The 60,948-nt window shown below is 48.4% G+C and overlaps 1 protein-coding gene across 1 annotated transcript; it reads right to left on the bottom strand.

Moving 5' to 3' along the window:
* Positions 1–6,459: 6,459 nt before the first annotated feature.
* LOC144106265 (microtubule-associated serine/threonine-protein kinase 3-like) lies at positions 6,460–47,974 on the bottom strand. The gene is made up of 14 exons (XM_077639028.1): positions 47,880–47,974; positions 44,518–44,779; positions 41,344–41,601; positions 40,517–40,784; positions 38,931–39,096; positions 30,468–30,640; positions 26,214–26,284; positions 24,971–25,456; positions 20,147–20,277; positions 17,629–17,761; positions 16,280–16,428; positions 15,108–15,308; positions 14,007–14,156; positions 6,460–6,965 (listed from the first exon to the last, which is right to left on the bottom strand). Exons 2-14 carry the CDS (start codon positions 44,549–44,551, stop codon positions 6,693–6,695), a joined length of 2,493 nt encoding a protein of 830 aa, XP_077495154.1. The 5' UTR covers positions 44,552–44,779; positions 47,880–47,974; the 3' UTR covers positions 6,460–6,692.
* Positions 47,975–60,948: the final 12,974 nt, after the last annotated feature.

Genomic DNA, 60,948 nt, shown 5'->3' with positions numbered 1-60,948 from the left:
TCGGTTAGAAATTCATAATTTTATTACAGCCGCTTTTTTGTGTGGGTGCTCATTATGCTGAAGACGAAGTCCATGGCTAGGAGAGACGCTGTCACACGACACGGCACAACACGTGACAGGCAGGAACAAGGGTGGAGATAACAGAAGCGCTGACTTTCAGCTGAATGTCTTCATTTTCGGGGAGAGCCGTTTTTTGAAGACCACCCTGAGTCGTGTTAATGAAACCTGTTCTATTTGTTGCTTGGAATGGCTGTGCCTTCGCTTGGCTCCCGAGTGGATCGGCCAAACCAAGAGCCAAGCCAAGAGAGAAAGAAGAACAAAGTTGAAGAGGGAAAGAAGAAAAACATCATCCGGTGTCATGTTTCCCAGCAGAGGGCATACATTTAATGTGAGAGCCGGTTTACTGCGCGTTAAGTGTTGTGCTGCTTTGATTTTTTCTTACCTTTCATAGAGCAGCTGCGGAGATCACAGGTGCGGTTTGCTGTGCTAGCCACGCAAAGTCAGGCGGTATTTTTGCAACTTCTATATTTCTTTAGTGTATGGCAGGGGATTATCCGCGGCGGCGACGACTTTCGGGCTGGGAGCTACTGCGTCGGCCGTAGCACTAGCAGACCTACACCTGACGCGCGCGCGTGGTGAACTGATTGTTCCACTTTGCCATCACAACTCAGAGGCTGCGCGAAGGATCATAAGTTGCGAAAACGCTGGTTCCCACAGTCTGCTTCGCCATTTTCTTAGCTAAACCGCGCGATGGCTCTGGCGTCAGGCCATGCGAAAATTTTGGCCCGGCGCCAAGTCTGGCTCCTACCATCTCATAATGGAGACAAGTTTCGCAGCATGAATAAAACGCACACGCGAAACTTGTCTCCATTATGAACTGCAACCAACTAGCCCAAACCACCGTGTTACTCCTACCATCTGCTTCTCCTTAGTTTATTTTTACATTGCGCAGTCTCGAATGTCGAGACTGTGGCGCAATACCTTTGGCATCGCTCCAGCCGTATCGCCGTGATACTCTGAAGTTCAGCTCCGTGAATAATGCCATCGTGCGGAAACGCATGAAGAGACCCCTGTACTGGTCCATGAACCACCAACTAGCCCCTGCAATTGCTCTCACCCTGTAGTGGGCCTGCTGTTGGTAGTCATGGGTTACTGTTGGTAGTGATGAGTCGCTTGTAGACATGTTTAGGAAGGTGTGGACCAGGAGAGGATACTGTGAAGGAATCAGGCATCCGCAGGTCGACCGAAGCTGAAGCGTGGCTGCAGAGGAGGAAGTGGTGGATAGGAAGACGGACACGCTAGGTGTCTGGTCTCATAGCGTGTATGGTAAAGAGGAAGCACTGGGCTGAAGAGCTAGCTACCACTGAGAGAAATGGCAATTTCAGAGGTGCTGTGTACAGTTAATGCCTTAGTGCTGCAAGAACGCATAGAAAGAGCGCTGTAGTTGGCCAGTTTTTGGTACTAATGGGTCGCTGGTAGACACTGGTCAGGAAGATGTGGGCCAGGCGATGACACAGTTGTGGATGCTTGCGGCCATTTGACAGGCCGGGCTGGTAAGAGTTGCGGCACCTGCGGGCTATATGGACGTGGTTCAGGCACAGCGCTTGCGACTGAAGGCTGTCCTTCTTGGCATTAAGGGATAGTGGTTACTGACAGAGGGGAGCCGGTGGTGCAAGGTTCACGAGAAGACAGGACTGTAGCAGCTACTGGGTCCAGATGCGAGGTCGGCTGATGTGCAAATGCTCAGCGGGTCTTCGAAGACTGAAGAAATATAGGTACTTCTGCACAGGAGCGTGAAGCAGGGGTAATTATGTAAACAGAAATAATCAGCAGTGGCTGCCTGGTTAGGAGAACTGACTCAATGGGTGCTCATGTTCTGTTGAAGGCTGGAGTATTAACTTGATTACAGCGGAATAGGAAACACAGGGAAGTCGAAGTAGGGGCTGACGTCTGCCTTGCAAATGCTTCGCTCATATTTTAAATGTCAGGCCAGGGCCTTGGAGAGCGGCACATCCCAAGAAGGTTGGTACAGAATTTGTATGTTTGGGAACAGTCGCGAGCTTGGAAACAGAGTTTCGCGCGGGGGAAGCAGATGATAAGAGTCTAGGGTGAGCGGTCTTCTCAGAGGAGTCCTTCATTGTGCAAACACTGAGATCAGGAGCCACCGCGACGTGTTCGGAGGGCTCTTTTGACGGAATGCAGCTTGTCGATCAGTGACTGCTGAGCGCTGCTTTGTCGGAGAGTAGCCGCTGTAAACCGTATCGGTGTCTGAAGAACGACGAACCGCAGGCATGACAAAGAACAGGACATCCATTATACGGTCCGCCATTTATATCAGGGGCGAGGTCGGTTGCCGGCAGCCTGGGGGTCGTGACCACCCACATATTTGGGCCTGCCGTATTGCACCCTGACAGGCAAATCCCCCTCTCCAGATTTAGGAGAGGGGAGCAATTGGAGACCAAGCTGCACAGCTCGGAGGAGGGCCTTCAGATTCGGCTGGCCCAACGGGCTGACTGGCTCGCCGAGGTGCATAAGCTGTTGACCATCCGGCGCGGTTGACCTGCTGCGTTATGAGGGGCTACGTCTTTCCCACTCAGCCAATAAGGTTTATTGCCTGTCATCCGCTCAGGGAGGCGTTCGAGGAAGAGGTCAGGTGCGCTGCCAGGTCAATCATGTGACGCAATAGCTCCGTGGACTTGCAATCTCTGACTTCTTCCAACTGGAGTTCTTCCGACGGAAGCAGCTTTTGCTCTCGACGCAGCTCCGGTTTAGAAGAGAGCGGTTTAGAAGGGAATGGTGAGAGGGCACAACCAATTTTAATGGGCGCCATACTAGACTCCAGAAACCGAAACTATGCCGCCATTTCGTCCCCTGACGTCATACTCGCATAGTTCCACCTCTATCCACCATATTGAACCGTGACGTCATCATGGGCACACGGCGTTTCTTTCTACAATGCTAATGTAGATGGCGCTACAAGCCTCAATGCGAGATGCGCTGTGTTCTACTTGGAGCCAAAGATGGCGCTTTGATCTGACGAATCTTGACTGGATCTGACGAACTGACGAATCTTAACTCGAAAAAGGCGGAAGCAAATAATCCAAGATGTACGTCTGCAGGGATAGACGAAATTACAATCAAGCTAATTAATGAACTTGGCCCAAGAGGCAAGGAAACGCTGATAAATGTATTGGAGAAAGTCATAACAAATCAGCAAATTCCGCACAGCTGGAAACAAAGTAGAATGAATTCGATTTATGAAGAGAAAGGCAATAACACGAACATAAAATCCTTCAGACCGATTACGATAACATCAGTTACATACAGGCTGGCGATGAAGGCGGTGAAAATAAAGATGCAGTCATGGGTAGAAAGTAATAGAATACTCGGAGAACTTCAGAACGGGTTCAGAAGCGGTAGGCGCTTAGATGATTGCCTGTTGTGCTTACCCAGTGCATAGAAATAGCTAAGGCGGAAAACATACCTCTGTATTTAGCCTTCCCGGACATAAGCGTGCATACGATAACGTGAACAGGGGATTCCTGCGGAACATATCAAAAGGTGAAGGTGTCGGTCAAGAGGTAATTAATTTTCCACAGGAAATATATTGAGAACATGAAGTTGAAATAGCATGGGAAGGAATTAAGAGTACAACAAATGCCCAAGTACATAAAGGATTAAGGCAAGGTTGTCCTCTATCACCGCTGCTGTTCATGCTTTATATAATAAGTATGGAAAGAAGGCTACAAGGAAGCAATCTAGGTTATGATCTGTCGTACGCATTAGGCAGAAAGGTTTTTGGGCAGCGACTACCGGGTTTAATGTATGCGGACGATATTGTACTGTTAGCAGGTAGCCAGGAAGATTTGAAAACTTTGGTGAATTGCTGTGGAGACGAAGGAGACCGTCTAGGTTTCAGTTTTAGCGCAACTAAGTCAGGTGTGATGATTTTCAACGGTAAAACTGATCAGGAGCTTACAATACCAGGCCATGAAATACCTCGAGTGGCCGAACACAAATATCTCGGGGTATGGGTAAGCAAAGGGCATATGTACACGGAAAAGCACGAACAGTCTCTCATAGCCAAAGGGCGAAGAGTTGCCGGGATAATGAAACACAGGGCATTGGGGGGGTACAACAGGTATGAAGTCCTCAGAGGTATTTGGAAATGAATAATGCTGCTGGGGCTTACTTTCGGGAATGCGATTCTATGCTTGAAGGCAGAAGCTCAGCCGAAAGTAGATGTAAATCAGAGAGCTGTTGGAAGATTAGCACTAGGTGCCTACGGGAAAACCACAAACGAGGCAGTACAGGGGCATATGGGCAGGGCAACGTTTGAAGCACGGGAAGCTCAGAGTAAAGTACTATACGAAGAACGCCTGAGGAAATTGGACGATAACAGGTGGGCAGCTAAGGTATTTAAATACCTGTACAGAAAGAGCGTTAACACGCACTGGCGGAAACGAACTAGAAAGATGGGCAGTAAGTTGGCCAGGAAGGAGAAAGAAAGAGCATTAAACGACAGGTTAAAAACGCCGAAGGTAAAAATTGGATAGATTCAATAAAAAAGAAGCAAAGTGTAGAACTATGTCGATGCTGGAAAAGGAAGACCAGGAAGGAAACGTTTTATGATAACTCAAGAGGCAGTGCTCTCCTCTTTGAAGCTAGGCCAGAGTGTCTTAGAACACGCAGCTACAAAAAGAAATTTAACGAAGATGACGACACATGTGCTGTGTGTGGTAAGTCGGTAGAAACAATAGAACACCTCATTCTAAAATGTGATGGTATCTATCCCGAGGTCGATGCAGGCACAGTCACTCTTCCTGAGGCCTTAGGGTTTAGAGATAACAATACTCATGTAAATAAATCCGCGCTGGTAACTAGCAAAAAAGATTGGAAGATTGGTGGATCAAAAGCAGAGAGGTGACATAAGTTTTAAAGTGTAGGAAGACGTATTTTAAAGAAAATGGCGATTTTTATTAACAACTTACACAAGAGTTAAACAAAAATAAAGGAACAAAACTTAGCATGGTGGCAACTACCACTGCCCTGTTTCAAATGAGACGCTCCTACCTTCCATCCATCCATCCATCCATCCATCCGGTAGGAGACCTCACGAAATCTCGGAACGAGATGAGTATTTCCTGCCTCAGATGGCGCTGTGATCATGGGGGTAGCAGACCCCACGAAATCTCGAAGCGTGATATGTATGAGCTAACGCTCTTGGAACTTCTATTTTGACAGAAGTGTTTCGGGCACACAGGCCCCTGGGCCCCCGCTCAAAAGCTCAACGTAAGCTCAAACGTTCATGTTCCTTTGGTCCATGACGTCAGCAGCCCGGTCCGTGGCGGTCTTCTGCCGGGCCGGGTCCTCAGAGCGTAGCACTCGACGCACTCGCTAAGTTTTGTACACTATGCCCACATGCGCTGCCAGACACATGAGGCGTTGCAGCCCGCTCTTGACTGCAACAGAAGGTGGTCTACGTGAATTATGCCCGCAGTTTTCCCAGCCCACCTCCTCATCGGCACCTTCGATTTCGTTCCGCTCTGCAGTTTTCTCTGTTGTTTCGACGGTGGGGACACTCTAAGACCCATGAGAGATTTGTGCAAATACGACTTACCAGTAACGAAAGTATTTGAAAATGGCGCTTTCCGTCCGTTTTCATTTTATTTGCATTTTAGGGCGACTGCAATAAGGCTTCTGTTCTGCAAAAAATCCGGCGTAATCGGCGGTGTCGTCGTCGTGGGCGTTGTGAGAAATAGCATGTGGCCAAATGACCTCGTGAAGTGATAAACATACCCACCGCGACAGGTTCCCACCTGCCACCGGATTGGGAGCAAGCTTCCCACCGTTGCAGGAGGCAGTTATTCACTCGTCGCGAGAGGCTGCTCGGGAAGAGCAACCGGTCTCACAAGTAAAATCGACATTTGGGCTAGTTGGTATAGCATCATGTAAAGGAATATAAAGCGCACTTAGGACAATGGACAAGGAAGGTCTTCCTGGTCCGTTGTCCTAAGTGTGTTTTATATTTTTTCTATGTTTTCTGACAAGCCCCACAGGTAGCTGTCCTTGAAACAGCTACCTGCAGGGCAGCGAGCGAATCAGCGCTTAGCCACCGCACCAGGAGTGACATGAGGACTCCCAGCGAGCTAGGAATGTAGAGAAAGACGTATTCCACATTTGAGCACTAACCCACTATCTCGTCACGTCCTTAACTTAGTGCCTCCTCCTGTCTTTGTAATATGCGAGCTGTTCATGGGAGAAAATCCTCGTGCGCAGCTTGTAGTCCCAGTAGCGAAAACATTTTATTCGAAGAGAGAATCAGAACGGCGCACATGAAAGCGCTGCATCTTCGCTTCACCATTTGTTTTACAAGCGCAAATGAGACTCGTACTCGAAAGCGAATCGTCCTCTAGTTACGTGCAGGGCCACTAGTTGATCTGCATGCCCTTTCTGGCGGTGTATGGACGTAGGGCGGGCATCTTTAATGACGAACAGTATTTATCGGACACGCACACGCGGCCGCGTTGCAGACGCAGCAGCGTGCGCAGCTAAGCCGCTGTGCGCGTCATGCAAAGACCTTTGTCTCGGAACTTTAATAGGTACTGGATTTCTCTTTGTTCGCTGCCGAAAAGTAGTTGGCCCCGCTCCCTCCAGGATGGGCCCGAGCAACGGCACGCGCGCGCAGCGAATCAAGCGCGTTGCGGCTCGATGACCGCCTTGGCCGAGGGCTCGGGCAGGTTGGCGTCCGTCATTACGGTCTCGTGCAGCCTGGTGAACGAGGGCCGCTTGAGACGCAGCGGAGACATGGGCGCGATGGTGATGTTGATTTCGTTGGCGCCCCTGGCCAATGCGGCACGGACGCCGTACTGGTCCATGCTCTCCGCCGGCACCCCGTCCACCATGAGAAGCACGTCGCCCGGGAACAGGTGCTTGTTGGGCGTGACGATCTGCGCGTTCGTCACCTGCGTGCGAACAGAAGGGGACGACATTGTGTATTTTGCTCACGACTTGTCCATGCCGTCACTCGCTCTGCTTGTGACAAATGGCGCACCAAGCCGCTGTTCTGGAGCTCGATGTTTTTCATGAACCAAGGCAAATCGCTATTACCGCTTCAGGTATGAGCAAGCACAGGAACACTGTGAACATCCAGGTAAGAATCTACTCGAATCACGACAAGGAATAAGCTGAGCGTTCTTGAGGGGACTGGTGATATGCCGGTTGAGATATGTGACACACATTGTTCCGTGGATTCAGTGAGAGCGTGTCACAAAAGATATATCATCACGATATACGGCAGACTTGTCTGTTGACAGACTCCGGGATCGTATATTGGCTCTCACCACCGCCATCACCACCCTCCACAAGGCCTCCAAGCACAGAAGCCCACGCAGCATCAAAATGAAAAAGTAGAATTCAAAGGCGTAGCGGTTCTCTCAGCTGCCCTTCAGAAGCACCACCCATCAGCCATATCCCCACTCAACACCCCTAGCTAGGCGGCTGCCTAGCCACCCATAGCCACCCTTTATCTACCTCTCCTATCATCTCTATTCTCCTGGAAGAGCCACTCAAGCATCACAAGCGTAGCTCTGCCAGCAGCAGTAAGCAGGTCGAGTACGACCGTGCTGGGAAAACCCATCGTGAGCAACTCCGCTGTATGCCTCGGCAGCGCAATAAATTGGAGCATGCTTATGGACTGTTAATGCTTCGGTTCGATTGGCAGGTTACCTTGCGTTCGGTTATTTATTGTCCCCAATACAACAGAGGTTTTTTATATGGTCTACTGCAAAAGCCTACATCTTTATTCCTGTTTGCACACTTTCAGCATGTCTGAAATCCATCAGGCCTGCCTCTGCAGGGATTGTTGTCCAGAGGCAACTAAAAATTAGCCGCCGCGGTGGCTGAGTGGTTATGGCGCTCGGCTGCCGGCCCGAAAGACGCGGGTTCGATCCCGACCGTGGCAGTCGAATTTCGATAGAGGCGAAATTCTAGAGGCCCGTGTACTGTGCGATGTCAGTGCACGTTAAAGAACCCCAGGTGGTCGAAATTCTCGGAGCCCTTCACTACGGCGTCTCTCATAGCCTGAGACGCTTTGGGACGTTAAACCGCCATAAACCATAAACCAGCAACTAAAAATTTAGCAGTGGCTTAGCTCGGCTATGCCAGGATATACGTAGCGTCAACAGCAATTTCTCTCTCCTTCTCAATGGCTATTCCATGCTGGCAAACGCCCCGCTATATGTATACTCCCACTGATACCTCTGCTGCGCACAAAATGAGAGGCGCTATCAGGCGGCTCAGGCGCAGCGTCAGACTTGGCTACTGCGCAACGGAGGCGCACCGCTGGGCACGCACCGGCGCCAGTACGTCTGCCGTTGGCTATGACGTCACTCCTCTGGCGCGCGCGGAGGCTGCTCCGGCGCGCCAGCTGTGCGCCGTGCAACGTCACTGCTCCTCGCGCATGCGCAGCACGGCTCTCCAGGAGCCACGCGAAACTGCTCAACCTAGGCCAGTGTAGCTCACGCTACAAAAACCGCCCCATTGTCAACTAGTGGCTTCAATTGATATGGCTGGTAAGTACGCGCCCGGTGCGCTAATCAGATGGTTCTCACTGCACGAGAAGCAAGCAGCCGCAGCTGAGTCAGCCAGAAGAAGAGGAAGACGACGCTGCTCGATCCGTTGTCACCTCAGCTCAATAATTTTGCCTTGTTTTCTAGTTATTAATTAGGTTATTTCCATCCTTGGAAGACGGCCGCGTCTTTAAGGCGGTACTGTCCCTACGGGAAGGGTACGGCAGCTCCGGCGCCGGTATCCTTAAAGGGACCGCGCCATCCGAAGGAGCCCAGTGGGGCGGAGGCGGCCATGGCATCACATGGCGGGGATCTGCCAGTCATCAGGGACGTCCAGCAGTGCAGTGCGTCATCATCGCTCAGTGGGGACGACTCAACTATCGTCGCCTCTGACGAGGAAGTGGCTGACATGGCGGAAATGGACAACGATGGCTTCAAAGTGGTGAGTCATCGGAAGCACCGGACAGTCGGCATCCCAGCGATAGTTCAGCCAAAAGAGAAAGGTGTTGACTTCAGAGAGTGGAACCCTATCAGGCTGTTCGATGATATTAAAGTACTACTGGGATCTGCTCCGATTCGCAGTCGCTTCACAACGCAAGGGGCTCTTCATCTAGATATCTCAACGGGAGAGCAAGTAGACATTCTTCTGCGGTGCTCTCAGATCGGTGGCATACGAGTTCAAGCCCGGTTGCCACACTCCTACATGACTAACACATGTGTTATAAGGGGAGTACCAGCGTGGTATTCGGAAAGTGCCCTTCTTGACTACTTGAAACCGCAAGGAGTTCTGCACGTGCGACGGTTAATGCGCCGGGTGGAGCCTGGAGAACAACAATGGGCAGCGAAGCCTACAAACGCTATTGTGCTAACGTTTGCTCCCAACACCAAGCGCCCTGGAATAATTGATCTTGGTTTGACCAAACATGCAGTCCACGAGTTCGTTGAAACTCCTCCCCGGTGCTTCAGGTGCCAAAGCTTTGGACATGTAGCGAGAGTTTGCAACAAAGATCAACGTTGCAAGCGGTGTGGTGGTGGCCATGATTACAAAGAGTGCAAGGCAGATTTTGCTTGCGCTAATTGTGGAGGTGACCATCCAGCGAGTTTCAGTGGCTGCACATTCCGTGTAAGCGCCTTACACTGTCGCAAGTCCTTCATTAGTGGCCCCAAACCACAACCTACTGAGGAGCCGATACATGGAAGTGAAGAGTTCCCTGCGCTCGAGTCGGAAGCTCGAGACGTGGTAGCAAGCGACGTCGCTGCACGACCTGATCCGAGCAAGTCGGGAACGGCCTCCGAGGGTGACCTGGCTGTTCGATCTGCTTCTGCAAAAAGTGTCCATGTTCCTCAGCGACCAGATCACAGCAAGACTCGACAACATGGATGACATCCCCTTGCCTTAAAAGAGATGCAGACACCAGCTACCGTGGCCAAGAGTGGGTCCCAGTCCCCGTCTTTTGTCGAAGTGGTCCGCCAGTGCGTGCAGCAAAATAAGGAGCTCAAAAGCCGGAATCTCTCCGACCTTCTACGCGCTTTGTTTGATGTCCTGCGTTCATATAGCCAAGCGATGCAGCCTGGCACTTTGAAGAACTTTATACAGTTGTGGTGATTTCCTTTGAGACCTTGATCACCGCCTTCGCAGAGAACTAGATGGCTAGTTTTCTTCAACCTGTTGCAACTAAAAACCCTAGAAAAGTGCCGTTTATCATGCAATGGAACTGCGCTGGGATTATAAGTCGATTAGCAGAACTAAAATTGTTCTTGAAAGAGAACTGTGTTCCAGTACTGGCCCTCTCGGAGGCTGGCTTGCCAAGCGGGAGGTCTTTGCCGGGATACGTCGCCCACAAGAATTGCAGCATAAAGTCTTTTCCCGCAGGAAGTGCCGCCCTTTACATACGAAGGGAGATTCCTCATGTGGCTTTGAACGTCACCGATCTTTGCACCGACAGTATTGAGGCAGTGGCTGTTAGGATTCGGCTCGCCTTCCGATCTCTGTCCATTGCATCAGTTTACGTGTCCTCGCGGAAGAAGGTCGATATGGCTTTGTTCCTCCAGCAACTTTGTGACCGCTGCCCAGCACCCAGAATCATCTGCGGTGACTTCAACGCCCACCACTCTGCCTGGGGTGACAGGAACACAGATCCTCGCGGACGCCAACTTGTAGAAGTCATCGACAGTTTGGACCTGTGCGTGGCCAATGACGGAAGTCCCACTTTCTTTCGACCTCCAACCTCACCCACATCTATAGACCTAACCTTACATTCACCTGACGTCCGTGTGCAGTGGTCAACTAGAGCTGACCGAATGGGAAGTGATCACTACCCGATATTTGTGTTTACTGCCGGCTTCCATCTGCGTGGTCCTAAAATTTGCCATGTTGTTAATTGGGACAAATACAGGGAGCACTTAGCCTGTGTTTCCGGTGATGTGACAAACAAAATGATTTATTCTAAGACGGCTGCTACCACGGCGCTCAAGCTACCTGATCATTTTCCGACTCCGGATTTAAAACTCCGGATCCTCTGCGCAGTGCGCAGAAGGGCGGAGCGACAACTGTTGCGGAAGAAGGACGACAGAGCCTTGAAGACAACTTTCAACAGGCTCAACTCTGCCATTAGACGTCATGCGAACAAGCTCTGTAGGTCCCAGTAGGCATCCTTTTGCGCTAGTTTGACTATTTTCTCACCAATAACGAGAATTTGGCGTGTCGTTGGCAGTCTTGCTGGTGGCTCTCGTCCGAGTAAACGTTTCGAGGCGCTTGCATTGCGCACGCAGAAACATCTCGTTTGCTTGGCAGAGGAATTTGCGGATGCATTTGTAAATTACAGACCAGGCATTCATCCCTGCGCTCTGCCTGCTACGTCTCCGTCTGTTATGGACGCCCCGTGCACACTTCGAGAACTACAGACAGCGCTCCGCAGCCTGCGGCGTCGCTGTGCACCAGGTCCTGACGGCATTACCAATCAATTGTTACAGAACCTGCCTCTGGAACACCGGAAGATGCTCCTAACCTATCTCAATCGAGTGTGGGAGTCTGGTGACGTTCCTCCTTCATGGAAGGTGGCTTGTGTAGTCCCACTGCTGAAGGCCAGCAAAGAGAGGACAGACGCGGCCTCGTATCGTCCTGTATCGCTGACGTCGTGTGTGGCTAAGCTCATGGAGAAGATGGCAAGTAAGCGTTTGTCTTGGTGGCTTGAGGATAGAAGGGCACTACCAACATGCATGACTGAATTCCGCACAGGTTTAAGCGCGCAAGATAGCGTCCTGGACTTGATAAGCCACATTGAACATCAGAGTGCTTTTGGACTTTCAACACTAGCTATTTTCCTAGACGTATCAAAGGCTTATGATAGCGTCCTCTAGAGCTCAATACTGAATAGTCTGCAGGTCATAGGCGTACAGGGCTATCTTCTGCGATTCATTCACTCATTTCTCAGTGATCGTAAATTTCGAGTGCGGTTAGGCAGTACAATGAGCTCCAAAAAGGGCGGTATCGCGAGGGGTACCTCAGGGTAGTGTCCTGTCCCCAACGCTCTTTAATGTTGTCATGGCTGGTCTTCCCGCAAAAGTGCAAAAACATTGCAGGCATGTCCATATGTCGATATATGCAGACGACATTTGTCTTTGGTTAACCGGATATCAACACAAATGCTTAGCTCTATTAGCGCGACAGGCCGTGCTTTCAGTTAAAAGTTACCTTCAAGGTGTTGGGTTTTCTCTCTCGGTGGAAAAATCTGGCTTCGTCCTGTTTCCAGGTAGGGGACGACGGCATGCGCGGCTGAGCATATACCTTGATCAGTCTTGCCTTCGTCAGGTTAACCACATACGTTTTTTGGGCGTCACTATTGACTCACGTCTACAGTGGCGACGAGCTGTGGACTCGATTGTGGCTTCACTATCTTCGCGTCTCAATGTGCTTCGTAGTGTTGCTAGTGAGCAATGGGGAAACCATCCTGCTTCAATGATCAGGCTTCACGATGCCCTGGTGACAAGTCGCATAATGTACCAGCTCCCTTTAATTTCCCCCTCGGTATCGCAGCTGGAACGCCTTGAGGTTTTGCACAGAATGGGACTAAGGAGGGCTCTCGGCGTTCCGCAGGCTGCTCCAAACAATGCAGTACTGTATGAGTCTCAATCGAAACCTCTTCGGCTAGCCGCTTCACAAAGACTTTTGCTGCAAATTGGCCGCCTCAGAGAGACTGTTGCCGGGAGAGCGCTTCTACAGCGCCTTCGAAAGAGATCTGAGTCCCAGGCGTACTTGGCTTTAAATACTCTTCGTTCTCTGGGTCTCGACCTTCGAGATCGACCTAAGACGTTGAAGCCACCTTGGTCCTTTCCGAGCCTCGATTGTTCCTTGACAATTCCCCACGTTCGCGCTAAGCGGAATTCTCCTTTAGCGGAAATACGTTCGCTCGTACTGGAACATCTTGAGACCGAATATGCCATTCATCTTCAAATTTTTACAGACGGCTCTGTGGACAAGGTCAGAGGATCTAGTGCAGCTGCTTTTCATATTCCGTCTTTGAAGCATGATTGGTCTGTTAGTTTTACTAAAGTCGTGTCCTCCACAATGGCCGAAAGCGTTGCCATTGAGGCAGCTCTAAAGAAGCTACGGTGTTGTACGCCTCAACCCACTGTCATAATTACGGATTCAAAATCTGCCCTTCAAAGGTTAGAGTACGGGTTCCCCACTGATGCCTTGAGCCTTAGATCCCATGTTTGGTGTAGAATCTACATAGCAAAGGCTTCTCTATACGTTTTCAATGGGTGCCCTCGCACATAGGTGTCTTAGGCAACGAGATAGCAGACAACCTCGCCCGTACAGCTCTCTCCGGGATTCCAGTACATGGAGTCCCTCATGAAGTCAAGCAAATGTTCAGAGATGAGGTGTCGTGCCACTTCAGTTCTTTGAGGAGCTCTCCTCATCAGCCATGTGTGACCAAGGGTCACAAAAGGTACCAAGCCCCTTTGCTGCACCGCGTTCGAACGGATTCTGCTCGTACGCCGGCGTGGATGTATAAGACTGGCCTAGCGTTGTCACCATTGTGTTCAACGTGTGGTGTGTGTGGTGACATAGAACATTACCTCTTGTGCTGTACTTTGTACAACGCGGAACGGGCTGTGTTATTCGGATCCCTCAGGAAGGCAGGAGTTCCTCAAAGTTCTCTTCAGGACATTGTTTTCCCGCGCGGGAGCCAGTCGAGTAGAAGGGATGCTTCTCGCCGTCTTCTACTTTACCTGCAGGACGCGGATTTGGCATCCATATGGTGACCTCAGGAGCGTCTATTTGGGTTTTTGCGGACAGTGTTTCTGTGATTTCTATTTAGGTGTCGCTACGGTGGAGCAATTGCCGGCAGCAACTGCAAGGCTAATCCCACCGGTAGTTTACAACCACTCAACTCAACTCAACTCAGCCAGCCCAAGTGGCACCGTGCGCACCTTCTGAATAACGTGGCAGTGCACCAGCGCCTTCTTCTTCTCGTTCCACGCCTTGGCCTCGAAGGCGGTGAAGCCGTAGTTGCCGCTGCCCCCACAGGTGGTGTGAATGACCCTGAGCTGGAGGGTGTCTTGGCCTGCTGCCTTGAGGATCTGCTCAGTGGTGAAGGCAAAAAGAATAAAAGAAAGGACAACACTGTACTAAGCGCGCTGGCTTATGTACGCAAGTTGGTGAAGTGGACAATCTATGCATGCGCATGCGCCATTGCCATTTAATGCACCCAATGTGAATTTCGATGTTAGGCTTTTTCCCTGTCAAACACATGATTTCTAAGCAAAGCAATCTTCAATACGGACAGATGGACTTTGTGCCCACTGGAAACATTGCCTAGCTTGTAAAGAAATCTTGTTCAGAAAGCATGAATACTGTCTGCGTTCAGCATTTTCGTTGCACCTAAAATGGACACTCCAGAAAAAGAAAAAAATCTCCTCAGCGAGAGGAAGCCACGGATTGGAATGCTTTGTTCGTAGAGCATAATTGGACGCGCAGCGGATTATTTGCGCTAATATTTTGAACGCGTCATATTAGGAGCACAAATGGCTGCACTGTGTCCTATCTTTTTTGCACAGAATAAGCGATAGAGCCGCAGTAAGCTACGTTCAGTTGCACTCTGATGATTTTCCTGCTCGGGTTTAGGGCAGCTGTCACCATGATGATAGCTGAAATAGCACATCAGCTACCCCCTACCAATGGCAAGCTAAGGGAGTTTTTATTAAGTTTATTCGTTTATTTTCACATACTACAGCCTTGAATAAGGAAGAAGGGAATAAGAAACAACCGACAAAAGGCAATCGTAACAGTCCTCACCATATCACATACCACAATTGCACATAAAGACGCAAAGTAAGAACATGTCGTCTACAAATCGCACAATCAATAAATTCTTTCAATGACAGAGCATAAGTAGAGCCAGGAAGGAAGTTGCACTTGAGATCTCTTCGGGCTAAAATGACTTCTGTGAATCACTCAATGATAAGCCAAAGGTCATGCACGGAGTTGCCCACGACTGTTGGTGGTGAAGACTTATAAAGATGCGGGCGCACCTCGTCCATGTCGCGGCGTGTCTCGAGCAGGCGGAAGGCGCTCGACGAGAGAACCGTGAGGACCAGCTGGTCTCCGGAGTCCTGCATCCTGCGCCGCACCTCGCCGACGGGCAGGCTGGTCACGTCCTGGCCGTTTACCGCCACGATGACGTCGCCCTCCAGCACGTGCGACACCTGGGCTGGGCTCCCGCTCTTCACCTTCTGCGCGAGAACAGCGCCGGCTGTGAACACCACGGATAAGGATGCGGCTTGCCTCGACAGGAACCAAGCAGGGTCTTCTGCTGAAACTTGCCTGTGTGATCACAGTGGTCGTGGCAGTATGTTGACCACAGCGGGTGTCACAGAATAGACTCGCGTACATAAGCCAGACTGGGCAATATTTGAATGTTCATCTCAGAGAGCATAACAATTAACGTCTCCTATTCCGGGCTACGTCAAAACATTCGCGAATGCCAAAATCGCCGGCCTATCTTCGAGAAAACACAGGTCTTTTTTCGGCATCCGCAATAGCACACCACAGAGGTGGTGGAAACATTCCACATCGTCTGGTGTGGAAATTATGTCAGGAAGCCATCGCTCTCGCTGTCAAAAAAAGAGGCTATGTTCCGAGATTCGAAATTTGGTTTCTCTATGAGCTGGAATTGATAACTCTTAATTTTTGTTGTGGTCGTCGCTTTATAGTATTTAAGTATCCCTTTCCTTTCATTAACCCATTTCTGAGAACGGTGCATGCGCGGTGTACTGTGCCCACAAAACATCATGAAAGCGAGTTCCGGCATAGGATTCTAATCGGTTTGAAATCAAATGGTTCGTTCAGAAGATAATGGGAATTGTTTGTTTTCAGAATGATTACACAACCTTCTTTGAGCGATATCTCCACCTAGCCTGAAGACCCAAGCTCAAAAGCGCAGGCCTCATGGCGCAATCTCATATCAGTTAACATCAAAGCATCAGATGCGATGTAATCATAATGCTTATTTTTTACGGTATTCTGATTTCCCTTCACAAACCTTAGCTCTCCAATCCATGGTTTAGCTTGCAAGCCTTTGAGTTATATTTTAATCACAAGTGTATACCAAGTCGATTCCATTTTGGCAGTGTGTATCCTCTGATGATGACACTGTTCGCTGACCGATCATAACGTGATATTAAAATATTTGTTGGTCACTTACTTCGACCATGAAGAATCTCCTGTTGTTTTCGCCCTCGACTTCTACAATATTGACACCAAAGCTCCAGTACTTTCCAAGACTTTTTGTTCGGAACAAAATGACGTCGATGCGTTCTTTTGCCGTCACGGACTTGTCTGAGGATGCTCCAGCTGCAAGGTAAAATGCACAAGCCTTAAATATTTACTTCGGCTAGTGAACGCCACAGTAAAAATGGAAATGCCTGGCTAAAGAAGAACTCAACCAGCGAGCCAGTATCCGAGACGTAGATTTATGATGACGATTAACACTCGACAATAGCTCCAGGGTTCATTTTTGAAAGCTATTTGCCGCCACTACGTCTCATGCTACGTACAGTTCACCGAATCTCAAAAGCTTTCCAAGCGGCACCTGACTGCTAAACGAGAAATGTGTACCGTGTTCTTCGCTGTTCGTCCAAACAGGTAGGAAATAGGTTCCTAGGGAGACGAACGTCTCTATCATGAACAATGCTTGGAAAATACATCGCTAGCGCTAATATTCAGAATTCTGGAAAGGACTGCACGGATCACTTTAACAGGCCATGCAGCGTCTCCTGGGAATGCTCAGTTCGTGCAGGGTTCTGCATGGCAGCGGGAAATACAAAAAAAGTTGAGTCATATTAGGAATTATTGACTTATTAGCATCTTATTTTTATATCGCACACATGTCATAAACGCGTGATTGGGCTTCGCTGTATACTATTCAGAAAATTGTATAACGTATTTTCGTGCAGGAACCGGAGAAGGCTACAATGGGAAGCTACGCAGCTGTTCTTAAAATTGTAGCAGTTTAAAAAATACTAAATTATGTTTGTTTGTCCGGGGTTTGAACCCCGGACCAATAGTGTTACGGGGCGCCGCTATACGAGTTAAGCTACCTAGAGCGGCAAATACACAGCAAGGCGTAGAAGAATTTATTGTCATTCTCAGAGAATTTTTCAACGAATTAATTTTGAATATTTGATACACAAATCCATTTTTTCGCCACTTGATTCAAACTCATGACATCATCTTTTGGTAGGGAATTACAATGTAGCCTCCCCTCGAAGATTCTCGCCAAAAACGCTGTATTGACAGTTACTCGCAAAGTTGGACAGTGGTGGCAACACCTTATTGAATTTTTAACTTATCTGGATTATGAAAGCTCTGTTGTTAGCACCTGTGTAATTAAAACACGGTAATCTATAAATTCAGGTCGACTTCAGTTTGCTCTGAACGTTCCCTGACTATAAAACGTCTGCTTCTCACTCATACCAGTGGAGAAACCATTGATCTCAGACTAACAAGTGCTTGCTTTCTTGTCTCTTCCGCGATTAAACCAGATGCCCTTACTTCCACTGTAGGCGCTGATGCCCGCATGGACGTCCATGTCGGAGTGCCTCTTGTAGTCCAACTCCTCCGTCTCCGCGCCACTCGTGTCGAAGAAGTCGTCCTTCAACTTCACGGGACCGGTGGCTTTCTTTGCCTGCGATCGGACATAGAAAGGCAAACGAGGCGACGGTTGCTTATGGAAGGATTGGCTGGGCGAAAATGAATCAAGACCGAAGAAGCAGCGTTGAAAAATAATAACGTCCATTGATTACTTTTTATTGTGAATTAGCTACTATGCTTTCACTTAGGTGTGCTCCTTGGGCAGCACATTAGATCTCTGGCTGTGCAGTGAAGAATACATACACGAAATGAAACGTTCGCGTTGTCTTAATTCTGTGGCATATAAAAAGATGAAAACAATATAATTGCTGCTTTTGATTGAAGCTGAATTTTGATTTATGATGCTGCACTCAATCTGCGCTTAAGTGTCACTCTCATAGGACGATTAGCGGTTCCAAACATCCGCTCAGTATAGCCTCTCAGCAGGCGTCGTTTCCTAGTATGGTATCTCAAAAAGTGTATTCTTAATCAAGCCTCCTTTTCTCTCTTCTTCACAATCATCATCATCAGTGTGGGTACGCCCACTGCAGGATAAGGGCCTCTCCCATGTCTCTTCAATTAACCCGGTCCTGTGCCAGCTGGGGCCAGCCTCTCCCAGCAAACTTCTTAATCTCATCCGTCCACCTAACTTTCTTCCGCCTCTACTGCACTTGCCTTTTCTTGGAAATCCACTCCATTACCATTAAGGACTAGCTGTTAGCTTGCCTTCGCATGACATGCCCTGCCCATTCCCATGTATTCTTATTTGCTTCGACTGGGATTTCATGATGATGATGGATTTTTATGGCGCAAGGGCGTCTTGGCCAAGGAGCGCCATGACAATAGGTATGCTTCGATAACTCAAAATGGGGTCAAAGACCCATTTTTCAAGCTTATCAGCCCTAACTGACCGAGCACCAGGCCAGGGGAAAGCTTGTACCCATTGTATCACCGGTGGGCACCCGGCGGCACTGGGAATCGAACCCGCACCTCCCGCATGCCATCGCCCTGAGATTTTCTCTAACAAAAAAGCAAACCAACAAACGACTAATGAGCGAACCCTCCTTGACTTAGTGTTCATAAAGGATGTGCCTTACAGCCCGCGCACAGTATTCACGGAAAAAAACTAAAAGGCGTCATGTCATACAATTTTGGAGCATGAACTGTTTATTGCATCTTATTCCTCATGTTCCAAATTACAAAACCTCGAAGTTTCAGCTATATCTTAGTAGCAGATAGCTTTAACACAGATTTTTCTAGCTTCTTTTCGAACAGCTTTTTTATCTGGCAGCTGTAGTAATTGCTGACGACATAAACCGGCTGAGCCGAACACCGAATCATCTGCTGTATGTCCTCAGCAGTGCTGGGAGCTGGGTTGCTGTGTTAGGTGGGTGATTTGAAGTTTGTTCAGCGAAGTAACAGTAATTTTCCTCTCTTTCACCTTGCTTCCAGCAGAATGTGCGAGCTTAGTGACGCTTGAGCTGTGGGAATAACCGCGAAGCTTGCCATGACGCCGACATAGACGAAAGAATCATTGGCACTTGTGGTGTTATTGATCAGAAATTTACATTGTTCATGTGTTATGAGGGAAATATTGTTCTGCAAAAGTCGAGGGATTAGGGTCTCACGTTACACGGCACGTACACCGAGCTTGTTTCCACTAACACGCACCGTGAAGAGAGGGGCGTTTTCGACTGACAAGGGCCGCTACAACGACGACTCGTGATCACAATGCCAAATTAACATCAGGCCAGAATCAGGGTTCCCTTCGTGGCATAGCGAAGACTGCTGAGTGAGACAGCCTCATCGCCAACGCATGCGCTTCCCCTGTGAGCCGTCATGCACTGCGACTGAACAGTGAAACCGATATTAACACGTTTCGGCTAATATCGACCAGCATTCGCTAGCATAGCATATCACCATCATGAATTCAAGGAGGTGCAGAGAACAAAAGTGGTCCCTATGTGTTTGCGTCTATGAAAATATTGATCGCAATGGTATTTTCCGATGCGCAGCAAAATATTGTCTTTGAAGTTTGTCCTATGCTCGCACTGACTTGTTAAGACTGCCATTGAAAACCAATGACATGCCTTTTTGTCAGCAATTGTGAGAAAGATGTGGAAAATTGTAAGCTACTGTTACGAAGGTATTGATGGGAAAGTTCTAATCTTCGGATGCCTAGCGAAATATTGTTTTCAAAGTGTGCCTTGCGCTTACAGCGACCAGTTAAGACTGCAAAACCAAAACCAATGGAGAACGTTTTTGACAAGAAATATCAGAAAACTACATGCGTCGCTAAGAGCGATGTGCGGATACGTTGATTGTAACCAAGCAATCTTGCGATATGCGAAGAACTGCGTTCATAAACAACTTCCCGTTAAAGAAATGTAGTTGTCGAGAATGTCTGCTTATGGGAAATGTCGAAGTGAAAATGACTCACGAAGTTGATCATTTTCTTGAAGCTCGGAGAGGAGTAGGTGTAGAGTGGCCGCTGGGTCGATGCCTCCACGTCCACCATGTCCTCCACTTTAAATAGTGGTTTCTTCTTCGTGTTGGCAGTGGCACTCACAGCTGGGAGCACACGCATAGCCAAAATGAAGCGTGAATGCTATTTTCTTCGGTAACCTTTGCCCAGCGCCCGGATACATACAGAAACATTCTGAAAATGTATGTATGTTAGAGCAGTCGTTATTATCGCTTCTGTCAATGCATTTTTAGTGCTATACCGGAGGCATCTCAGCTTATCGGCGCCTTTGGCGTGTCGATCTTGCTGTGGTCCTTCGTAAGGCTGGAGCATGTAGAAAAAAATCACTACATACTCAATTTCGCGAATCCCGTTTAAAAGAGGGAGAACGTTTCTTCTACATAGAATGTAAATGTTAATTAGCTGTACTCACGCGTTGTCTAAAGCCATAATATTGCCACGCAAACCACTGAGCTAAGTTTTAATGGACAGGTTATTGTCTGAACAAGTACCTGCTGCAGTAGCTCAGTCTCGATATTGCTTTCACTAAACACGAAATTGTGGTTTCATTGAACGGATTATCAGCCGTGATTAAACGATCGTGATCTGAGGTTCTAGTGCGCGATTGAAAGCAAATTAAACTGGATTCTGCGATCTCATGTTATTCATGCACGAAGCCTATGGCTTTGCCAATCAAAAATAGATTGGTTGCTCGAATTTGCGGGTGAATTTACCTGACTAGGCAGAACATATAAATTGGGCGGGCTCCGCTCTAGCCAGAACCGAATACATCTGTGTCCTCATGCGTACAGCCTTGATTCAGGTTTGCTGCAAGATGCCTGAGACGTACGGCATCATTGCAGTGTGTGAAAGAACTACGCTCCGCAGTCCATGAAATATGTGTACCGGATCAATATTTTTAAACCTCTGCAGCGCAGAATGTGTGCAGTGCTTGCGTATATGGAACCCAGCAGTTATAGCTCACAAGACATGATTGAGGACTCCCTTCCTATGCCATACATTGCAAGCCACACGCACAAGAATCATCGCGTCAACTAAATCATGCAGTCAGGCAATGCCTCACATACAGGCTACGATCGGTGTCGAGATTGTAAGCAATTCAAGATTACAACAATATGAATGTATATAACGTCCGATTGTTTCACAAGCTGGAGAAGTTGGAGCAGTGCAAAAGTGATTCGGTCCTGTTAAAGCTGTTTCTGGAAATGAAGCTGTAAATGTAGCCCAAATGCACCTGTGAATAACAAGCTTCTTATGACAACTGAAAGATTGTGTTCATGCCATTCAGATTAGACGGTTCCAGCAAAGGAAGCCCTTTCTCGTCGTCCTTTATTTCTCTCTCTCTATCCTTCTCGGACCTTCGTGACTAACTGCAAGTGCAGTGTGTGATTAAGGAAATGGCTACATGCACACCACAGGAAATTTGTAACAAATTTTTACGTTCTCTTTTTTCATTAGTGATTCGGCGCATATAGGCGCTTTACTGCGCGACTGTAATGCGACAGTATGTGCGGCGCCATATTTGGTCACGTGATCTTACCGCCATCGCGGGCGTATTGGTTTAGGGTCTTGGCGGCGCGTTGTCGACGTCTGGCAGGGCACTGTTTCAACTCTCGCAGTTCTTTATATAACGAAGTCGCGGCAGGCACAAAAGCGTTATTTTGAGCCGTATATTGTGTGTTGGGGCTGCTAAATGTTTGATTAAGGCAGCTAATGTATTCGTCTTCTTCTGGGTACCCAGATCGATTCCTATGTGTCGAAAACCATCGCAAAATTTCTTTTTGGAGAGTCTATTGACTTTGCATAGACTTTTGTCAATAAAGTCTATAGACTGTTTTCTCTCTACAAACGAACTGTATAGACCTGTCTACAAAATATAGAAATCCAACAGTGTATACACAATCCATAGATTTATGGTCATACACCTTTAGTACAATCTGCCTATTAGACAGTCTATAGGCTGGATAGAAAAAAAGCGAGATATATATATGGAAAGGCAGCAGAGCTTTTTCTATAGACTACTCTATAAGGCACACCAGACAACGGGCTGCAAACTCTGCTTTTTTGTTTTCTTTTTGTTCAGAATCTGACGCTCGTAGCGAACAATTCATTTTCAAGCTGCGTCAGTTATAACCGCACTTCAGCCTGGAGCTTACTTCCCTGTGCCTGGTATTTTGGCGGCAAGGAGAAAAGTGAACAGACCTCGAATTTTCTGCCCACTTAGCGCTGTACATAACTTACAACTGAATGTGCAGGCACGCCTTATTTCCTCACAGCCCATATAATATTTTATCTTGCGTTAACGAATGTTCTGGCATCGAACGGTAAAAAATAAGCGGCTCCGAAGCCGGTCTAGGTGGTCTTAATGATTCGGATTCGGATAGGGACTGGAAAAAGTTAAGACAAAATTAGTCTGGAGTTCAGGTGCCGCGGAGGTAGTCGGTTCGAATAAGCGGAATTTTGATACAAAATGTCATGCAAAATTTAGTCGCTGTGCCGCACGAAACTTGCTATCTAAAGGCATCGATTGCTCCTTGATTTGTGCCGTGGAAAGTGCGCTGGCGACCAAGGTTTGGGAATGAAGACCGTTACCTGACGTATAAACATAATGACTTTATTATAAAGGCTCCCGGATTATTGGTCTAAATAGGAATTTTTTAAAATAGTTCGGCTATGGTGCAGGGCAAGTAGCAATATACTGCCCAGAAGGTTACAAGCTCGTTCTCGCAGCTGCGGACGGCACTGAATTCAGATGGCGCTTGGAGTTTGTTATTCCTACCATTTATTTCAGTACACCATCTTTTAGATGTGCTCTTCCCACAGAAGACAGAAAAACATTTTTGAAAACGACAGTTCTGGCAACGAAGATCCTTATACGTCAGAAGCTTCGTCAAAATTTCTGACGCCCTGACCACAGGAACACGTGTAGGTCACAGCGCTTTGATTTAAGCAGGGAAGTTACATTGATACACAACAACGGTCAAATATTCACAGGCGCGACGATCATTTGAAGCCGAAATGTTCAGAGGCAGTTGTTATAGTGATCTAGGCTGCTTGTTATGATATACAAGCTATTTTAATAACCACAGAAAAGATGAATGATCTTTGATGATTGCTGCCTTCATGAACGAAAGTCTGTCACATACGGTAGACAAAAGCCAAATAGCGTGCGTTGAACTGTCGCTAAAACGCACGCGTAGGCGCTTATTACAAGTCGCTTGTCGTCTTCGCCTGGAAGCTTATGCCTCTCGAGCAGAAAACTCAGCATCGTGTTCCATTTTGTGTTCCGTCTACCCTTCCCTGGCAGGGTCTGGACCTGCGCTGTATGCCTTGAGCTTTGTGAGGGCACACTTCGGACCGAGTCTCTAGCGAGGTCGGTGCCTGAATTTTCGATCGCATTCGCCACAGAGCTGTTAAACACCGCTTGAACTCGTTGATGGCCTAAATGTCGAGCATATTTTCACAGGAACATAACGAATTACCACGGCGTAACGCCGCGTGGCGAGTGAGGCTAAATTTATTAGTTCTTTTATCGCGATAGCATTAGATGACTCGTTCGCCAGGAAATCCAGTGTCGACGTTGTCGGCGTCTGCGTTATGAGCGAAAAATCACGGACATGACTCAGCCAGGTGGTTCCTACAGAGAACGACCTAGGAGGCAGGTGGGCCACTTAGGTCACGTGACCTTGCGGCGTCATCACAACCTGCCCACCGGACAGTGAACAAACTGCCCACCGTGGCAGGTGGCAGTTAAGTTAATGACTGGGCGCTCGGGAAGAGCAACCTGGGCCGCGCAAGGCGCACCGCCGGTAGCATCTACAATCGCAGTGCAGTGGAGCGTTGTTTAACAGCTGCACCACTGCGCCAGGAAGGATATGAGGACTCCCAGGGATCTATGAATGTGAAGTACAGAATGACCTGCAGATATGGGAATTAACCCATGACGCTGCCGCGTCGTAGCCTTAAAGCGGAGCCTAAGTGTCCCCTCCAATTTGTTTCCAATCCGCTACCACGAGTGGCATTTGCCACCTGCCCGGTAAGACACTATATTTAGTTGATACTTCAACTCTCGAGAGTGGGCAACACGCGACGAAGTCGCCGGACACCTTCCACTAAGAGCTAGCTGCGTAAACCGTACTTGCGTGAGGCACATGCTGTGGAGGAGGAACGGTCCACGATTCGGGATGTCAGACCTGGCGGGAGTCCTTGCAGGGCAGCATGTAGTGCACAACGCGAACTGCTTTCTAGACGCTCGCTTTCCGGCGTAAACGTATTGAAACAATTGTATACGTTTGAATGGGCCAGCGAATAGGATTATGGCGCATTTGGCTTGCATTTACAGGATTAATGCCCCAAAGCGAGCCAGGCTATGAGGGGCGCTGTAGTGGAGGGCTGCTGATAATTTCGCCCATTTCGGATTGTTTAACGTTCACTGACAACGCCTAATACACGAAACTAGCGGGTTCGATCCCGCCCGCGGCGGTCGCATTTCGATGGAGGCGAAATGCTATAGGCCCGTGTACTCCGCGATGCCAGTGCACGTTAAAGTATCCCACGTGGTCGAAACTAATAGCAGCACTCCACTACGGTGCCCCTCGCAACCTGGCTCGCGTTGGGACGTTAATCCTATAAAGCCAAACCAAATGTGCCGTATACTGCTCTCTGCTGGGCCATTCAAACCTATACACATCTTTCAATTAAAGGAGCACTCCCCATTAAGTGGAGTAACATCACAAGGGAAACAACAGCGGCGTCAAATGCGTTAGTAGTGGTACTCACTAAGCCGTTCGGATCCCTTGCTAGTGTCCTTGCGGTGTTTCATGCATTCGCCGATGGCGGGGATGTCGACGAGGTTCTGCGTCGAGGAGAGCCGCTTCCAGTTGAAGCCCGCGAAGAACGGGTGTCCCCGGATCTCGGCGTAGCTGCTGGAACCCAGCCGCTCGACGGGGTTCTTCTTGAGCATTTTGAACACCATGTCCTTCGCCTCGGGCGTGGCCGAGTGCGGGTGGTCCTCGACCTTGGGCCACTTGAGCGGCTGGTTGCAGATCTTGTCCTTGAGCGCGTCGGGCGTCTCCCCGCGGAAGGGCACCCGGCCCGTCATCATCTTGTAGAAGGTGGCCCCCGCCGACCACCAGTCCACCGCGCGGCCGTAAGGCCGGTGCTTGATGATCTCGGGTGCCATGTAGGGCACCGTACCGGCACACTCGCCGTCGCGGAACTCCAGAGACGTCTTGTTGAAGTAGCCCTTGCACACGCGCTTGGAGTCTGCGCGAACGGTTGGCTCATTCGTTAGTTTATTGATCCAGTGATTCTATAGGGGAGCAAAGAAGGTTAGTACACAACTTTCTTACACATAAATGAAAATATAAAGGCAAGACGGAGCATCGGCGCATGCTAATTGCGTTTCTGTGCCGCATCTTCACATATGAGGGTGGTAAAGCGGACAGTGGTTGATAGCGCTCGGACAGTGGACGATCCTTCATAAATGTGCATATATCATAGCGCCACTTCTTCCACCCCGCGTGGCCCCTCCCACTTCCTCAAGACAATCCCTTCGCCAGTCCACACATGGTCATGGAGTGCGCTAACTACGGCGCAAGAACATGCAGGATTCATTTTATAGGCAATCCAATCCAGTCGAATGCGTTTTGTGGACCACACTGATAGGCCTCTTTGCCAAACAAACATGAGAGCGCTCCTCAAACTTCGCAGACCCAAATTTGTTGCCCATTGCTCAGCTTTAAGTAAGTGTGACAGCTCTGCAAGGTGGTGAGCAGTCATGGTATCTTAACACCCTCCCCCCATCATTCGATTCTACTCTCTCAATATAATACCTATATTGAGGCCTAATATATAATTCGCCGCTGTTGACCTTTAGGTCAACAGCGGCGCTTGAAAATTGTCGGTACTGCTATACACACGCAGACTTCGAAACTTTCGCAGCGGTGCACAAGTACGGCCCTGTGCTCGTCGTTAAATCTTCTGAATACTGAGGACAGTTAGATGGTCATCGGGTACTTACAGTGCCCGATGCAAACTTTGTTCGTGTCGAAGTCGATAACCTTCACTCTTCCCCCGGGTATAATGAGCATGCTGTAAAAAACAAAAACGAAACGGCTTCTTACTATTATTTAGTACTTGCAGAACCCCAACTTAGCACTAGTCGGCTGCTGAAACAACAGGTTCACACCCTTTGGCGGGGTGAAAAGGTAGGAAGACTGCGACCGCCGTCTCGCCGAGTGTATGATTTCGAGCAGGCGTTGCGCAGTGCTCTTAAGACTATAGAGCGATAAATTATGCCAATACGGCTTGCGATCAGTGCTACGATCAGCGCTACTTAAGAGCCGCGCTGTGAAGTTGTTTTGCATCACATGCTTTGAAATTCTGGACAAGGGCATTTTTTCAACGGAAAGTTGTTAATGAATACAAATTTTTGGCATGTTCTACTATTTCACCTTAACAATCAATATATCCGCAGATAGACCCCTTTCGGGGCGCTTTTATTCTTCTGCTATTTATTATCAAAAACGCACCCGACTGCTTTTCTATGGCAGTCAACTACTCAGTCCGAGCGCAGACCAAACTTTAAAAGTAAGACTTTGTTACGCATCGGAATATTGGACATTGCCATCAATATTTTCATTACAGTGTCTTATAATATTCCACAGCTAACTAATATTTATAGTAAAAACATACTCCATTGGTTTCCTATGACGAAATGCTACTCAGTGCGAACGCAGGGCAAACTTTAGAAGCAAGAATTTGTTACACATCGGAAGATCAGACCGTAACTTTCAATTAATTCATAACACTATCCTTATTATTCAACAGTTTCCTCTCAATTAAAAGTGATGTTCGAGAAAGCTGGACTTGGTATTGCACAGCAGCCCTTAAAAAACTTAGAACTTGCCATTATACGATGCTCATAATTCGATATCTTTTGTGAAATGAGTTACACTACCGAGTTTAAGAGAGTCAGGGTCGGGCAACATGTAATGACGATGCAATTGCAGTTGTGAAGACCCCGGGCCAACCGTGACCATACAAACTCTTAGAGTCGTGCATCGAAAACAGCGACACATTTCTTGCAGAGCCTTACATTGCGTTATTCACAACGCAATGCAGCGATGGCGTAGAGGTAGAACATCCGCCTCGCGTGCAAGAGGACCGGGGCTCAAATCCTGGTGCCGCGCAATTCTCCACCGGGTTTAAAAAAAAAAATCCGCGTGTCGATAGAATTGCATAACCACACCTGAAGTGCGGCCTGTTCTCGGTGACCAGAACCGACAACGCACTCTCTCACCAGAGCAGGATTTGGCCACCCTGGTGTAGTACTTGGCCACAACCTTCTATGATCAAACCAATTAACCCTCGGCCCTCAGTCCCCAGCGGCTGCAGAGCAACTGACCACGGCGGCGGTCAGACCTGTGACGCATCGGAGGGTGCTAAGAATCTCTGGCTCCGGACAGGCCGCCATTGGAATCTGGACCTGGCAACGTTTAACGCTAGAAGTTCAGCTAGTGAGGCCAGCCTAGCAGTGCTGTTTGAGGAACTAGCGGGAATTAAATGGGATGTGATAGGGCTTAGCGAAGTTAGGAGGACAGGTGAGGCGTATACAGTACTAAAAGACGGACACATACTTTGCTGTCGCGGGTTAGAGGATAGATGAGAACTAGGTCTGGGATTCCTCATTAATAAGGATATAGCTGGCAACGTAGAGGAGCTCTACAGTATTAACGAGAGGGTAGCAGCTATAGTAATTAGGCTGAATAGGAGGTACAAGCTGAAAGTGGTGCAGGCCTACGCACCCACATCCAGCCATGATGACCAGACCGTTGAAAGTTTCTATGAGGACGTAGAATCGGCAATGAATAAAGTAAAATCGCAGTGCACTGTACTGATGGGCGACTTAAATGCAAAGGTGGGCAAGAAGCATGCTGACGACCACGCGGTAGGTGACTATGGGATAGGCTCTAGAAATAGCAAGGGAGAGTTATTGGTCGAATTCGCGGATAGAAGTAATTTGCAGATCATGAATACCTTCTTCCGCAAACGAGAAAACAGGAAGTGGACCTGGAAGAGCCCAAATGGTGAGATTAAAAATGAAATCGACTTCATTCTATGCGCTAAACCTGGCATCATTCAGGATGTGGCCGTCCTCGGAAAGGTACGTTGTAGGGACGAAAGATCTGATTAAGAAGCGCCAAAACATGGTAGGACAGTTCGAAAAGATACCGGGGAAGTTATCTCAGGTGACGAAAGATCTGATTAAGAAGCGCCAAAACATGAGGGCATCTAACCCTACCGATAGAATAGAACTAACGGAGCTATCAAAGTTACTAAACAAGCGCAAGGTAGCCGACATAAGGAAGTTTAATATGGAGAGAATCGAGCATGCTATAAAGAACAGAGGTAGCCTAAAAACAGTGAAGAGGAAACTAGGCATAGGTAAAAACCAGATGTATGCTTTAAGAGACAAGCAGGGCAATGTCATTAGCAATATGGATAAAACAGTTAACGTAGCCGAAGAGTTCTACAGAGACCTGTACAGTAGCCAATGTAATCAGAGCGTTAATGAGAAAGACAGCAGTGCACAGCAATGCGTCATCCCGCCAGTAACGAAAGATGAAGTAAAGAAAGCCTTAGAAGCAATGAAAAGGGAAAAAGTAGCTGGGGAGGATCAGATAACAGCAGATCTGTTGAAGGATGGAGGGGACATCGTGCTAGAAAAACGCCACCCTGTATACGCAATGCCTTATGACCTCGACTGTACCAGAAGCTTGGAAGAATGCAAACATTATCTTAATTCATAAGAAGGGAGACGCCAAGAACTTCAAAAATTACAGGCCGATCAGCTTACTATCCGTTGCCTACAAAGTATTTACTAAGGTAATCGCCAATAGAGTCAGGGCAACGTTAGACTTTCATCAACCAAATGATCAGGGAGGCTTTCGTAAGGGATATTCCACAATAGATCATATTCACACTATCAATCAGGTGATAGAGAAATGCGCAGAATATAACCAACCTCTATATATAGCTTTCATTGATTACGAGAAAGCATTCGACTCAGTGGAAACCTCAGCAGTCATACAGGCATTGCGTAATCAGGGGGTAGAAGAGCCTTATGTCAAAATACTGGAAGATATATATAGCAACTGCACAGCTACTATAGTCCTCCATAAAGTCAGCAATAAAATTCCAATAAGGAAGGGCGTCAGGCAAGGAGACACGATCTCGCCAATGCTGTTCACCGCATGTTTACAGGAGGTATTTCGAGGCCTGAATTGGGAACCGTTGGGAATAAGAATAAATGGAGAATACCTAAATATTCTGCGATTTGCGGATGACATTGCCTTGCTGAGTCACTCATTAGGTGAAATGCAAATTATGATCAATGAGTTAGACAGGCAGAGCAGATCGATGGGTCTAAAAATTAACATGCAGAAAACCAAGGTAATGTTCAACAGCCTAGCAAGGGAACAACAGTTCACAATTGGCAGCGAGAGCCTAGATATTGTGACGGTATACGTCTACTTAGGGCAGGTAGTGACAGCTGATCCGGATCATGAGAGGGAGATAACTAGAAGGATAAGAATGGGGTGGAGCGCATATGGCAAATTTTCGCAGATCATGAGCGGCAGTTTACCAATTTCCCTCAAGAGGAAAGTGTACAACAGCATAATCTTACCGTTACTCACCTACGGGGCAGAAACGTGGAGGCTAACAAAAAGAGTTCAGCTTAAGTTAAGGACAACGCAGCGAGCCATGGAAAGAAAAATGATAGGTGTAACGTTAAGAGATCGGAAGCGGACAGAGTGGGTGAGGGAACAAACACGGGTTAATGACATCCTAGTCGAAATCAAGAGAAAGAAATGGGCTTGGGCAGGGCATGTAATGCGAAGTCAAGATAACCGCTGGTCCTTAAGGGTAACGGAGTGGATTCCAAGAGAAAGTAAGCGTAGCAGGGGGCGGCAGATGGTTAGGTGGGCGGATGAGATTAAGAAGTTTGCAGGCAAAGGCTGGATGCAGCGGCAAAGGATAGGGTTAATTGGAGAGACATGGGAGAGGCCTTTGCCCTGCAGTGGGTGTAGTAAGGCTGATGATGATGATGATGATGATGACTCACAACGAGGCCAACGTCTACGGAGATGTCAGCTGAAGGGGAAAGTGCGAGGGACTCGTTAGAGAAGGAGAGAGAAAATGGCACAATGACAAAGCACGGGCAGCTGGCGTGTAAAGCCTGGTCCGAGAGTGCGGCAGTGCAGGCACTCACTTCGACACCTTGATATCCCGGTGGATGAGGCCTCGCAGGTGCATGTGTTCCAGGGCCAGGATGAGCTGGGCCATCACGATGCGCACTTGCTCGGTGTTGAGGTACACGGCCTTCTCCACCACACGGAACAGGTCCGCGCCGCAGATGTACTCCATGACGGTGAGGTACGCGTCCTGCGCGGGCGAGAATTGCTTTGAATGCCCATCGCGGGCACGTGTGCAGGTTTCGGCGGGATTCATACCCTGTTTTTGCTGGAAACAGTCGGTAGTCAACGCAATGGGAAATTTAATTGAGCCTTACGAAGGCGGTAGCTACGCTGGCTTGTCTAGTAGTGAGGGATGCGTAGAACTACCACAAGTTTCGGCCGTCACCCATGGCCAAAAGGTAGTGGCGATAGTTGTGCCGCACATCCCACGACAGCACTTTCCCCCGGGTCTATAGATACTTTGTGGTCCAGATCGCCGGCATTACATTCTCACTGGAGAGGGAATGGGGAGTTTCCGATGGGGATATACAACAGCACCGATTACGCCGCCGGTTGATCTGGAGAACGTTCCCTGTTCACCGAGAGGCGCACACAACCACCATCATGCGCGGCGCGCTAAACGCATACCTCCAAGCATGTCGTTTGTTTACGTGTATTTCGCACTCTCAATTCTTGTTTCCGAGCCGCGGTTGTGAACTCGCTGCCCTTTTCTTTCGTTTCTGGAGTCCGGCCAATGCTGCCAGTCTTAAGGCACAACGAACCAACATGACCAGCCAATCACAAGCTTGCAATACTGCCAACGCCTTGTGCTAACCCAAACAAAAGAAGAGAGAAATGGAGAGCACAAGAAGACTGCTTTTCAGTACTGTCTTGCTTAAAATTTAAGCACGAACTAGTTTTGCAAGAGGTTTTGCTCTATCCTTCTGCTACTATTCTGACACTTGGGTAGTCAGGAAAAAGTGCCTTTTCTGTTGAATATCACTGCCAAGAAATGAGTTCAGCTGGATCGGCCAAGCGGATCGCTCCGCCAGAGTTGTCTTAGCCTCTCGGTGTTTAAACTTGGATGCCTACCTACCGAATTTCTAAAAAAATACTGCGCAGCCCGGGTAGACCCATTTCGAAAAGGCACGCGAGTTCTACCGTGGGGTCAGAGCACATTGAGAAAACTCGACTCTGACGCGAAAAGGCCAGGGAAATTATTGCAAGCAGCGTGTTTGTATGGAGGTCCCGGCCAGAAGAGCTAATGTGAAAAACAATGACAGAACACCTTAATGAACACTGCGTGGTCTACGTTACCACGGCGCTCCTCCTAGCTGGTGTGTCGCTTCTTAATTTTAGTTTTATGGAGTCTAACGTCCCAAAGTGACTCAGGCTATGAGGGACGCCGTAGCGAAGGGCTCCGGATAATTTCGACCACCTGGGGTTCTTTAACGATTGCTTATATTGCGCATACACGGGCCTCTAGCATTTCGTATCCATCGAAATGCGACCGGCGGAGCCGGCTTCAAACCCACGTCTTTCGAGTCAGGAGCCGAGTGCCATAACCACGGAGCAATGTATGCGGCTGTCGGTGTGTCGCCTCTGGACTATGAAGCCAACAATTTACAATTTGAATTGATTTACTCCGCGTAGTGCACTGAGATTTCACTACTACGTCCAAGTCAGAACAATGTCTGGGGGCGACAGGTCCTTCACTGCAATGCTCCTGTGATCGTGTTGTGTCCTGCTTAAAACCCGGGATTCAAATCAGCGCAGGGAAACGATAAAGGGGAGGATCGGCAGTATGGTTAAAGGGTGGGGCAAAAGAGGCCGTTCCCGGGAGGCCTCCAGTCTCCAACCTTTCCTTTAACCACCGAACCCGCTAGCATATTACGCCACCAGCACTGGGCGTTGGGGGCATTCCTGTGAAGCCATTGGATGAGTAGCGTTAGTGCGTCTGCGCACAAATGCCTTATAGTGAAAGCCTGAGGGAGCGAACACCTGAAATTAAAGTAGAACTGTCGGAGACTCATCACGCCAGTGCACCTTTCTAGAGAACAGTTGTGTACTGAATACAGAGTGAATGGAAAGGACGAACTTGTTTTCACATTTGGAGAATTGATTTTTGAGGAGAGGAAAATATGCGGCAACTGTCTCACGTGTCTCGGTGGACACCTGAACCGCGCCGTAAGGGAAGTGCTAAAAGAAGGAGTGAGAGAAGAAAGGAAGAAAGAGGTGCCGTAGTGGAGGGCTCCAGAATAATTATGACCGCCTGGTGATCTTTAACGTGCACTGACATCGCAAAGCAAACGGGTGCCTTAGCGTTTTGCCTCCATAAAGGCGCAGCCGCCGCGGTCGGGTTCGAACTCAGGAACTCCGGATCAGTAGCCGAGCGCTCTAACCACTGAGCCACCGCGGCGGGTTCATTCCGGTGGTGAAATCTCTAGAGAGGGCGTTCCTTTCACAGCGCTAGCTATTCTTCGTTGTTTCCTTAGCTTTGCGCCGCTGTCTGCGTCCGCAAGCCTGTCACCGATCACTCGCGGGTGCAAATGCACCTCCCAGCCACCACCCTGTGGCTGCGCCGCCACGCTGTCACGTGGTTGGTCACGTGGTGCGGAGCAGCTGCCGGCGGCGCGTCGCCGTGGCTGATCACGTGGTTCGTCACGTGGTTGATCAAGTGACCAAGTTCCTCTCAGCCAGCTGTAGCTATCGCGTCACTCCAGGCTTAACCAGAGCTAAACCACCGCCAATTTTACCTCAAAGCAAGAGCGGGTGCTAGTTAGTCTTTCATACTCAGGAAATCGCGCTAAGTGGTACAGGATGACGTGAACACAGACAGACGAAGAGCGTACTTTCAACTGATTTATTTAAAATGGTGTGGTGCTTTTTTACAGAACAAGATGACATGGAACAGTGAAGAAAGAAATGAACAAATTGCATCCAAAAAACCTCCTTTGACTTCCTATCTGTAGTATGGCCTGTGACCTCAACCGTTCTTTCTCGCTATCTTCTAGGGCTAGTGATGGTGTGCTGATGAAGTTTCCTGTTCCAATAGCCCTGATCTTGAAGGCTTCGATAATTTTCCTTTCAGTTTCTGGATTCGTGTGACCTAGTATGGTGGTGTCGTCCAGGTGAGGCTTGCATCTTTTTCAAGAGTTTGGTTTGCCTTGACCTTTGCTTTATCAGCCCGTTCCGACTCATCCTAGAGGACAAGGGAACCTGGCAGCAACAAGTCGTAAGGTGTCTTCAGCCACACCTATAAAAATTGAAGATAGGAGACCCGTTCAAGGTTTCAGGCTCGGAAGAAATCACCTCAATTATACAGGAAGGCCCACCAGTAACATGCCTGTCAGTAGACGTAAAGGACATGTATTACAGCATTTTAAAGTCCGGAGCTCCGACAGCCGTAGCAGAAGCAATTGAGAGCTTCGGTCCCACAAGATTCCAAAACATGTGCGGGGCAAGTGGCGAAGGCTTCCTGGAACTTGTATCGACTTACCAGGATTCCCTGTACGTTCACTGGAATAATAATAATAATTGCTTTTTTGGGGAAAGGAAATGGCGCAGTATCTGTCTCATATATCGTTGGACACCTGAACCGCGCCGTAAGGGAAGGAATAAAGGAGGGATTGAAAGAAGAAAGAAGAGGTGCCGTAGTGGAGGGCTCCGGAATAATTTCGACCACCTGGGGATCTTTAACGTGCACTGACATCGCACAGCACACGGGCGCCTTAGTGTTTTTCCTCCATAAAAACGCAGTCGCCGCGGTCGGGTTCGAACCCGGGAACTCCGGATCAGTAGTCGAAATTCTATTTTCAGCGAGCAGGGAATTCTATAGGTTCGTGCCTGGCTCCTGTGCTGTCCGACCTGTACATGGCAAAAGGCAATAGGAGCCGAAAACCTGTCTTAGAAGACAAGGGAACAATAGGATGCTTCAGATGATTAGATGATTTTCTGTTATGCATCCCGTGGAAAAACCGGGGAAGCTGGACACAGAACCAAGTATACAGGCTTTCCAGCGCGCCTTTGCCGGATGAACTGCCGCATGAACTCACGCAAGAACTGCCCGACGCATCAATAAGATTCCTGGATCTGGAGATGACGAAAAGCGGCCGGCGCACCTGCTGGCAATACAGAACCAAAGGAGATAGCGATCCTACGATACGGCTGTGGCCATTCGACGCTCATCAAGATATCGATAGCATTATCCGGCATGCTGCAGGCCACAAAAAAGTCCAGCGCACAAATGCTGCAAAGAAGTCTTGACGTTCAAGTTCCAAGGCTCAAGGAAAGCGGCTATCCGGACGCCTTACTGATTTCAGTCGCAGTAAAGCTGCTACGAAGATTAACCTTTAAGAGCTCGAAAAAGGAAACCTCCAAGGAAAATGTGCGGCAGATCGTTATACCCAACATTCACAATGTCTCACACGGCCTTAAGAAGATAGCAGGCAAGCAGAATATCCCGGTAGTCTTTTCTTCCTGGAGAAAACTTATCGGCATGCGCGGAAAAACTCAACACCGAAGAACGAAAACCGCCAAGCGAAATCGCCCATAAAAAAAAATATTCGTTGAGTGCGGCAAGGAAGTAATCTATTACGTGCCGCTCAAGTGCGGCAAGAGGTACATACGCAAACCGGAAGGTGCATTAACACTGGACAGAGGGAATACGCCAACTCGTGTTGGCCTGCTGATAACGCACTCCGGTAATCTTGCTTTCCACTGTCACCATTGCAAAAGAAATCCTCAACATAACGACCCAGCCAGCCAAGGTCAAGCCAAAACAAACACCGAAAAAAATTCAAACCTCACCTGGACGACGCCACCAGTCTAGGTGACGCGAAAAAAAAACTGGAAGGAAAATTATCGACCCCTTCATGATCGGGACTATTGGAACAGAAAACTGCATCCGCACACCATCACTAGCCCTCGAAGATAGCGACATATAATGGTTGAGGTCGCAGGCTAGATAATAGGAAGTCAAAGAAAGTTTTTAAGCGAAAAGCTTCACTACGCCAGCTTTTCCAGCGATCAGCGGGGCTGCAAGTTTGATCTTCAGTGCAGCTAGAGGTCAAACAAGGAAATGACGCCTCACATAGCTCGGTCGACACCCGAACCGCGCCTAAATTTTAACATCTCCGATCTCCACTAGCAGAAAATGTGGCGAGTGAAATATTGCAAGAACTTCATTTATTTGAAGTTCATTCAGCGCCTGAAAATGCCCGCCACATGCAGTTCACCGCATTATCGTTCTATTTATTTCTGTCGTGCCCTGGATCTATGGTCGCTATCTGCCTTAAGTAAATGTATACCCTTACCGCTCGCAATGTTTTGTTGCCTCTCGTAAATTGTTTTTCCTTTACATGGCAGTTACACCTTTAGTTTTCTGGATATTCTTGGACCCACAGCCGTGTTTTGGCTCTCGATGTACTCGATTACTCTTTCATAACTTTATTGAATCATTAATAAATCATTACTGAATCGACTATATACTCTTTATTCCATATTATTCCCAGTCAAGTGCTCTGATTACCGCCTGTAAATACGCAATGAGTAGTGCCGGAAAGATGGTGTATGTTTTCAATCCCCTTGTGATGGACTATGGTAGCCGTGCAACCGTTGTAGATGGTTTCCAACACGACTCTTCCGTTGACTCCTCTGCACCCAGGTTAAGCAATGCTTGAATGAATGCTGAGGTTTCAACTTAGTGAAATGCTGTCTTGTAATTTATGCTGGCTACATAAAGAGGCTGTTTATATTCAGCGTTTTTATTTATCACTTAATTGATGATGTGAAGGTGGCTCATTGTCGAATAGCCTTTACGAAAGGCAGCCTGTTCCCTTGCTTGACAGAAGACTAAGGTCGATCTAATTGTATTAGCGATTATTTTATTAAATACCTTGTAATCATCGGATAGTAATAAGATCTGTCTAATATTCTTGACATCCACTTTCTTACGGAATAAGATGTTAGCGTTCTTCTAAGATTTTGTTACGCTTGAGCCCTTGAGGAACTGCGTATACAGGGTGAGAATGTCCCCACCCTCACCCGCCGCTTTCCCTCGTTGCGTTGCATTTCCTTCATACCTAACAACTCCTAAATTCTAAGTAACATGGTAAGCATGTGGGCTAATCGGTTTATTTCAGACATAAATTCACCAGCGAAAGTACGAGACACCAGGAGAAGAACACAAGACAACGCTGGACTTCCTTCCAGCGTTGTCTTGTGTTGGTCTCCTGGTGTCTAGTATTTTCGCTTGTGAAGTTATGTATAAATTCCAAGAACTCCGCGCTCCATTAGAAACAAATGTGGCCAACTCGTAAAATCCTCATTTAGTTGGCGCTTATCTAACCAAGCTCGCGTGCCTCTAGGAAAAGAAACCTGGTCATGTCGAACAGGCTTACTCACGCGAACTCTTTCATTGCGGTGCCGTTTACTGTACAGAAAAGCAGTAAAGCTCGTGCGTCTTTTTCTTTCGGCTAGAAAGTTACGAAAACGGGTTTGCCAATCATTTTCTTCTCCGAATGATTGCACTTATCGGCAGCGGCTGTTCATAACACTGTGTGAACTTTGGAAGTCGTGTGTAGCAGTTACGGCGTCGGTGTCACAGCCACACGTGTCCCAGCTACGCCAGGCTACACACTTGTGGCAAAGTGACAGCTCAGCCTACGCGCGCACGCTGGCAAGTGTATTAGGAAGACTGGGGCTCCAAAAAATGGTATGAAAAATGCCCTCAAGTGCCTGCCAGTGCTGCAGTAGTAATGAAATTATTCTTTGCTCGAAAAGAAAAGAAAGGTCGATTTGTATTCTAGTGCCAAGATATTTGTGGATAGCGCTTTAGTTTCTGATCTACAAGAGACACTTATCGCGAGGAATAATTCGCAAAAAGCTGCAGTTGTCAGTTTTCGTGACAATAACCCGGATTAAGTTTGGCTCCTGTTGTCTTTGGCATAGAACAAGCAATTTATTTCATATCGGCCTCAATTTTTTTTCCGACTTAACCAGTTTATTCGGCCGCGCATAATGGCATCATTTTGGATATAGCTCCCGCCCCGGCTTCTCATGCTAGCTCAGCAGTTTACCTTACTAACCAGTGTACCATGAAAGTTACTTTTCGTTTTGAGTTTGTATGCTGTGGGCTTGTGCTGCTCCAGACTGTTCTTGATTTATTTTGTTTCCATCGCTCATATTTTTCTTTGTAGTGTTTTTTTCTTGTCGTACAAATTAACTTTTCGCGTACACATGTTCCAGTGTTGCCTTCCTTTTATTTGCTTTCGGAATACTGTATTTTTCAATTTATTTGATTTTCACTTGTGTTGTCTGGCACAGTCTTGTCTGCGCATTGACAGTCTGCACATAATGCCTCAGACAAATTTGAGTAAATCACGACTTTAAATTGTCGCACAACACTCGATAATATTTTCAGTTCCAACAAGGCATACTGCGTTTTTATTAACCTGGACATAATATATGATCTCTCGAAGGCAAACTTTTCTCCCAATTTACAATCTTGACCAATTGTCAAATATTTTCTCCGTTAATGCCGAAGTGAAAAGCTAGTAACTAACCGCGTCGGTAATTTGTTGCCGGCAACGCAGGTTGTGGGGATACAGCTGTGTTGTTACTAGCGCGCTCGTATTGATCTTATCCAGCTCACGATTATATTGTTACATGTTGGCAAGCCGAAGAATGAGGCGTGATGAATGATGGCAGAGAGATGATTTTAATGTCCGCTGGCCTAGCGCGAGCGCTCCGTTTCGCGCCACTTCTGGCTTCGATTTCTTCGGGACACTATCGTGGGACCCCATTTACCATCGCTAGCATCGATAGCATGGCCAGAGTTGGCTTTGAAACTGGAAATTTGTGTATTTGATTCTGTGGGCAGGGTGTAAAGACAAACGAATAAGATATGAGGGTGCCAATCCCAAGGTGCATCCGACTGTTGGAAGTACCAGGAGAAACGTTAGCTTGGCCAATGTTTTACGTCGTCCAATGGTTAGGTTTTTAGCAATAGTTAACAGCGGCTCCATTCTGTTTTAACAGGGATGCTTGATGTGCGAGTTGGTGCCTTACAGTTGATAGGCGAACCAGCGTAAACCTACACGAATACAATATGCACACTGGACAGCGCCGTCCATATCTACATCTTTCCTTGTGGCCATTTTCTTTCACACTGCTTCCACTTATCAACTGTGTTCTATTAATTTCCTCGCACGCTATTGGTGGCTACCGCCTTTGATCTCAAGGCTGGGAGATATATGTAGCAACCAAAGTACGTCGCCTGCTCTAGTATCCTGGTAGTTCTCGGGTATCAAAGCGGCCTCTTCCCAATTGCCAATAAAATGGGAAAAGAACTGACCCGTAATAAAATAAAGTCTAGCAGGATGTCGCCTCAAATTTGACAGGTGTGAGAGACCCCGCTGGCCTATATTCCGCGATGTCTCTTGCTGGCGCGCGCATATATTGGGTTCAAACGTGGCGTATAAGGCTTTGCTACTCACGCGTGTGCAGTAGCAGGCGTAATACTTGACCAGGAAGGGGTTTCTGATGACGGACGCGGTGACTTTGTCCACGCAAGCCTGCTTGTGGCGCTGGAACTTGTCGCACGGCACGAGCTTTATCGTGCACACCAGGTTGGTGGGCTTGTACACGGCCTTGTACACGGCTCTGGAACGAAACGATTCATCCAGGAAGCGTGAAATAACGGAACGACACCACCGCCATCCTTGCAATAAAATGTGTCTCAGGTAAGCTTGAAGAAAAAAAAAATTTGTTCGTGGGCGGAGAATAGACGCTGATGAAAAGCACACAGTATTTAAATAAGGCTTTCTGACAGACACAAAAACGCCGAAACGTGATACAGGTTACGAATGCAAACTGCAATACTTTCTAAACGACATTCCCGTCGTTCTGTATAGTGTAGGTGCGACTACCTGATAGGCTCTCAAGAAATTTGAAACCGCCGAACCGACCGTTGTTGATGGAATAGTGTTCATTGGTAACTCTTCAGTGACTCTTCGCATTTTTTCAGTCTGTGTGTGGTTGTTAATCTTAAAAATATCGTTGAATGTACACAGACGTGCAAACATTGCAAATGTCATTTGGGTCATCGTGAAACTACCGACGTTAATCTGATGTCAGCTTTGAACTCATGTTTTATTGTACTCAGAAGAAGACAAACCTCTTTTAGAATCTCACCTGCTAGCCGCTGTGGACCTCAACCTCGTGAACATGTTCTTGATTTTATTAGCCTAATTAACCTTATCAGCCTTATTAACAGCAACTTCCAGTCATCAACTGACCAAATTCACCTTTTTCTTGTATAAGTTCCACTGGAGCGAAGCATGAAAAGCCGTCACCTCTACAGCTGCTATGAAGTACGATCCGAAACTTGGACTCATTTCGGCAATCGTTTCGCCTTTCATTTTTACAAAGGGTCATTCTCTCGGATGTGATGCTTTCTCATGAGATCATTCCTCTCCCACCCCCCGCCCTCCTTCTCTCTCTCTCTCTCACACAAACACAAACACACACAAACACACACATACACACAAACACACACATACACACAAACACACACACACATACACACAAACACACACATACACACAAAAACACACACATACACACAAACACACACATACACACAAACACACACACACACACACACACACAAACACACACATACACACAAACACACACACACACACACACACACACACACACACACACACACACACACACACACACACACACACACACACACACACACACACACACACACACACACACACACACACACACACACACACACACACACACACACACACACACACACACACACACACACACACACACACACACACACACACACACACACACACACAAAATAGAGGAAACTAAGACCTATGAGCTGCAAAAAGGTCTATTATAGCTACAACACTCCAGCCTGAGTTTTCTTCGCCAAACGTAACATCGTTGGTTGCTCACCGAATTTTATTACCTGTGCTGTTGTGAGTGCATGACAAATTCAGGCCGGTCCTCAGCACCAGCAGAACGAGAGAGAGCAGACCCGGCAACTACTCACCCGAATCCTCCAGCGCCGAGCAGCTTTACGCACTGGAAGTCCTTCATCTTGGGGATGAACGTCCAGAAAGGCGCAATCTCGGCCATGTTCAGCTTGGCTGTCTTCGCCATGACAGCGTCGCCCACGCCCATCCAGTCTGTGGGAGGCACGTCAGACACCTTCTCCAGAGACGTGGCCAGCTCGCCCACGATGATGATCAGCTTGCGGATGCTGTCGCCTAGCTCCTTGGCGATATCCTGGGCCTTCTTGTACACCAAGTTGTGCAGTCCTGGAGGGTCGAAGAAACAGTAAGAGGGCAGGGTGGGTCAAAAATGGGGCAAGCGCGAATTAACAATATCATAGAAGAGATCAAGGACAGGCAGTAGACATGAGCAGGGCGTTTAACGGGAAAGGAGGATAACCGGTGATCCCTCATGGTACAGCAGTAGATTCTGAGAGAAGGCAAATGTAGCAGTGGGCATTGTGTGTGGTTGGACATGAGACCAGGAAGTTTGAAGAGATAGCAAGGCAGCAGCTGGAGATGGAAGGCTTTATTTTCATAAGTCTAACTGCGCCCACTGCAAGGAAAATGCCTTATTCATAACCCTCGAATCAACACGGTCTTGCCCCAGCTGTGGGACTGGTTAAATTGAAATCAACAGGTGAAAGATTACTCCTACCGTAGGCGTATAATTAGGCTGATGGTGATGAGATGGTCAAAGCGTACGGACCATTAAGTCCATCCGCTTGGTTTGATAAGGGTTCAGGAGTCATGAATGGTGGAGCTCAAGAATGGACAGCCTCGACAATAGCAGTACGGCTCCAGGAGTGACGCGGTGCGGTCTCACCTATGAGGTTCTCGGCCATGTCGCGCATGTCCTGGTACGTGATGACCTGCTCGTTGAGCTTATCGAGTGTGTCCTGGGCGGCTAACACGACCTCCTCCTGGCAGAAGTGCATCAGGGGCTCCCGGGTGAGCTCGATGCCGCTTTCGCGCTTCACGTAGAACTCCAGCAGCAGAGTGGTGACCTTGGGGATGCGTGGGAAGAGCTTGGTGACCACTTTGGCCGCCGAACGCTTCTTCTCCTCCATGGCGACGGCGGGGCCTGCGGCGAACAATCGCTGATAACGTCTCTGTCATCCAAAGGGAAGAAAAATAAGGTATATAGGCCAAAATTTGATTGCTGGCAAGAGTTGAAGAAGTTCCAAACAAGACGTACTGAGACCTCAATGAGGCCTCGAGGTGACTGGTATTCGCCGAGTTGTCGGGGACAAATATTTGAGCAATGGCGTCTCCGAGGCTTACATCCTTTTTCGTAGTTTCAATCTGCACAGAACCGAGATGGTCGACCAGATGCTCTGCTCACTGGCCTGCTAAATGCTGCTCTCCGTTTCTTTTTCAAGCTTGGATCGGGAGCGATTATTCTCCGATGTGCTGTTATTGGAACCAGCCATTCATGACAGTGAAGGAATCCATAGGTTGCGGACGGCATTTGTAGCAAACAGCAGGATCCCCTCATCTGCATGTTGTCTGGCCCTAAGAGAGCTTTATTTGACGTTCTAAATACTTTTTAGGACCCTTTCTTTATGTGGACGGATGACTGCACTGCCTGAGTTCCGAATAATTTGTATTCCTCAGTAGGGATTTTGCAGTTCGCCACTAATGCCGAGGACAACCTGCAAACATCCTAACAATGTGCTAAATTTCCGTCAAGCCCTACGCTTCAGAGCTTTGAACGAGCTCGGGCTCTCCTGCCTCGGCCCGGGCCTACCGGCGGGCCGGGCCGGGCCAGGTGAGTGGGCTTTTTCTCCGGGCCTTGGCCGGGCCATGGCTTGAAATCAGAAGCCTAGCCTGGGCTGAGGCCCGTACATAGAGAAGCTGCATACGACTTTTGAATCATTATTGCAAGTTGAAGTACATCTGGAGTGTTCAAGAAGCAACATAGATCAAATAGAGCCATGGCGTTTGTTGAGAAAAAAATGACTCAGCGCTTATTTAGGCACTTAGTTTCGCCAACAGCTACACTTGCCCCTCCCTCACACTAGATACAAATACGGTGGTGATTTTTTTCGACTCTTGCCCGAAACAATTCCGAAAGGAAAGAATTCCGGAGCTATAGTCTTTCCAGTATTCAATAACAAACCAAGGCTATACAAGAGAAGTTAAAAAGAGAATACCGAAATCCATCAGCGGGCAGCACTAGAGCGGCGTTTTTGATGGAGCTTTGCAACATCCGACTCATGGCGGATTTGAACCAATGCGCTCGCTTACTAAGGTACACAGCACCGCTGGCTTGGCTGTTTCAGCTATCGCATGCCTTCAGATCTGCCAGAAGGCGCTCCGCATCTCCTGTCTTTCGTGTTACTTTCAAGGACTGGCTGTTCGAAGTCTCATAGGAAGCACTGGAAAAGGACCTGCGTTTGACTGCTTCACGGGCAGCCGTCTGTTCCAAGATAGTCTGCCCGTCTACCTTTGCTTCTAAAAAACGCATCTCTGTGAGAGGAAAAAATGCATTGGAGAAGAGCATATTGGTGAAAGGTACCTCGGGTCTTCAAAAACGTACTACGCAATAAACAGGCTTCCTTATTACTAATGCGGCAGCGTTAAGCAGCTCTTGTAGCAGAAAATGTGGCGTATAAGTCGTTGAGCATGAGCTAAAGATAAAAAAAATCGTCAGAGAAGCAATCTATGAGGCAGGTGGGCTACGTAAGTCGCGTGACCTTGTAGCTTCATCACAACCTGCCCACCGGATACTGAGCAAACTGCTCGCCATGGCAGGTGGCAGTAAAACAAGGATTGGTCGATCGAAAAGAGGAAGCTGGGTCGCACAAGTCCCGCCGGTCGCAGCGCCTGCCATCGCAGGGAAGTGGCGCACCACCTAACCGCTGCACCACAGTGCCAGGAACGTTATGAGGACTCCTAGGGATCTACGAATGTAGAGAATGACCAATTCTGCATACATGCGAATGAACCCATTAGGCTTACGCGTCATACCCTTCTGGCGGAGCTTAAGTGTCCGCTCCTATTTATTTTCATACTTTCGTCTCTATAGAAACGCACCGAAGTGCGGCCATTATTGAACCCGTTAAATCACGCACATTAAAAAATGTCATTGCTATGGCTATGAGGACGTTTTAATATTTAGTTATCTAGGGCCGTAAGAAATAGACTAATTAAAAATCTTGACATAGCGTAAAGTTTATTGCGCGTTTATGAAAGCCTCTTCATTTGGCTTTGGAAGTTCGCGGCTATTCACAGACTACATCAGTGTTCAAAAAGCCGATCGGACGAACCCGCCTTATGTTTTCTTGTTTTCGTACTTACCAAACCAATTTTTTACAGCGTTTATGTGATTTGAGCGCTTTTTCCGGCCATTTATTTACTCATGTAGCAGGAGGCTACCTGTACTCAGTCTACAATTTACCCGTTGAAGTGCGGCGGGAACTGGAAAGGGCCCGAGTCGGGCCGGGCCGGGCCTCACGTCGAGGTTAACAGGCGGGCCGGGCCCGCGCTCTGAGTGTCAGGGCTTGGGCCTCAGAATGCAGACCGTGCTGTGCCCATTACTGCTCGCCCCAGCATCCACCCCATCACTGAGTCCCTGGCAATTACTGCCCCACGCTCACCCCATCACTGAGTCCCTCCTCGCTCCCTTTTGAACCAGCCCAATAGTAGCTTACGGAGCGCGGGGAAATTGAATTGGGCATCGGGTAAGCGTTATACAATTCCCCATTAGCCCAGGAAAGCTGAAGTTTTATTTTCCACCATTTTCACGATATCTAGCGCAAAGGATACTACAACTTCAAACTAGCGCGTTCAGGGGCCATAGCGTTGTCTACGTTTGAAAATCGTTTCGTCGCACTTGATTGCGAATTCCCTTTCGGTAATTTCTCTGCCCAGTTCGTATAGCATTTGTTAAGTATAGCGCATGCATTATTTTCGCTTGGGATGCTACTCGTTACGCCGTTGGACTGCAGTTGGCGCTCCGGGAACGGAGGGCGACGAGCAGTCAAAGTGCACTCACCTGAGGCTGCCGGTGGTGGGGGTGGGGAGGCCATCTATGCCCACGTGGAAGGACGCGTTCCTGCGCAACACCCGGATCAAACACAGAGAATGGTGCCGTTCTCAGTACGGGTAACGATGGCCACCGAACTGGGTGCCAGACGCTGCACGTTGCTCTTATTCCGTCCCGTGATCTGCACCCGCCGTTTAGTCCCGAGGAGGTGTTTGGACCAGTAGCCTGGTCCGACTCTGAGAGCAGCGGCTAACTCAACTGGTGTTACGTTCTGCAAAGCAAAAAGAAAGCAAGTGATTGAAAAGAACGAGAGGACAACAAAAGTGAAAACTAAAGGACACGAAAACGAGGCTGCAGTTTAGTTGGTTTAAAACAGTGTCATCAGAATAAGAAGAGGTTAGACTGCATTTGCCGGGCATCCAAAAATTGAACAGCAGCGTACCGATTTATCCCTAATGTGGAAGGTACATAACCGATTTAAATATTTCCATAATTCTTACATGCAGCCTACACGCGCCCTAATAAAGTAATGAAATGGTCTATGGGTTTTCTATAGAGTTCTTATTGGCTGTATTGTTACGAATAAGACGAAGTAGCGGGCAGTGGCCCGGGAGGAACCGCTGGTGGTAGGCCCGCAGCCATTAAACGTAATATTTCATCTGTCATCATGTCGTCCTGTGCCTTGGTTTGCCACTTCGTATCAATATTACCTTCGTATAGATATTTATATACTCTATAGGCTGTCTATAGACAAAAACCTACTAAAAGTGCATGTCCATCTATCTATAAAGCGATTAGATTAAGATTTTTCTGATTATCTAATAATCATCTGACGATGACTACAAAATAAATATTGCTTTCCCCTTAGCTACCCTGCACTAGCTAAACAACACGTTAAGGCGTAGATGCATTTGCGCGCGTTTCTGAGCTGTTCTCCCACGAATAATAATTTCGAGTGACTAATTCTTTAAAGAACCTGCTCTCTAGACAATACCGTGTGTTATATTTTGTTTAGTTAAATATGGAATACTTATGGCTATTAATTTAAGAATCGCTGCAGAAGGAAATGCCAATGTGTGAAGCAGTGTGAAGAGCGTGCGAGCAAGGCGGATATTACTGCGCTGCCTTAACCATGCCGGTCTGTCTGCTCCAGTTGAAAAAGAACTGCAAGCTCATCCACCCTCGTGCCAGGCGAAGCAGGGAATCATTCTCGATGCTTCGTTCACAGCTCAGGAGACACTTTCACAACAGGGCTATCGGAGGAATACCCAGTCGGATCATTTTATTTCTAACGCTGGAGTGCTTGAAAGCTCAAAATTTTCAGGGTTCTCAAAAGGGTAATAGTTAGGAAAATCATCTAAGTTGATATACGGAAAAGAAGAGTACCAAGACATGAGTGAGCCGCCAAAACTACATTCGGTGTGATAACTGTAAAAACCCTGAGATATCGCGCAAACATGCTTTCTCATATGTCTCAGTTGATACAAGCACAATTGGCGACTATACCCTTCGAGCGACCACAACGCGAAAAGAAACGCGGTTTTATGTTCGAGGCTTTGCATATGTGTTGCATACATTCGGTTTACACAAAGCGTTAGTCGCACCGTTAAGTAAACAAAATGCGTTTTTTCTCCATGACCACGAGAAGCAAGTATTTGAGTGCATGAACGCTCATCCGACAGATCTGGACAGCCGTACCTCAATCTTACGTCTTCGCGGTGAGAACTTGGTGTAACGCACGCCTGATACCATTTGCCGGTTGTTTTTGCGTTTCCTACTCGAAATTATCCAACGACATAAAAACCAAGCACTCTTTTCGTTTGTCATCTGTGTGTGTCGGCATGGGCTCACGCACTTTGCATATAAGATCCCTGGCTCTTTCATAAAAACCATTGTGCTGAGCACCGCCTTAGCCGTCGCTTCGCAAATGAGGTTGCTACAGTCGTGCCCACGTATAAAGGCCACTGATATAACGTACGCTCGTGTATTACGAAGAATGCAGTGTTAGTGTCAAGATATGCTTTGGGGCGATGACAATTCATCTCATGCTGCACCACTAGATTACAGCGAACTGGGAGGTGCTCTAAACTCTCCCTCGAGGTTGGGAAACTCGTTCTTCTACCAAGCGCAGAGTCTGAAAAGCGTCACTCGGCCTCCGCGACACCACCCCGGAAAGAACATGAAGCCCGCCCCCCCCCCCCCCCCCACCCCCCACCCCCCCAAAAAAGCAACAAAACGGTGGCATTGAAACTGCAGATAACCGCCGGCCATGAACGCGCCGGTGATGTACAAGGTCGGTTATCGCCTTCGTGTGCGCCGACTGGACGAATGATCCCACACAGAAGCTAAAGCCAAGCTCCTATCCACCAACGGCAGCGATTTGAGAAGTTTGAGTGACTTGCTGTGTACGCTGGTCCCGTGGAATGTGTCGTCTTCCGAATCGGCTCCACTTTCTGTGCTGGTATACCAAGTGGATGAATGTAATTAATGATATCCTAGAAGAAACTGAAAGGAAGAAACTTTAACAGGATATGTAATTTGCAGAATATGTAATTCAGAAAACAAAAAGCCAATGGCCTTTTAGTGTAAGAGTATGACCCAAAGGGAAGAAAGCGTGGCTAAATGTCTCCAACATTCTGCGGTGAGGGGTGCGAATCAGGTTAGAAAATTTGTAGGAGTGGGGTGGCTGCAGTTCACGTATGTTTGCAAATGGTTAGTAGTGAGCGGACGCACCCAGACTGATAATTACAACCGCCAGTAGCGGCTTGATTCACCCGGGTAAATCATCTCATATTGGTTTGTATATCTCTGTAAAATAAAAACATTTTCTCGCGAACCAAGGCTTAGTCACTATAGGGGACGCCGCTGTGCAGGGCTTTGGATGGATTCCGACCGTCCAGAGTTCTTTAAAGGGCGGGTGACTCTCAGCACAAGCTCATGCTTACATTATGGCTCAGTAGAAGTATAGGCGCCGCTGTCGGTAGTCGAACTCACGAATTCATTCATGCTATTGGCTGTAAGCCTAAACAGCTGCATATAGACAGCGGTGGGCGGAGCATTTGGAATACCCGGCCTCTGGCTGCGAAAGCGACTCTATCATGGGGCAGAATTTGTGAGGGCACCCATTCAAAACATGGGACCGTTGAGATATGGCATCGAACCGCGTTATCACAAGCCGGTGATGGCGTGCGGCGAATGCGATATGTATTGCAGGCACTGATACGCCCGTTCAGTTCTGGCCCGTGACCATTGAGCAGGGGGAGGATAACAAAAATCGCGAAAACTGCCGCGCAGACGGGGCTTCACATGCTAGCGGCGCTGTACGCCCAATCCCTTGGGTGTGCTGGCTTAAAAGTCGAATTCAAACTGACCTGGTTGGGGCCGGCTGGTGTGCTGTGCAGGGGAACATCCGCCGCAATTGACGAGGCCTAGCGCAGCCACGGCCGAACGAACGCAGCACGATCCATCGCGGTCTTAAATGTGAACCTCTTCTTCGTTGAGCGTGGCGCTCCTTTTATAACCGGGCACAGCAGCGACGCTCAGGGTCTTAAAAGCGGACGAGAAAAGAACGCTTTGCTAGCAAACTAATTCAAGACGATAATGCGAGGGCATAACGTGGGTCGTGCCGAAATGATGTTTCGAAATTTTTGTTACAGCTTCTTACCCCGTTGCTTGGAATAAAACCACGTCATGCTATTTTCCTGCCGTTTCTTCAGTTCTCACCGTCCTCCCGATTCCTTGGCGCAAGCTCCACCAATCGACACGGGAGCTAGATATGCTTCCCCTCCCGGGCTTTAGATGAGGCTGCACTGATCACCTCTTCCGTAATATAGCAGTATCCTTGCATCTAGAGATCAAATACCGCAGGAGCTATATTAGGACCTTAGGGCGATTGCGCAATAACTCACAATCAAATGAGACTTTCCTCCAGAATTGGGTCACCATTGCGAGTGTGCCCCATGCCATGACGCAAGTTAATTTCCTTCAGGTTTGGTTCTCATGGAGTGCACACCAAAAGCGCGTGTGAAATTCCGTCATGCATAATGGCCTAGGATAATGACGTCCTAGCTGAAATTTAAAATATATATATAAATTGGCATGAGCTGGGGGTATCACGCAAAGAGCAAGTACCGATTGCCTCTTTGAATGACAGAGTCAACTCGGAGTGAAGGTTGCTGGGGGTGGCGTGAGCTAACCGGGCGGATGAGATAAGGGAGTATGTGTGTAGAAACGGGTCGCAGCAGGCTCAGCTTGGCTGGTTGTTTTGAGGTTTGTGGAAGAGGCCTTGCTTGTGCGCAGTTGTGCTGAAGGAAGTTATGGTCCCATCGTGTCCAGGGTACACATTACGCAACTGTGACAAATTCTGTCACAAGTTATTTACAGTGACGTCACCAGTTGACGCAATGAGGAATCAGCCAATTACAGCAGGGCGGCGCCCCAAGAGCATTCGAGAGGCCGTCTGCTTAATTTTTTGTAAAAAGAAGAAATGAGCAACGATGGAAATAACTATTATTTTATTTTGCCAAAACAATGTGTTTGATTTTTGAAAATATTAGACAAAACAAAAAGCGTTCGAAGTTGTGCTATTAAATTGGCTGGTGGGTAACTTTTGCTGCCGCGGGGATGCGCTGACGGTGGTAAAACGTCAAGCCGCTTTGCATGAAAGCAGCTGTTTCACGCCGTGTATTGTTTCTTGCGCGGCGTCTGGAATCTAGCTACTGTGCGGTTCACCTAAGTGCGGAGAAAAATTTGAACGAATTCAATGAAGGCTACGTGCCTACCGAGCGAACTTGCAAGAAGCGCTTGGTACGAAATCGACGGAGACAACTTGAAGTCTGTGCTTTTCACCTCTTTCGATCGATGACAAAAATGCCAAAAGGTGAGGTGTTGCAGTATGTGTTGTGCGGTTGTTTGTTTCTTTCCCCTTGGGAAACAGGAAACGACCACGAAGTGCCATTTGCTGGGAAAAATAAAGTGCTTTGCCAGCATAAGCGTTTCTTATTTATATGTAGCTGTGTGTCACAGAGATGACGACGGAACCCACCCCTTCTGTGCACTAACTTTACAAATTGCGTCCAACACCCGCTGTACGCATTTGCTCACGGTAGGTTGTGCGATGCCGACGTGCGCCTCGCTACCAACGGCAGCCTGAAAGCCGCCCGTGGCAAAGAACCGCAGTGCACACAGCACCTGCCGCCGCACCGACAGCGCACTCGCACGCAAACCTCCCAGTTTATCGGCGAGTTCGTCGCACAAACACTCCACAGTCTGCTTCTCCAGTCGAAAAAGGCGTCAAAAAAGCTCGTCCGGCAAGTCAAACCGTCTTCGTGCGCCCCCCTTCGCCGTTGCTCGCGTCAGCGCAGCCGCCTCACGTATCGCCGCGTACACCTCCGCCATTTTCTGTCACAAAGGCAACGGTTAAATTGACGGCCTCAAAACTGTGACAAAAACTGTCAAATAGCGGCAGCATAATTAAGTGTGCAACGTCATCACTTCTGCCACATCCGTGACGTCATCTGCAGCTACCCATGACGCAAAATATCAATATGGCCGCCGGCCACGACCGACCAATAGGAGCGATGCTTATTGACACCTTTGTGACAAGTTTTTGACAATTTTCCTAATTGACAGTTACGTAATCTGGCCCCAGTTAACATTGACCGATTGACCTCCTTTATGTATTGTGGAAATATCCGGTGCACTTCAAGGTGCCGGGTGGGCCTCGTTTTTGACATTTATTTATGATCTGTAAGCTAATGACTTTGGCCAGACATGTAGTCATGCCGATTGGGCTTATGCGACACAACGTCGCTGCTCAAAAGCGCCCTCTACACCACCACAATTACCGACCGAGTGAACTTCTTTGCAGGATAAAGTCTGGTGCAGCGAAGGTCTGAAACAGCTGGGGAAGGACCATCGATCTCTAAAGAGATCGCATGGGCTCCCGCCTTGAAGCCACTTTTCGGCAGAAAGAGTCAGCCTTCGGGCTCGAATATTTTGGACGACATCCGGGCCATTGTCCAATGCCTGCTGCAGCCGGATTTTGCCAATCTACGGACACCTAGGCATATTGCCGGCTGACTGCCGGCCTAGCCATCGAGCTCGACCTAGCTCGTCACCTCTCCGCCGGGAACTGAGCGCCCAGGGACCCGCACAGATGGAGTACGCCGTGGAAGGCGAGAAAATATCACCGTCGGAGCTCGAGGCCGGAAAATGGGAAACCATTCTTCGTTACCGCGACCGACAACGAGGCCTGAAGAATAAAGGGCCCGCATCAACCGACGACGAGCCTGCGCAGGGGCACGGCCAAGGCAAGTCTAATTCCAATTTTCCATCGCGAAAGAACGGGAAGAAGGTACTTGCACTCAGTAGAAAGCCCTTCTCCCGCGCTTACCGACCGACGACTACAAAATCGTCTGCCGACCACAAGGTTGGAATCTGAGGGACTTTGCGCCCGGACTACTACTCTTCTGCGCCTGCGAGGTGGCCAGGCTGCCGTATGATACGGTGAAGAATGAAGACATTATCAGAGTCAATACGGCCAACAACACCTTTACGCTATGCACGCCCGATCGTCAACGGGCGACTGCATACGCCAATATTGAAAAACTGAACCTCCAAGGTCAAACCTACAACGTAACGTCGTACGTGGCGGCGCCCGAAGACTCGGTAAAAGGGGTCATTTACAACGCCTACGCGGGAGACTCGCCCGAAGCGGTTCGCCAAGGCTTCGGAAACCGAAACGAAGGAATAGAAGTTGTGGATGCCCGACGGATCGGGAAATCCAGAACAATACAAATCACCTTTTTTGGAAAGAAGCTACCCAGCCAAGTAATCTATCAGTGCGGCGTCTTTCGGGTCCACCCCTTCAGGGAGCAACATGAGGTATGCTACAACTGCAGGAGAGTAGGACACCGGGCCGATGTCTGCTACAAACCTACAACGAACCTTTGCCGCCGCTGCGGAGAAAATCACTCGCCTCCACCTGAGGGAGAACAGCCAACCTGCCAACCCATATGCATCGTCTGCAACGGGGGCCACAACACAGGCAGCCGGAACTGCAAATTCCGGCTGATCAACAAGAACAAACAAGGAACGCCCCATGGCAACCAGACACCCAAGCAAGGGGACAACGACTCATCACTACACGGACACCAGTCTAGGCCCAGGAAGAAGGAACACGGTGCTACCGGAAAAGGAGGAAGCCACAGCCGGAACAACTCCAGCTCCTTCCCGCCCCTGGGGAACCCTGCAGGGAACGACAAGAGAAGCTCAAGCCGCGGACGCAGCGATAGCCGCTCCAATAAAAAGGTGAGCTGGCCAGCAGAGGCCTCCCAATCTATTGACGCTCGAGAGAAGGAGTTTGAGATCCAACTACAATCCCGAGACAGAGAAATTGCCAGCCTTAAAAAAGAGTTGGCTGACATTAAACGCCTGTTACAAGCGCATCAGGTACAGAATGCCACTGCGGCTAGAATGCCACCCACCGCGTCCCAGGATTCGACCAATAATGCGATGGAAACAGACGCTGTTTGCCACACTCCCTCCAACGCGTCCCAGTCTTCAGCCCATAACGCGACGGACACAGACGCCAGAATAGCAACTAAAAGACCGCATCCTACAAAAGAAGGCGAGGAATCCAAAAGAAAGGCCGAGGCTTCGGAAGCCGACACCCCGCAGCCGTCGAAAGCGCCTACCAAACTCAGGCCAGACATCAATACTCTGTCAGAGAGAACTAGCGCTATATCAACAGAACAAGCAACCTTCCAAGGCCTCGTTACTACCAAATTTGCAGAGATAGATATTCGCTTTGCAACACTAGAGGGACAGGTATCCCAAATAGCCACCTGCATGCAGCAAATAATGGATAGGCTTACAACTATCGAGGCCCGCCTACCCCCCACCTTGGATCGGTCCACGACGCCACAACCATCTATAACCCAACATGGCACCACGCCAAAAACTTGAAATTTGGCAATGGAACTGCAGAGGCTTCCGCCGCAAGCGGGCCCACTTGCAGCTCCACATCCAACAAGCACCGTCTGTTCCAACCCCAGACGTGATTGCATTGCAAGAAGCTAGCGGCAGGGCTACACTGCCAGGCTATAAAGCATATCTGCCACCTCATTATGATACTAGTAACGCAGCCGGCTCCTTCACAGCCACTCTGGTGCATAGAAATATCACCGCAATTCAACATTTTATAAATGATTCGGAAGAAGATTACACCCTACTTGAAATAGTACCAAGGCAAAAAGGAGGCTCAAATCTCTTCATCCTTAATGTATACAACCCTCCCAGAAACAAAGGCAATGGACTCCCACACTTGTTGATAAACACAGTAAAGCTGGCTGCTAGGGCTCAACTATTAATTGTGGGAGACTTCAACGCTCAACACCCAGCATGGGGATATACCAAAGCAACTCCGAAAGGGAACCTGCTCTGGCAAATCATACAGTCACTAGGGCTCACAACGCTAAACAACCCGAGCGACCACACACGCATGGGTAACAGTGTATGTGTAGACACATCTCCAGACTTATCCCTCTCTAAAAACGTCAAGGACGCAAAGTGGGTCAACACCGGGCAAAACCTTGGTAGTGATCACTTCATCCTTAGCATCACCTTCCCCACGACAAAACTTAAAAACAAAGCAAAAGAAATACGAACCACGGATTGGGACAAGTTCAGGCAACTTCGCGACAAAACAGCTGCAAAGGAGATCTCTAACCTTAGTGACTGGGTTATCTCCCTGAATGAGGATGTCAGCTCCACTAGCGTTGTGGTGCCAGTTGAGAAGGAGGAGCAGATTGCAGACTCAAAACTGTTACACCTGTGGCAGGCACAAAAAGGCCTCCAAAAACGCTGGAAGCAGCAAAAACACAACAAGCGACTACGCAAAAAGATCGCTGAAATCGAGAGGTGAATCGAGGAACATACACTTACTCTCCAAACACAACAATGGAACCAAATATGTGAAAGCGTCAATGGACAGCTCGGAAATAAGAAGACATGACATCTTCTAAGACACCTGCTCGATCCAGAACAAACACGTCCCGTGCAACAAAGTCAACTGTACAGACTCATACATAAATATGAGGGTACAACTGAAGACCTAATCAAAGAGCTAGCAGAACTTTATTTAAACACGGATGATAGTACCACACAACCAGACTACCGGGGGACTCCTAATCCAAATTTAGACGCAGACATCACAGACGCAGAGGTCTGGTACGCAATTGGAAAACTGCGGACAACATCTGCGGCAGGACCAGACAAAGTAACAAATAAGACTCTCAGGAACTTAGACGCAACGTCGATCGCGGCGGTTACAAACCTTATGAACAAATACTGGCATGCAGGCAGCATACCACCAGAGTGGAAACACGCGAAAATCACTTTCATTCCTAAAGCGGGTAAGAAACTCAGCACTGAGAATCTACGCCCAATTTCATTAACATCATGCCTAGGCAAACTCATGGAGCATGTCATCCTCAATAGGCTCCAAAACTATGCGGAGGACATGAACCTCCTACCTGAAACAAGGTTAGGATTCAGGGCCCAACTATCTACCCAGGACATTCTCTTGCAGCTTAACAAGGACATAATTGAAGCTGACGAGGGAACAGGAACGAAAGCAATATTGGGTTTAGACCTTGTTAAAGCTTTCGACAACGTCACCTACAAAGCCATCTTGACAAACTTGTCAGAAATCAACCCCGGAGAAAGGACGTACAACTACATCCGATCCTTCCTCACTAACAGAACAGCAGTGATAACGGTCGGAACAATAGAGTCTGCCCCAATCAAACTAGGAAGTAAAGGAACGCCACAGGGCTCCGTCCTGTCCCCTTTCCTTTTTAACCTCTCCCTCATCAAAATTCCCCCCAAACTGGCACAAATACCAGACCTACATCACACGTTCTATGCAGATGACATCCCACTTTGGGTAACCAAAGGATGCGAAGGCTACATAGAAGACACACTCCAAGCAGCAGTGGACATCATCGAGGCATGCGCATGGGATTCCGGCCTCACTTGTTCTGAGCAAAAATCTGAACTCTTCGTGATCCGTCGTAAACAAAGAGGTAGGCGTACCACGACATCCCCCCCGCAAATAAACGTCTATGTTAATGGACGATCTGTCAAAGAGGTACAGACCATGAGAATACTGGGGTTGTATTTACAAACAAATGGAAAAAATACTGACACACTCACTAAGCTAAAACGCACGGTAGAAGCGACGGCGCGATTACTCCGCCGCATAGCTAACCGCAGACAAGGGGTGAGGGAAAGAGATTTATGCCGCCTAGTGCAGGCCTTTGCGCTGAGCAGGATACTCTATGCCACCCCTTATCTGAAAATTTCGAAAGCAGAAAAGGACAAATTGGATAGCATGATACGGCAGGCCTATAAGGCTGCGTTAGGACTCCCACTAAATGCCTCAACCGAAAGGCTTATGAGGTTAGGAATACATAACACCTACAATGAACTGAAAGAAGCCCATTTAATGGCTCAAACAGCGCGATTAGCCAATTCCAGAACTGGCAGGAGTATTCTTACCAGGCTCAGAATTAACTTTCAACCTACGAATAACGATGCTAAAGTAGACTTACCCCGCGTCTATAGGACGGCCCTACTAATCAAACCACTCCCCAAAAACATGCACCCCTTACACCATGAGGGTAGAAGACAAGCACGAGCCAAAGCCTTACATAAGAAATACAGACAGTGCGCTGCAATACTTTATGTAGATGCGGCAGAATACAAAAATACCAATGCCTTTGCAGTTGTGGTTGTGAACGAGAATGGTGACCACATCGTCTCGGCGACAATCAAAACGAAATCCTCTGAAACGGCAGAAGAGGCGGCTATAGCCCTCGCCCTAGCACATACCCAAGGGAGCATCATCCTCAGCGATTCCAAAATGGGTGTCAATAATTTCGCTAAAGGGCGAATTACAAACACCTCCCTTAGAATCCTTAACGCAACCAAATTCTCACCAAATTATTCCGAATTGATATGGGTCCCAGCCCATTCGGGGAATCCGGGGAACGAGGCAGCCTACAATAAAGCCCGAGGTTTCGTCGACCGGGCAGTGGATGAGTCTGGCTCCCTGAATTTCACGAATGACTCAATGATCACATATCATGATCTCACCAATCATTTTAAACTAGAGAGGAGAATTTTCCCCCCTCCAGACAAAAGACTTACTAAAGAACAAGATGTTACGTGGCGTCGTCTACAGACGAGATCGATACGCACCCCATCACTCCTCGCGCACATTTATCCAGATCTTTAAAACCCTAGCTGCAAACACTGTGGCCAACGTGCTACCTACGATCACATCCTGTGGGACTGCAAAATAGAGCCACCTCCGGGTGATCTAGTTACAGCTCCTTCTCTCGAGCGGTGGGAGACCGTGCTGGCTAGCTCTGACCCCAGAACGCAAGTTTTGGCGGTGGAGTGGGCTGACAAAGTCGTCGAGGGCTATGTACTCTCGACCACTTAACGCGACCTCTTGCCAAGCTCTTCCCGGCGAATAAAATGTTTTACAATCAATCAATAAAGGCCGACGCAGGAACCTTCAGTTAATCTTGCATGCCTTGTGCCAGTCGTGACCACAGTGCTGCCGTAGAGTGGCGGGAAACGTAATCGGCTTATTGCAGTTATACTGCAGAAGCCTTTGGACCGTTTCACATTGTGCGACTAGAGCGGAAAAATTCGTTTCAGGCACTGATGCCGCTGTGTTACTCTTGGTGAGGCCTTTCACATGCAGAGTCAGCTCGCGTTTGCTGCTTCACTGCTTCCGCTGGTAACTGGTACCGTACATGACATTACGTCACGAAGTTCAATACTAGTGAGTCACAAAGCGATTACACCGGCGCTGGGACTGAATTCCAGCCGGATGGAAACACATCGGAAACCATCTGTCGACTTGACCTATTCTCTACTATTTCGTATTTTGCCAGTAGTGACTTTGACAAGCGAATAGCCTCTCTTAAGGTTGTTTCCCTAGTTTTCTGTCACCGTGATATCCTAAGCTTTTATTTACTTTTTGACTGTCGTCTATTACGGGTAAATTTACTTCATCTTCATTATACGTTGGTTGGCTGGTTTATGGGTTTAACGTCCCAAAAGCGACTCAGGCTATGAGGGACGCCGTAGTGAAGGGCTCTGGAAATTTCGACTACCTGGGGCTCTTTTACGTGCACTGACATCGCACAGTACACGGGCCTCTAGAATTTCGCCTCCATCGAAATTCCACCGCCGCGGCCGGGATCGAACCCGCGTCTTTTGGGCCAGCAGCCGAGCGCCATAACCACTCAGCCACCGCGGCGAATTTCTTCATTATACGTGTACCACACGTGCTCATAACGACAGTATTAACGCTTAGATGAATATTCCAACATCGTAACTCAATGCCTCTAAAATACTTATCGCATGATGCACATGAGAGAATTTGGGCATAATTTCTTTTCAAGATAGCGCGTTCTAAGGCGCCCTGAGCGTGCCACAACTGGCGAGGAGGAGTGGCCGCGCAGATGTGGCGACGATGAAAAAGATCGAGGCACCTGCCACGCGTGATTTTGCACGTGCGACGCGCCTCACGTTAGAGGTCAAGTCTAAGAGCCAGATGACCTTCAGGCTCAGCACGGGAGGAGTAGAGCTTTTCGCTCTAAAACGACAGTCTGTGGCAAGGAGCATAGCAGGATCCAGATTCTCGTTTGGGCAAGTTGGTGGCCGTTCATGTTGACTTTACCAAACGACAGGGGCGGGCGCCTATGCATGCACCATTGGCTCTCTACAAAATCAGCTTCAGTGAAATTTTGTCGTCCCTGTCTGTGTCGTTCCGAGTCTTTTGTCCTTGTCGGTTTCCCGCTGTGAACTCAACATGAGAGCATAGCATGTCTCATTTACGAAATGCGAATCAGGAGTGGTCTTCGGTATTTATTCCACTCTGGTGCCATGCTGTCCAAACAGGCTGTTTTACCAGCGACTAGACAAGAGATTAGGCCTAAAATACAATGAATGATGACGGCGCACACTTACCTGCAGTTCTGAGGCCCTGCGCATGTGAGCCACATTTATGTAACGTTACGCTTCTTAACCTAATGAAAAATGTTCGGGAAGTTTCGAAGCTTTTCACATGAAGGAAATGTGCACTGGCTGTCTAAGCGAAATGACCACTTCTATGCCCAATTGGAATTTAGCACCATTTACTGCCATGGGACGAGATCCTATGCGCACAGAGGACCGCCAGGGGGCGTCGAGGAGTACGGACGCGTTCACGTCGGCACCGCGAAATCAGTGATTTCATGGCGGATTTTTCCTACGTTGACCGTAAATGTCCTTGAAACCTCTTTCCTAAGGTGCAAGCAACCCGAGGATACGACATTTGTGCCGGTAAGTGCATCTTTAAAGCCTATATCGTCACTCCAAGTTCGCCAGCGCTACACGCTACGATAGGCCTACTTCGACCGGGAAGGCGGCGACCGGCGAGCTTCCGCCATCGCCGACCGCGCCCGGCTCCACGATGACGATGGAAGTGGCGGTGGTGGGAACCGACATCGACCCCAAAGAAACCGAAAAAGAAGAATGGATTATGCGACTGAAGAAGCGAGCGGAAAAATTGGAGACCAACGAACGCCACCTAGGACACCAACATGGTGCTGGAAACGCGGCGGCAGCGAACGCCGCCACTGTTGCGACGACCGACGGCAGCGACACGAGAGCCTACAGAGAGGCGGGACGCAAACTCGCTGAACGTTCAATAGCCTCAGACCTCCCGAGACTTCCAGCGACCGGATGGAAAGTAGTTGTGCGTCCCAAAGAAGGACTCACAATGCTGAAGAGCATTACCGAGATGAGAATTGCGGCGGCCATCAGGGAGAACGCCGGAATCAAGGACGAGGAGGCACTGAAGGACAGACTAGCTATAAACGCCAAGCAAGGAACGATTACCTACCACTCGCCTAGCTACGAAAACGCAAGGAAGGTGGAGAAACTTGAAACTGTCAAGATCGGAGACAAGGAACGCGGTGTGACCACCTACATGAACGCACCAGAGAGTTGCGGCAGAGGAGTCATCCATGGAATTGATGTGGAATTCACACACAAGTATGTACTAGAAGGACTGAACATTAACGGATTCAACCCTCTAGTCATAGATGCATGAAGAATGGGGAAGACTAAATCTTTCCTAATCACCTTTGAAGAAGAGAAAGTAACACGCAGAGTAGTCTTGAGCGGAATCACTTTCAAGTGCTTTCTATACAAGAAACGCTATGAGGTCTGTTACAAGTGCGGAGGACTTGGCCACCGCTCGGACGTCTGCGACAGTGAGGTGACCAAGTGCCGCGGCTGTGGCATGACATCGCCCCCCGAGGGGCACCAATGTACACCGCAGTGCCAACTATGTGGCAAAGAACACTACACCGGGGACAAGAGGTGCAAAAATCTCTTTCGCACCCCTTATATTGTCAAGAAACGCCAATGGGAAGCCAAACAGGAGGCTGAAGAAGCGAAGCAAGAAGACCGAAGGAACAGCCGCTCCCGTGATAGATCCGGCAGCAGAACGAGGTTTCGGTCAGAGTCGTTCCCCCGGCTACAAACCGGACAGCTACAGCAACGCAAGGAGCAAGCTGCAAAGGTGAGCTGGCCAGCTAAAGTTTCCCAGGACTCCGAGACAGTTAAAGAATTAAAAGAACTTATTAAACAGCAGACAGATCAGATTAAGACTTTAACTGATTATATTAAGAAGCAAGAAGAGCGGATCAAAATGCTAGAAACGACAGCTAAACAACCCGAGGAAAACAAACCGCAACAGGAAAAGGCAATGGCGCCTATGCAAGTGGAGCAGGATAGAGAGGTCGAGACAGAGAAGGTTGAAAAACCCCCTTCAAAAAAGAAACGTACCAAAGAGTCGGATCTTGAGACCAAATTCGAACAACTAAACGACAAACAACAACAGGACATGAAACTACTGAACGGAACACTAATGCAATTCATGAAACAAGTCACAGAAACGATCAGAGTAGAATTTGCAAAGCGAGACGCTGCTCTCACGGCGGAATTTGAGAAAAGGGACCAATGGATATACGCGGAATTCCAAGCAACCAAAAATGCCTTGGCCAAAGAACAATAATACTATCTGGCAGTGAAACTGTAGGGGCTTTCTGCGTAAACGGGCCGTTTTACAATCGTTCCTTGCAAACGGAGGCAAACCGGAAATTATAGCTTTACAAGAGTGCGGGAAAAACGCGAAGCTGCCCGGTTACAAATCGTTCCCGCGCCGAGGGGACAACACGCAGCTTGCCACCCTTGTCAAACGCAACGTTACCGCGCTGCAGCACGAGACAGGGCACGTCCAATTAGATCACACTCTAATCGAAATGATACCGCGTAAGCGGAGAGGGAAAAGCCTATTCGTCTTAAACGTATACAGCTCTCCGAAACAGAGAAAGGATTGCGGCTTCGACAGGCTATTCGCAAAAACGAAACAGATAGCGGGCAAAAACCCTATCGCCATTGTCGGGGACTTTAACGCTCATCATCCCGCATGGGGATACAAATATATGCAAATCAAGGGCAGAGAACTCTGGGACAGCATTCTCCACAATGAGCTCATCTTGATCACTGACCCCATCAAACCAACAAGACAGGGAAATAGCGTGAGTAGGGACACTACACCTGACTTAACACTCACCGGAGGCCAAATCACGGCAAGGTGGTGTAACACGGGGGAGGACCTAGGAAGCGACCACAAAATTATTGAGATTGTGGTAGAAGACGGACCGCCCACACCGAGACCCAAAAAGGTCGCAGCGGTAAATTGGGATCTCTTCAGGGCGAACCTTCCTACCCGAGACGCAATCAGGGACATAGAATCTTGGGGCACAGACCTTCTCGCAGCAGTTAAAGAAGCCACCGAAGAGGGGGAAGCAGACGAAACGCAAGAGGAGGTAGACAGGCGTATGATAGGCCTGTGGCGCAAGAAAAGGGAGCTAGAAGAAAACCTTGCTCAAAACAAGATGAACAGAAACATACGTAAGCTCCTAGCCAAACAGAATAGAGATATCGAGGAGCACGCGCTGAACTTAACCAGACAAAACTGGGGTAGTATCTGCGAGCAGATGGACCGCAGAATCAGCAAAGCCAACACGTGGAAAATGCTCAGACATCTCTTAGACCCGGACAAGACAAAGTATGAGGCACGACAACAACTACAGAAACTCGTATATAAATACGAAGGCACTAGCGATCAACTAACCTCTGAAGTGAGGGACAGGTACTTGAGGTGCACACCACCCACACCCCTCCCCGAGTACAAGGGCGCAGAGAATCCTCTTCTAGATGGGCCCATCACCATCGGAGAGGTTAGGGCGGAGTTGAACAGACTCAGAACTAAAACTGCGGCAGGTCCAGACAGAATGAGCA

The sequence above is a fragment of the Amblyomma americanum genome, chromosome 10, assembly GCF_052857255.1.
Source record: "Amblyomma americanum isolate KBUSLIRL-KWMA chromosome 10, ASM5285725v1, whole genome shotgun sequence".
Taxonomy (NCBI): domain Eukaryota; kingdom Metazoa; phylum Arthropoda; class Arachnida; order Ixodida; family Ixodidae; genus Amblyomma; species Amblyomma americanum.
Note: the sequence above shows the minus strand (reverse complement) of the source record. Positions and strands in the feature narration are given on the sequence as shown.

Coding starts and splice junctions, on each gene's coding strand:
- LOC144106265 (XM_077639028.1), bottom strand. CDS start 44,551: ATGGCCTCCCCACCCCCACCACCGGCAGCCTCAG. Junction 39,097..40,516: donor CTCGGCGCTGGAGGATTCGG/GTGAGTAGTTGC, acceptor GTTTCGTTCCAG/AGCCGTGTACAAGGCCGTGT. Junction 25,457..26,213: donor CAAAGTTTGCATCGGGCACT/GTAAGTACCCGA, acceptor CCGTTCGCGCAG/ACTCCAAGCGCGTGTGCAAG.